The sequence below is a fragment of the Mirounga leonina genome, unplaced genomic scaffold (genome assembly GCF_011800145.1).
Source record: "Mirounga leonina isolate KUSES-001 unplaced genomic scaffold, KU_Mleo_1.0 Mir_54, whole genome shotgun sequence".
Lineage (NCBI taxonomy): Eukaryota > Metazoa > Chordata > Mammalia > Carnivora > Phocidae > Mirounga > Mirounga leonina.
The window spans coordinates 2,094,578-2,166,221 of NW_023270812.1; the positions used below are offsets into that span (position 1 = coordinate 2,094,578).

The following is a 71,644-nucleotide window of genomic DNA, read 5'->3' on the forward strand; positions in this document are numbered from 1 at the left end:
ACATACTACCATATAAAGGCCACAGTGGGTCACATGAATTATTCACAAGGTCCAGTATGACAACACTGGGTTTGAAGGGGAAGTGGTTGTTCTCCAAAGGGTAGGACTATCCCCTAAGGATCCCACAGTGTTCCTCCCTCATCGGGGGGAGTTGAAAGCGGGGGAGGGCTCCTTACAGCCAAACTGTCGGAGGAAGAGGGTGAACCCCTCCCGTCTCTGAGGACACAGCTCCTTCCAGGGCTGAATAGGGTCAGAAAGCAGGTCTTTCCAACCAGGAGGCCCAGAGGCTTGACATACAAAGTGCAAGGCCCCTTTGGCCAGGAGCCAGGTCTCCAGAGAGAGGTCGTTGCCCAAATTGCAGTTTCTGTGGTTGGAAAATTGTTCTAGCTCATCCCGAACCACAGCTTGCCTGGTAACTGGGTCAGCTCACGGTAGAAGCTCCGAGTGTAAAGTACTTTGGACTTGTTTGTTTGTCTGTTCATTCATGCTCTGACTTGTTTTTAGAAAATAATTTGTTGGGGCGCCTGGCTGTTGCAGTCGGTTAAGCGTCCGACTCTTGATCTCAACTCAGGTCATGATCTTAGGGTCGTGAGTTCAAGCCCTGTGTTGAGCTACACATGGGGCACGGAGTCTGCTTTAAAAAGAAACAAAGAAAAAGAAAAGAGAATTTGCAGGATATAAGAAAACAAAACATGAAATTTATATGTATTTAAAAGACCCAGGAGAGTGAAAAAAAAAAAAAACAGCTCAAGACGAGGATAAAAATGGAACACAAATATGCAAGCCACGGGGGTCGGCCTGAGGAGCACGTGGTCAGTGGTCGTGCAGGGGCTTCGAGATTCCTCCTGCAGGAGCGAAGAGGCCTCCATCAACTACCTGACTCACACGTGCTCTCGCGTCTCCCGGCTCCTGCCCGTGTCTTTCCAGGTCAGAAGTCCTGTTTTTAGTCTGTTCTCATGGGGAACCTTACTCTTGCTCTCTCCCTTTCTGCCCTCATTTCCTTGCCCTTCCCTGGGTTTATTTTCAGCTGTCTTTTCTTCCTGAAGCTGCAGGGGCTGCACAAAGGAGGCCAGGCTCCCGGCCTCCGGCGCCTCCCCAGCCTGGGTGAACGGGCGGCTCAGCCCCGCCCGGTGGCCTCGGCCCGAGTGGGCAGCCGGGTTTGGAAGCCAGTGCGGAAGGGGACCCGCACCTCGAAGCCACCGGCGCGGGATGCAGCCGAGCCCCGGCTTCTTCAGAGCTAAGGGACCACTCTGACCTCCCTCGTTACTCCTGGCTCGTTTATAATCAGCTTTTCCATTATCTTGCCGCGAAGCCCTCCCAGAATCACATTAATTGCCTCTAACTACAACTGGGTGATTCATTTATTCTTTCTAATTTGGAAGATCCAAATGGTTTAACCCCTATTTTTATTTTAAAAGCTTTAGGGGTTTTGTAAACTTTGGAGGCCCTCAAGCCAAAGTGGCAGACACAGGCCCATATAAGTCCAAGTGCGTGTGCACAGCGGCACCCACCGTGGCCCATGCCGTGGTACACGCAGGGCAGACCTGTTGGGTGAGTGGGGAGGTGGGTAATACAACCTGAGGGATGCTATGTAAGCAGCACTGGTTCTGTCATCACCCCCACCAATGACACTGACAGCCCCACCACCACCTCCACCTTCCTCACCACCCCCACCATCCTCATCATCACCTCCACCACCAACACCACCTTCATCACCATCACCTCCACCACTGACCCCACCACCAATACCAAGACCACCCTCATCACCACCCCCAGCATCCTCATCATCACCTCCACCACCAACACCACCTCCACCTTCATCACCACCCCCAGCATCCTCATCATCACCTCCACCACCAACACCACCTCTACCTTCATCACCACCCCCACCATCCTCATCATCACCTCCACTACCAGCAATACCAATACCACCACCACCACCATCACCTCCATCGCCAACGCCATCACCACCCCCACCATCACCACCACCACCATCACCTCCACCACCACTAACACCAACACCACCTTCACTGCCACCACCACCACCACCAATACCAACCATCGCATTTTTATTCCTTTGACCTAATCATTGCTTTCTTCGGCCATTCTCTTTGAAACCATTACCTTGGTGTCAAGTAGTGAGACTCAGACTTGCTTTTCTCAATGACTGAATGTCCCTAGGAGTAGAGCCAGGGGCTGAGGAGAGGTGAAATGAGTGTGTGAGTGCACACGCATGTCTGTCTTACCCATTAAATCATGAAAAGGAAATTTGAAAAAAGGAAAAGTCTACTGACCCCCTCCAGCAACGTCAGAGCTCTTATTGTTTACATATTCGTATCTTAACAGGGCAGATCATAAGTTTCTGTCTTAAGCAGATGATAAAAAAAACTGGATTATACTGAAGATCCCTGGTTCCTGTTAAAACAGAGACTGCCGAGCCTCACCCCAGCCTTTCCCATTCAGTAGATCTGGGCTTGGGATCGATGATTTGCATTTCTAACTGGTTCTCAGGTGCTCCAGCTGCTGGCTCTGGAACCACACTTGAGAATCAGCACAGTTAAAACACCCATGCTCACACGGCTCACCGCAAACACATGCATAAACACTTGCAGGATGGAGCAATCCTTTTTTATGTAAAAATGCCTGTCAAAATAGAGCCTGGAATGTGAAGAAATAAAAATACAATAAACTGGTGAGATAGAAATATTAAAATCACTTTAGCCAGCTGAGAAGAGTAGCGTCCTAATACTGGCCCAGAGATGTGAATTTGGGGCTTCCACTGAAAATATGAAAGTTCGAGATTAAAGGAAACAGAAGCGGCCCTGCGTGGGGGGGTGGAACCATTCTAGAACATGGAGGCCACAGTGACGGGCTGGGTTGAGGCCCCGGGAAGAGAGGGATTCCTGCCCGAGGAAGAGGCCTGGAGGGCTGAGCTCCAAGGGGCAGACCAGCTTGGCCACGCTACGATATGTTGATGCGGCCACCACCCGGGTTCAGACACAACCAGCGCCCCAGGTTTGGGGGGGCGGACAGGTGGGCAACTGAGTCAGAGGCCACCCTGGGGCCTCTGGTGGCCTGGGCTCGGAGCCGCCCCGGGCTGTTGCCAGGATTAAATGAGCTACACTGCATGTCTGCTTTAAAGTGCTCTTCTGGCTAAAGGGCCCGAGTGCAGATGTCTGCCCCTGCAGGGAAGAACAGGCCGCTTAAAGTCGTGTGTAACTATGTGTTCCTTTGTCCCAGACTAGAAAGAAGAAGTGTGGGAGGGCTGTGGGGTCGAAGCCCCTGCCCTGCCCCAGTCGTCCACCGCCTCCCCCTCAGCGCCTGGGACGCCCCTTCTGGTGGGCTGTTCATCCGAGGGCCTTTCCATTTCCAGACCTGCTAAAGGTACAAGTGTCCCCAGCGCTTAGGTAAACACCGGGCTGTAGCTTCCAGGCCTGCGCGCCCCTGTTGCCCACCCCGATCTGGGATGTTCAGGTTAGCCCCTCGCCCTACAGCCCAGGAGTAGTTTTTAAGCGATTAAATCAACCTTCCAAACATCCAGGGAGCAGCCAGAAAATGCAGGTGTCAAAATAGACCAGGTTTGGGGACCTCAGTATTCAGATGGAAGGAACCCTCATGTGAAGCCAATCCTAATGGTTCTAGACACACAGAATAGGGGCTTTTACCAAGAAGATATCCTAAGACCTCAAAATTTCTTGAAACAGACCCTTCCTTGCCCTCACGTCACATCCAGGACGTTAACGCAGGTCGTGTCCTCTGGGTCAGAGGGGGTCTGCTTGAGTGGGTTTCCTACACCTGCTGCACCTAGACACCCCCCCAGGGGAGTGTTTGGAAATCTCAGTGCCCGGAATGCACCCCAGACCAATGAAGTCAGATCTCCGAGGGGTGACCTGGCATGGGCATTTTCCAATGCTCCAGCTGATTCTAATGGGCAGCCAAGTTTGAGAGCCAGTGGCCTGGTCTTGTTCAGGGTGAGAGAACCCTGGTGAGCTTCTTCCTCCACCTGCTGGCTCTATGGCTTCAGGGAAGCTGCCGGAGCCTGAGTAGCTCAGTGCCCTCACCTGCGAAGTGGGTGAGTCAGGCTTCCTTCACAGGGTTGTCATGGGCATGGCAGGGAATGTGAACGTACCCAAGGCACGGTGGTACCTGGTGAAAGGGAGATGCTATTAATTGTAATTTAAGAAACTGAGGCGCAGGGGCCTCATGTGCACCCGTGTCTGGGTCCTGTTTCCCATGTGGAAAGTGAAACGGTCAGAGGAGAAAATGTCTCCGGTTCCTTTGAGTTCCAACACTCTGGGGATTCTGCAGTCAAAAGGGCTGAAATGAGTCGTGTCTTCCTCCCCCCCCCCCCGCCCCCCCAAACCTGGGAAAACGATCTGAATCCATGCTCAGCAGAATAAAGCAAAACAGCACATCACCTACTGAGTGATTCTCCTCCCCACCTCCCCGAGTGCTCTGGGCCCCTCATTTCTGTTGCCTCTCCACCTCCTGCCCTTCTTTGTCACCAGGCCTTTCATATCTAGGGCGGAAAGGACAGGGCCTAGGAGTGACCAGTCAAGGCCATGACCCCCAAGGCAGTGCTGCAGGCAGACCAAGGCTGGGGGGCTGTTGGACCCCAAGAGAGGGTGTTGACAAACATCTGGAGCAGGGATACTGGACCTTTGTGCTATTGACATTTGGGGTGGCTAATTATTTCTGGGGGCTGTCCTGTGCATCATGGGGAGTTCAGCAGCATCTCCATGCACTAGATGCCAGGAGCAGTCCCCCCTCATGACAGTTAAAAGTGTCTCCAGACATTGCCACATGTCCCCAGGGGGGCAAAATCACCTGTCCCCCCCATCCCAACACCACTGATCTGGCGGCCCATCTTTCCTGTCCCACATGCAGAAAGAATGATGTTCCTACATGTGTCAGTAAGATTCATTTTGTATTGCTCATATTTAAAGTCACACAAGAGAGAAGAAGCGCTCTCCAAAGGGCAGAGTTGTTTCAACTCAAAGGTGGGCAGGGAAGATTAGAGAAAAGGTACAGGAATGGGGTGTTCTTCAGAGTGCTCTTGAAAGGGACAGAATGAAGCCTTGAGAGCTGCGGGGGGGAGGAGACCTCACCAACAGAGTTGACTGAGGGTGTGAGCAATGCTGGCCTCGGGGGCCCATGACCCTCCTGCTCCCAGAAACTTTCCCAGAGCCCTTGGCTGGGCAGGGCCTGGGGACTCCTGGGTGTGTTTTTCACTGCAGCTCCTCATAGAGAGATGTTCCCCTTGCATTGGGTGGAAAAGCAGGTGACAGGGGCGCTTGGGTGGTTCAGTAGTTAAGCATCTGACTCTTGATGTCGGCTCAGGTCATGATCTTGGGGTCCAGGGATGGAGCCCCCTGACCAGCTCTGAGCTCAGTGTGGGGTCTGCTTGTCCTTCTCCCTCTGCTCCTCCCCCCACGTGCTCTTGCTCAAATTAAAAAAAAAAAAAAATCTTAAAAAAAATAAAAAGGTGACAGAGGTCAGAGAGAGGATGTGATTCCTATTTTGGAAAAATAGTATGTATCTCTCTCCACACACACACACACACACACACACGGGGCAAAATGTGACTGTAGATGCACCAAGATGTTAGTATGGTTAGGGGCAGAAACTGGGCTTTCAGGTGGCTTTTTTCACTCATTCGCTTGTCTGTCATTTTTCTACGCTGAACATTGTAGTTACTGGGAGGAGGTAAAAAATCACTCAAAGGCAAACAGCTGGGAAAAGGCACGTGAAAACCCAGATTGCCAGAAACAGCGCCTGGGACACCAAGAGGCGGTTAAGAGAGGTGGGCCTGCCCCCTGCAGCTAGGGGCCCTCAGGGCGGAGGCCGCGCGACGTGCCGCCCGGCGGGGAGGGGGGCGGTTCTAGAAAGGAGAGCGCTCAGGGTCCGAGAGCGCGGAGGGCAGTGCGCTCGGTCGGGTGCAGCCCGGGGCCTTGTCAGGGGCGCACAGACGCTGCGCACCTCCGGGGACCTCGGTCCGGGCCTGGGGGCCGGGAGGAGGGCCGACCGCGGACACGGACCCCGGGCGGATCCCGTGACCGCGCCTCTGGGCCGCGGGGGTCCGGAGGGTGCCCCGTGGGCGCGGGAGCCCCGCACGGCCCCGGTCGCGGGATGGGGGCGGAAGAAGGAAAGAGAGCAAGGCCTCGTCCGGCCCATTCCGCGGAGGGACTGGCGGGACTCGGGGACCAGGGCGGCGGCTGCCCGAGTCCCCAGACCGACAGCCGCCGCCCCGGCCCCGGCCCCCGACGGCGCCCCGGCCCGCCACACGCCGCGGCCGCGGGGCCCGGGCTCGGGCGCCCTCTGCTGGGCGAAGCGCGCAGGGCCGCCTCGGGTCCGGCCCGCGTGCCCTGCAGCCGGGGGGCTCCCCGAGGCACAGGGAGCACAGAGACCAGGGAAGACGCTGCCCGGGGCTGGGGGACGGCGCTGGGGGTGGACGTGTGCACTGGTCTTAGAAGGAAAGGGCCTCGCGCTGCATCAGAGGAGGGCAGGAGAGGCTGACCTCGGCGTCGCACGGGGTCCCCCGACGTGAGGACAGGTGCTCAGCATCTACAGCATGCCAAGTGCTGAGTGCGAGGGGGGCACGGGGAGGCGGAGGAGAGCGACGTGGACCCGACTCCTCCGGGAGCTGGCGCGGTGTGAGAGGGACAGGCGGGCAAACCGGCTCAGTGGGACGGCTGTGGGTAGTAGAGGTGGCCCCAGAGAGCGGGCTCTGGGTCAGCTGGTGGGAGTGGAGGGAAAGGGTTGGGTGGGGGGGCATGTAGCCGCTTCCTGGGGCAGCTGCAATGGAGATGTACTTCCTCAAGGAGAAATTGATTCTGGAGGCCAGAAGCCACACTCTCTCTGTCTCCAGGGGTCTCTGTTCCATGCCCTTCTCTTAGCTTATGGTGTTCCCAGAAATCCTTGACGTCCAATGACTTGGAGACACATCGTTCCACTTTCTGTCTCCAGCCTCACATGCCTAGCTTTCTCCTGTGCACCTCTGTGTCTCTTCCCCTGTTCTTAGGACACCAGTCATACTTGATAACATCTGTGAAGTCTCTATTTCCTGGGTGTTCAGGAATGTCCAGAGAGAAGCTCGGGGCTCCACTCCAGAGGCCGAGAAGACAGGGAGAGCCCGATGATCTCATCTAATCTGAGCGGCCCCGGGGAAGGCGGGACCCACAAAGGAAACACTTCCAACAGGTGGAGGCTGTGATTCTGGAAGGAGGCAGTTGGGGCCTGTCTCCGTCCCCACGAGAGACTGGACTTAGGGACTGTTTGGGGTTTAGATCAACAATATACTATAGGCAATAATTTTTTATTCCCAAAATTTAAAAAAAGGGCTTAATCACTTTTTCTCGTTAGAAGAGTGATCCATGCTCACAGGGGAAAAAACAAATCAAACAGTACCAAGAATATAAAGAAGGTTTTAAAAATCACCCAAACCTCAGCACCCAGTGGTAACTGCAGGCAAACAGTTTGATGACACTTCTCACATTGAGAAGAATGCCACATGGCCAGCCTTCCTGAGCTGTGGCTTTTGCCAGCACTTACTAAATTTTGTTTTGAAGATTCTTGTTAAGACTGTGCTTCTCTCAAAATTTGACCAGCAATTAGGACTTGCCTCTGCAAGTGGCAAGAGCTTTGCTCATGTAGCCCAGAAGATGAGGAAAGTGGCATCTTTCTCGGCGAGCCTCGGTGAGCTCAGGGGGAGGAGGACCCAGGGCCAGGAGGCCAGGGACAGATGCAGGAGATACCACCAGGGTGAATAATCAGGATCATGGCTGGAAGAACCAGCCTGTGACTGAGGGAGAGGGTCACACTCCAAGTTCAGGGTGTCAAGATGGGACAGGAATGGGGGCACAGAGACCCCAGGGTCTAGAGGGTTTGAGCAGGGCCAAATCGGGCGTGGACAGGAGTCGAAGGGAGAAGGTCAGAACAAAGCTCGTGAAAGACCCAGCTGTCAGTGGCGAGCTCTCCAGCACACGCACACACTTACTTTTGAACAACTTTCTATTCCGTGCTATTTTATCATATTCTATGCTGTGCCACGCCATTCCATTTCATTCCATTATTGCTTTCTATTGCAACTACGAAATACTGATAGCATTAACTGGTAAAGTAGCTAATCTCACAGGCTACGACTTCAAAAACTCAAGCCTGTACCAAAGGCCCATCCGTCCCTTTCTCACGTCCCTAGGTCAGAAGGTGCCTTTGTCCTGACCCTGGGTAGCTCAGGAGTCTCTCCTCAGTTAGAAGCAGACGCCCTCTAGAGTTAATCACATCCTTCATTTACCTCTCTGCACGCCCGCCCTATCCTATCACCCAGGATGTCCCTCCTTCCTGGGGTCCCTCTCAGGGCGGCAGAAAGAAAAGGAACGACATTGGAATCTCGCTGCTAAAGTGTAAATTCCCCAAGACCCATCTTCTCCAACCAGAAGCGACTCTGTGCTGTTTCCCCTCCCCACCCACTTCAGCGATTCCCAGCTCGCTAAGAATAATCCCCAATTTTTAAACAATACTTAAGATACAGGTGAGGTGTTGCAAACAGCAATTGCTCCAAGTAACAGTGTTTATAAACTGCTTTCCCTTGAAAAGTTTTCAGTTGGGAGTCCAGGATTACAGCAACCCAGGGTCTCCCGCAGAAACAGAAATTTTTGAAAACGTGTCGGTGCATAAAAGGTTTTATGTTGAATTTATCACAAACGCCACGTCAGGCCTTCAGGTAACTCCAGAAATAAGAAAGCGACAATGGGAAGGTTTCAGCAGTATTTATTTTTTATTTATAATTTATACCCTGTCAGCTTCTAGAAAGGATTAGAGGTAGCATCCAATACAAGACATGTGTACAACATTAGGTTGCTAAAATGGGACTAGAAAATGGAAGAGTCATGCAGAAGGAGGAGGAAGCGAGGAAGGTGATAAAATTACTATGACTCTAGGTTCAGCGTCGCGCTGAGCTTCCTGGTAGCTAAAGCAAGGATGGAAACGTGAAGTCGTGTCAGCTTCATTATCGGAGTAAAGAAAAGCAAATCACAAGCAGTCCATGAGCGCTCTGAGGGACATCAGCGCTTCTCCGGCACTGTGTTCGATTGGTGGCAATTACAGGGGCCCTGGAGGAACGTGCCAGGAGGGTCCAGCTCTCACAGCCCGAGGCTAGAGGGTCAGGGTCAAGCAACCACAGTGCACAGCTGAGGGAGGGCCTGGGCTCCGGTGGGGTGTGGGGGGCTGCAAAGGGGCAACCAGCCCAGCCCTGGGCCCATCTTTTCCCAGAGGCCTGCCCCGCAGGTGTTCACAGCCCTAGGCCGGAGGCATGGCAGGGGTGCTGGTGGTGGCCTGGGGATCGCTGGCCTCCTAGAGCTCTGCCCCGGGGGGGGGGGGGGCTGCACTGCTTGCAAGCTGCAATGGTCTTTCCCTCCTGGGGGGCCGCCAGGGCAGGTGGAGAGGGGGCTTTGCAGGTCAGAAGCGCCGTGGAATCCCAGCTCTGGCGTCCGTTAGATGTGTGACCTCGGGCGAGTTATTTCTCCTGGCTTGAGCCCCAGCCTGTGATCTTGGGAACAGTTCCATCCCTGGCCAAAGCCCCAGTTTCCTCTCCATCTCCTGGGGCGTTTATGAGGATTAAATGGGTTTAAAGATGCGCGTCTTCAGAACAGTTCCCCCCCACACGGTAAATGCCATGCATGTGCCAGGGTTCTTCTTATTTGGATCCGTGGCTGTTCCTCCTAAGTGGGTCTCACCCGAGTCCCCCTCCCTGTGGGACCCCGGAGTACGGAACCAGGCCCGGTGCTCAGCGGGCAAGTGGCGCCGCCGCCTGCGGGACCGGAACCCCCTTCCCTGGGCCCCTGGGCAGCTCAGACACCTCACCCCAGAGAGGACGCGGGGTCCCGCTCAGTTACAGCTCTGCCAGGCGCTCCCAGCTTCTCTCTTTTAAAAAAGAGGAAAGTTAGTGCCAATGAGACCTACCTATTAACGCGCAATCCTCAACCCACACCCTGCCGGCCCCCGCCCCTCAGGGCTCAGCAGTGTCTCCGGTCATTGGCGCCTCCTGCTGGTCGCCTGCGGTAGGTGCCTCCCCAAGGCAGGCCAAGGCCGGCTTCCAGTCCAATCTTAAAGGGAGAGACTCTAATCATGGTATGGCCCCACCCAGCACCCACCAGCCACTTAATAATCGTGCTTTAAGCGAGTGCATGAATGAATGAGAGGAAATGCCAATTTCCTAAGATCACAAGCTCAGAAAACTCCATGGACTTCCCATTGCTGTTAGGCAAAACCCAAACTTCTCATCTGGCAGCCCAGCCTTGGATAAACTGACTCACTTCCCGGCCAGGGGCCCACGCCTCCTACACGCCTCTCCTGCCCTCTGCACCCAGCTCCAAGGCCCGCCCTCCCCTGTCCTCTCCAGCTCATCCTCTCTGACCAGGTCTGGGGGAAGGACTCTCGTCCTCACTGTCCCCTAGGGGTAATCATCCCCATCTCGGCTATATTTACGTGACCTTGTCTCCTTTCCCAGTTATACCATAAACAGTTGGGGACTGAGACCAGCCAGCCACTTCCAAGTGCTCCCTGCTCATTTCCGACGACCCCCTGAGCGTGTCTGGGGGTCCGCGTTGCCTGTAACGACATCACACCCGGGCCAGGGAGTGCAGGTGCTCATTGCACACCGGCAGCCAGATGAGAGTGAGGCTCCTGCCAGGCTGCCCCGGAGAGAGCGATTCTAAGGTGACGAGGGAGGGGAAGGTGCAGAGTCAGGGCTTGGAGAGTGACAGCCACGCACATGTTTTGGGGGCAGGTGAGAGCAGAATCAGGAGGGTGGGACTAACTGTAGCTTTCGCAGGAGCTTGAGAAGGGGGCCTGTGGTAGGAAGTGAAGGATTTAGCAAAGGTGCTTTCCTGCGACGCCTCCTCTCCCTAGAGCCGTGCTCAGACAGAGAGACAGAATGGGGCCCTGGTTCTCACTGTGGGCCTGGTCCAGCACGTCAGCCTCCCCTGACACTTGACAGAAATGCAGATTCTCAGGCCCCACCCAGACCACTGAATTGGAGGCTCTGGGGTGGGGCCAGGACCTGGGTTTTCTCAAGGGCTCCAAGTAAGGTTTGAGAACCATGGGTCTAGGCAGAGTAACGAAGGTGCACAAAGCCCTCTTTCCGCAATCCGAGCCCTTCCCTGCTCCCCTGTGGCTGCCCAGTGGCCCCTGCGTGCTCAGGGGCATGCCAGGCTGGAGGGCGGGCTCTCTCCTGATGGTGCCTGGCTCACCAGCAGGTGTGGCCTCTGAAGCCCAGGCCAGAGAGGGCTCCCACCCTCCACCCGAGGCTAAGATCCGGAGGCCCAAGCATTGGGAGGACGGGGTGAATAGGAGTATGCTGCAGGAGGAGCCCCAGGCTGCTATCCAGGATCAGATCAAGTGTGCCTGTAACACAGGCAGGCTGCTTTGTTAAGCACTCCCCAGAACATGGTGATGTGGGAGTTCTCCTTCCACCCATTTTAGAGATGGAGACACTGGGCCTGCATGGGTCATTTGCCCAAAGTCATCCGAAGCGTAAGCGGAGGGGCTGGGCTTGTGGTTAAGGTTGGGAGGTTGGAGGAGGGTTGGAGGGGGTTTGGAGGGTGGAGTCAGGTGGGGGAGGACGTAGGTGAGGGGACCCAGATCTTCCCTCACCACACCAGCTCCAGGAGCTCCTCTTCAGGGAGGACAACCTGGTTACATGGGTACTCTGCGATTGTGAAGAATTTTTTAAATGTTTATAATGGCGTTTGTCATAAAGGAGTTTTAGCTGTGGAGAAAACGTTTATTGGCCTATCACAGTACTGAATCGACTCTTAGTAACTCACTGTGAACAAGGACGAGGTTTGGGAAGTGACTCCCCAGGGCCGGGAAGGACGCTGCTAGCTGAGGAAGGCTCTGGGCAGAGCTCCTGGGCCACACGGGGGATCCCACACTATGAGCCTCCAAAGAGGCTTGCAAAATCAGTCATCAACCGGCCCTTGTTCTGAAAGGGAAAAAAAAAAAAGACAAAGCTAAGGCTACTTTAACCTGCCAACATGCTGCTCACTTGAGTCTCCTTTTGGAGAGCTAGGGCTGATCCTGGGGTAGGATCCACCTGAATAACCCCGGGAGAAGATAGATGTGAGCAGGTGTCCGCAGGGGGTGGTGCAGGACACCTGACGAACATGAGAAGTGATCAAAAACCCAAGGACTGTGACTGCCCCCAACACCCCCGCCCCCCCCCCTTGACCTTCTGCCAGGTAAGGCGCTGAGAAGACTTCCCCCAGGTTGGAGTAAATGTTCCTCCGCTTATGCATAGGATCACGCTCCTGTCTTGTGTTGCCAGGTGTTCGTGAAGGGGGTGGAGGAACGCCTGGAAGACTAAGGAGGCGGAGAGAGTCCAGCTGAGTCAGAAGACAGGCGGAGAGGGAGGCCTCATCTTCTGGCAACTACGGAATAGACAGAGAAGGAAAAGGAGATGAGCGGAGGCTGTCCGGGCCTTGGGAATGGGTCCCCGGCCTAGGGCTGGGGATGCCTCCTGCTCGGACAAGGCGCCCGCCTTCTGGCCCGCCCTGTGGCTGACACCCCCCACCCCGCCCCCGGGGTATGAGCACTGACCAGAGTGTGGCGGGGGGACCTCGCCCCTGGGCCAGCGAACAGCTGCTCTGGGAGGGTGATGTCCAAGTTTGGAGCCTCGGGGAATCAAGTCATCGCACCGGGTCAGGACGGCTCCGGGTCCGTTAAGACTCGGCCTGTCGTGTGCTGGAGAGAGCTGTTTGTAATTTCCATTCTTAAAGCCCAGGCACGGAGCGGGGCATCACACGTGGCTACCGGGTGGGAGGATATTAACCTGCCAGCGGAACTTTGCTAAGAACCCCCACGGCCTCCCGGCAGATGCCACCCAAACAAAGCAGCTCACCTGAGCGGTTGTCGTGCGAGGTCAATCAGGTGTGATGGCACTCAGTGCCGAGTGATTTGGCCACTGGCCGAGCAGTGAGAGGGGATGCGGGCACAAATTGGGTAGATTAGGTAGACTTATTAGACTTCTTGCTAGGGCGTGTTAGGGTCACGCGGAAGCGGCTGGTGGGGTGGCTTCGGTCTCACTTTTCCAGGCCAGGTGAGCTGAGCCCGCGGTGTGTGTGCCCTTCCTGCTCCCAGGTACTCGGGGCCAAACTCCAGCTCGGGGCCTCCGGCCACAAAATAAAATTCCTCGGCCGGAGATGTGGGAGGAACCTTATGTTCAGATGCTGTTGCTAGACAGTGAAGTTTCTAAAGTGAGGTGAGAAGCGCCAGGGATTTTTTTTTTTTAATCTTTTGTTTTCAGAGAATGCTCCAACCATCATTACTTCTGGGAACCTGACCAGCTTCTGCACGGCGGCCTTCTCTGAGGCCAGACACAGGGTCATCCTGAGTAATACTTTCTCGGATGGCTCATCTCTGTTTCTTCCTGCTTAGTATGTCAGAGATGGTAAATGCATTAGGATCTTGCTTTTGATTTTTAATTTTTGGACCATCTGGTCATAAGACTGGGAGTTAGGAACCCCTGCAAGGGCCCAGAACCCACTGCAGATACTAATCTTTCATCATTCTCATGTGATTTTTATTTTTCTTGAGATTTGGTGGCTGAGGTCAATGTAGTCAGCATGAGTGAGAAGGGGAGGGTCATCTGTCAGCTTCACCAGGAGCTGGATGTGTGGTCTTGGACGCAGGGACCTTCTTCCCAGTGAGGACGTCCCTCCCTCCCCCTGCCTCCTCTCTCCTTGCCTTTCCTCCCCCTTCCCCATTCCTCTTTTCTTCTTTCCTCCTTGCTATCCCATCCCCTTCCCTCCCCATCTCCTTCCTCCTTTACCTCCCTCCTGTCCCATAATTACTAAGGGCCTATTATGGGCTTAGTCCTGAACCTGGAGAGACTATGCAAGGATGAACGCCCACTTCCCTGTTGGGGAGCAGGTGCTTTTCTCAGGTCTCACCGGACCTGTGTTTTTAACCTAGCCCTTCATTCCCTACTCCTTTGGTAATATTTGGAGTATTGAGAAATTAAAGCAAAGGTACGCCTGTGAAGACTATGGATTCCACCCCCAAACTCATTGTCAGTAGATGTATCAGAGATGGCAAATGTGGACAATTCCCATGGGAACATCTTTGTATGTGAGAGATATTTGGAAAGACACAGGGAAAACAGCTACGCAAGTCGATTTGTTGAGTGAGAGCCCTAGGTTAAAGGGCCATCTGCCTCCAATTCTGGAAAAGCCTGAACAAGATCCAGGGGCCATCTCTCTTGACTGCTAGGGAGTTGCATAAAAAGAGTCTTCCCTTAGATAAGGATGTGGTAGGCTTGATGATGCAATGTTCCCACAGATACTTTACTACGATCATCTGTAATAAAAATCTCTAAGAGAGTCAGGGCTGGCCCAGAAGCAAGTTTCAAAGCAAAGGGTTTCCTCAATCATTCGTATCTTTTGACAAGAGGTCTTCTGTTAGCTTTGCATGAGATTTACGACACTCTAATTTTCTTAGCTTTGTAATCTCTATCCCAACTGAAGGATCTCTAAGTCACTGTGGCCACTTGTGTTCTCTTCAGACAGCGGGCCCAAGCTGGCTGGAACCCCAAGGCTGTGGTCGGGAGCCTTGAGTTCCAGGCAGTCACCTGGATGTGTGTGGTGGAGGGTCATCTGTCAGGCTGCAGACCTGGACTCCCACGCTAAGCCCGAGGCATCAGGCAGTGACCGCATGAAGATGGATTTTGGAACGTTTTCAGGTGAGCAGGTAATAGGTGCTGTATAAATGTGCCAAGGTACTGAGGTTTGCCTTCTTAAGACAGTCCTTTAAGAACGGCCTTTAAGGGGCGCCTGGGTGGCTCAGTCGGTTAAGCAGCTGCCTTTGGCTCAGGTCATGGTCCCAGGGTCCTGGGATCGAGCCCCGCATCGGGCTCCCTGCTTGGCAGAGAGCCTGCTTCTTCCTCTCCCTCTGCCTGCCGCTCTGCCTACTTGTGCTCACTATCTCTCTGTCAAATAAATAAATAAAAATCTTAAAAAAAAAAAAAAAAAAAAGAACGGCCTTTAAGAATGGCGCCTGGGTGGCTCAGTTGGTTAAGCATCTGCCTGTGGCTCAGGTCATGATCTCAGGGTCCTGGGATTGAGCCCTACATCGGGCTCTCTGCCCCCCCGCCACCCGCCTCCCCGGCTCATGCTTGATTGCGCACTTTCTTTCAAAATAAAATTAAAAAAAAAAAATGGCTTTTACCCTTCTGTCATTGAGAACGTTCACATGATCTCTTGCCTGTGTTCACTATTGTTTTGTTTTGTTTTTAATTTTTTTTTTTTTTTTTAAGATTTTATTTATTTGAGAGAGAGAGAATGAGAGACAGAGAGCATGAGAGGGAGGAGGGTCAGAGGGAGAAGCAGACTCTCCACTGAGCAGGGAGCCCGATGCGGGGCTCGATCCCGGGACTCCAGGATCATGACCTGAGCCGAAGGCAGTCGCTTAACCGACTGAGCCACCCAGGCGCCCCTGTGTTCTTTTTTTTTTAACTAAGTGATGCCTCACCAAATGATAATGAGGCAAGCTTCTATGAGAAATACAGATTAGGGGCGCCTGGGTGGCTCAGTTGGTTAAGCAACTGCCTTCGGCTCAGGTCATGATCTCAGGGTCCTGGGATCGAGCCCCGCATCGGGCTCCCTGCTCGGCGGGAAGCCTGCTTCTCCCTCTCCCACTCCCCCTGCTTGTGTTCCCTCTCTCGCTGTGTCTCTCTCTGTCAAAATAAATAAATAAAATCTTAAAAAGAAAAAAAAAAAAAAAGAAATACAGATTAGGTCCTGAATCACTCTACTACTTGGGCAGAAAAGTTGAGCTCTATGTGCTTCTTGGTCTAATTTTCTCCCAAACTGAGTTATCTACCATCAGACAGAATTTGCTAACAGCCTCACTCATTATTAACAGATCAATGTCACTGCTTGCAAGAGATGCTTACTTTCCTCTTATGTAAGCACAGCCTTTGATAATTAATCCTGATAACACCAATATAGAAACCCCAATACTTGACATATTATTCAATGGCTCTTGGCAGAAAGGAAAAGCATCTCACCTGAATATGATAAAATACTATAAGAATCTGTATTTTACTGCCTTTCGTGAGAAATTTAACTATTTGGAGAAATAATTTTATAGTCTACCTGGCTGATTTTACTTTATACTTAACTATTTGCTTTATTTTTAAAGAAGATACATGAAAATTGGTGACAATATACAATATTCTCCATGAACCAAACCTAGGAGAGATTAAATTTTGCCCCAAGTGAAATAGCTAAATTCAGTGGATTTTAATTACTTTTGTCCCCATGGGCTTCTTTTTTTCTTAATTTCTTATATTTTCCCCTTAGGTTGCATGATTAATTTGCAAGTTGAGTCCCATACTGTCCATGAAGCGAAGCAGAATGTATGACAGAGGAGGTGATTAGGTGCCACCTTTTGACTGAGCACTAAGCAAGGTTTTTCCGACGTCGGCCTGTGTCAGTCCGACAGAACGAGGGTCACCTGTGGTCACACCTCAGTGCTGCTGGGCCCCGCAGCCACTCACTCCAACTCCAGATCATTAGAATCCCGGTTTCTTGTGGAGATGGGCAGCTCGGCATCATGTGAGGCCCTTCCTGTGCCCTATTTTTCATTCTGGGGTTGTTTAGAAATCATATTTTCTTGACTCTGAAGAGCAGCCCATGGATACGTTTTTATGGGGTAGCAATAACTTCCCGGAATACATGTGTTTTTTTTTTTTTTTTCCGTGAATGAATCCCGAGGCCTAGGAAGTCGCCCCGCCCTGCCCATCGCATTTTCTCTATATTGCTTTCTCTAATAGCTCTTTTGGTGCTGAGATTCTAAACGTAAAGCTTAACACTCAACCAGCGTAAGCAACATTCTTATGGAAAGCCGCCTTAATGTTGGCTTACGCATGAAATGGAAATGGCTTGTGTTACCCATCCTTTAAAAAATTTCTAGTGCTCAGCCTCCATGAAATGGATTGCTTATGGGGAGATAATGTCTGTTCTATTCCTTTTTAAGTCTGTGAAAAATGTCATCCTGGTTAATAGGGTGATTAAAACTCTTTATGCTCCAGGAGATAAATGTGATTATGTTTGTCATACTCTACCCAAGATAAAGACAGCAAAGAAAGCAAACTTGAAATTCCGTAATATTTCCTCTCTTCCATATCCAGGAACATTCAGTACTCAATACACAGATGGTACTTCACATAAAGAATAACATTATCTGTTAAACATTTTTCCTTTCCATTAACCAATTTAACAATATGCCTCTGGTATAAAAGCAATAGACAAATGACTAAATCTTCTGAGTTTTGACTGTAGAAAAATATCACTTCAGTCATATTGCTTGTTTTCCTTTAAACTTTCATCTGTGTTACTTCATTTCTGCTTTTAAAATGCAACTGCAGCCTACGCCTGGTGTATTCTAGGGAGTCTCTCCCCATCAACCTTCCCTCTGCAGGTGATTCAAGATCATTCTTATGGGGCCACCTTGCCATCCCTCAAGGACGACAGACATATATGAGAAGGGTTTGTAAACATGAGGCATGCCACAGAGGTATGTATCCGAACATTCATTCCTCAGGCCTCCCATGTCCCAGGCCTGTGGGAATGGAACATACCCACCATGCTCCTAGACTCAGGCCAGTAATATGGACACAACCTGTTCAGTTTGGCTCTTGCCTTTCCTTCCTTCCTCCCATTCAGTGGCTAGAAATCTTTTCTTAGCAGAGATTTAGTTAAAAATGAAAGCTGGGTGAAGAGTTTTAGCTACTCCACATGCCCTGATAAATTCCACAGTTCTTTCCTTTTAGTCCTGGATTTTTAACAGGTTACATATGAATCCCAGATGCTGCTTACACCTGTTTAATTAACAACACAGCAACTTTAACAGGGTAACGCGGTCCAGAGAAAAATGTTACATTATGCACTTGACATTTCATTTAAAAATTTTCCTTAGAACTAAAAGGTTTCATTATAACAGAAAAATTTCAAATGTACTTTATTAAACTGGATTGCTAATTAGAGCCTAAGTAATTATAAAGAAATTGCACTACTGATATCCAACCATATTTTTTGGGATATACTGACATATTAAAGTACTTTCTTTAAAAAATGTTCATCTCCAGTAAAAATAATTGCATGTAGGCATTATCCTCTGTTTTCTCTAAGATATCATGGGGGACAGGAAAGGGCTGGGCCTATGTGTAAGAATCCATGAAGTGGCAGAATTAACTACTTAATATTGAGACTCAATACCTAGGTAACTTTCTGGTTAAAAATATTTAAGATAGGTGATAACTGGCCTATTTTTACATTAACAATTGAGATAAAACTACAAACTATTAGTCAATGTTTAGGGACACAGAACCAACTTCTCAAAAAAGAACGTGTTATATCCATTATATCATTATTATTTTAGATGACTACCTTTTCAGGTTAGCATAATCTGTTACTGGCTGCTGCTTCTCTATGTCTGAGAATTTCCAGGGCCTTGAGGTGAGCTCATCAGCTAACTGACGAGCAGGTGCAAATCCAGGGCTGCATTCAGGACAACAGGACACACCTGCTGGGGCCTGACAGACAGGGTTTCCCCGTTCACCTGTCACTGTGGAGTTGGCCTAACAGGAGGGAGCCTTCCATGTCCTGACAATCACATACCAACAAGAAAGGCTGTGGAAACTCATTTAATTAGAAACATTGAAGTACCAGTGCTGGTAGGAGTTTGTCTATAAAGATTTTCCATCGTCTGTTATTTTACATTTTTTTTTCAGGTACAAACTTGGTTTTAGCTGTTACTAACAGAAGTATTTCCCTTGGGATCTTCTCCGCCAAGAACTTATCCATATAATTACTTTGAAAGGATCCTCCTAATTTTGGGAAAACCTTAATACACACACACGCCACATCAATGTTAAAGTAAAGCACACAGACTGTGGGCCTCCTGTGTGGACACTGAACGCCATCCATCCCGTGGGTTCAGTCACCAAGGCACATGTTGCTGATGACAAATCAGGGGAGTCCCTTTGCTTCTGTGGCACCTCCAAAGCTACCCTTGCCATGACAGTTTTAGACTTTCCCCACCATGCTCATCTCATTTGGATTTCAATGTTTCCTCCCACTCAAGAGAAGATTCGGAGTTCTTGGGAATTGCTGGAAATATTGATTGCAGTTTCCTTCGAAAGTCTTTCATCTGAAAGAAGAAGAAAAATCAGTCATCAAAATTAAAAGAAGGGGAAAAGAGCCAAAGAAATTAGAGAGAGACCCTGTTGCTGCCCGAGTGATGCTTCATTGCTTGTGGGTACAATAAAAGGTAAAGACTGCTCTAGCTACCTTAAAAGGAAATGAGACACCTCTCTTCTTCTTCCAAGTATTAATCTATGGGCTTTCAATTAACATAAAACGCCATTCTGAATCTGGAAGGCAACATAATTTAACTTGTCAACCCTCCATGATATTTATTTCCTACCAGAAGAATGCTGTGTATTGTTGGCTTTCATATATAAAGATAGGAGAATGGGAGTTCTGGGGTTTCTTTATTTGGGGGGGGGGTTCTGTTTATCTTAAATATACCAAGAATTTTGGAGCCAAAAGGAAGAAGTGGAGAGAAGAAACTCAGTAGGAGGTTAATAAAGAATGAGCCAGTGGATGGCAGATAAACTAGAATGTTCTCATATGCCAGACAGCGTTGAAGAATCTGTGTAGAGGTTTTACCGGCAGAGGTGGATCTGGAACCCAAGAGCTGGGGCAGGGGGCTGAAGATCTTCAATACACAGTGTCAGCCCAGAGCACCTGGCTCCACGTACGGAGCACACGGCCCGAAGGGAGGGCAACACTCATTTATGGGAGTTGGATAATCTTTACATTAGATAGTCCCAGCCACACAGTTTGATTCATTATTTTAATCTATCTGGTCCTGCTGTGAAGGTATCACTTCAGCACTACAGCGCCGTGTTACGATATTCTCATCAGCCATATCCTAACTGCATTTCTCAAGGATATGGATCCCCTCAATCAGACCTGTGAAGCACCGGGGACTCACTGACAACACCAAGTCATTTCCTGGAGTGGTTATTTTGAGAGTCGGCTAATGTTTTTTTATTTCACTTCATTTTGAAGCCGATTCCTTACCTTGTTTCTAAATTCAGCAAGTGGGTCGTGTTCAGGACTTGTCAGTTCCTAGGCATTCGCTGCAGCTATTAGCAGCACGGACTCTGGGATCAGACAGACCTCACTGTTCAAATCCTAACTCCACCACTTGGGAAAACTGCTTCCTCTCTCTAAGCAGTAGGTTCCATATGTGTAGAATGGCGATCATTACCTGCTTACAGGGTGGTGAGGATGAAAGCACAGCACCTACCACGTGGGGGCGCTCAATATATATTAGCTATTGTCATTATAGCATCATCAGTGTTGTGTTCCAAAAACAAAGTTCACATGGATAATATGGTGGGTTTGTTAAAGCATTACTTGTAGTTCAATATCATTTGGTCTAAGTATTTTGACACTGGGAGATCCATAAGGTTACCCATTCTATGTAGTCTGTAGGAGGTCCATGCCAACCATCCCCATGTTTGGGTCCCAGACACCAGTACTCAAGACACACACGTCCATGGCACATATGTCTCTCCCCATCCCTGTCTCCCATGCAGCTCTCTAGCTTGTACTGTGGCGAATCCTTCATGAGAGGTTGTCGACTAGAGGCAGTACTGGGGAGGGGTTGGAACTGTAGTTCCAAACAGCAGTTCTCAAATCGTGTCATGCCATTTTGGTTGTCAAAATCACAGGGAACTGCTATTTGCATGGGAGGGGGGCAGATTCTAAATATCTAACATATTGCTTTGGGGACACCTGGGTGGCTCAGTCCATTAAGCGTCTGCCTTCGGCTCTGGTCATGATCCCGGGGTCCTGGGATCGAGCCCCACATCGGGCTCCCTGCTCAGCAGAGAGCCTGCTTCTCCCTCTCCCTCGTGCTCTCTCTCAAATAAATAAATAAAATCTTAAAAAAAAAAAAAAAAAAAAAAAGAATTGCGTTGTCTAAAATACCAACATGGCCCTGTTGAGGAATCTTTTGCATAGACTTTCTCAGTTCAAAGACCTCTCTGGCCAGGGTCTGCAATGTGCTGCCTAGTTCTTTCCCTTCACCTTTACTGGTTGAACATCTGTCACAACTAAACCTAACGACAGTTTTCAAATGGGGAGTCAGAGAGTGAGGACATGAAGAGAATCATTTACCATTTCACCTTCTCAGGGATGTGGAACATGGGCAGTTGCTGAGAAGGGAGAAGCTGGGGAACGGAGATGAGGTCTGGGGACTAGAGTCACTGCTCTACTTCAGCATGGGGACCTGTGTTCTCATTTCCTCCTCTTGGACTGATTTTTTTTTCTTGTCTTTAATTTCCCAAGTATTGTATCATTTACTTGCTCCCAGAGTCATAAATGAGTTACTGAACCACCGGAAGGAATCATATCTGAAAAAGAGCCAATTAGGAATAGACAGGCTTCAAAGAGAAGTAAAGGAAGGGAGGCAAGTAGATAAAGAACACCATTTAGGCCTCTTCTTTAATTTTACAGCTGTGGAAATGGAAACCCAGAGTCCACATTTAGGTTATAAACAGGGCTTCATGTTGCCTTAAACAAGGGTTTCCACAGTAGATTTTTAAGTTTGTCCTATTTTTGTTATATGGATAGGAAATGAAAGCTTTTTTTTTTTTTTTTTTTTACCTCTGTCAATTTCTGATATGCAGTTCAGAGGTGTTGGTCTTATCAGTGATACTCTATCACAGGCCAATAGAACCTTCTCCTGCTTAAAAATGTGCTTGAAAAGATTTAGGGGTTGAGTTAATTTAAGCAAATTTAATTATAACACCAATGTACTGGATTCCACAATAACAATGACAGCTATTGCCATAAGCCATGCCCTACCTTATATCCCAAAAGTTTGGTGAGGTTGGGGCATGCTGGGAACTAGTCTCTATCCAGTAACTCAGTTTTACTCTGCAGCATTTTGCAAACTGTGGGATCTCTTCTCTCCTCTTCCCCTCTTTCCTCTGACCAGGGAGAATCTGACCTTGGCTATGGGTCGCAGGGCTACCCTTCTAAACAGGGCAACTGTGTGTACTGCACAACTCCAGGCGCTGCCCTCCACAAAGACTAAGACAGGAACGGCACCCCCTGGGCAATGAGCCTACTGCTCAAGAACCTCATCCTTAAGTCCCAGTGTTTGTGTCCGACAGTGATGGGTTGTCATATGATCAGAAAGTATACTTTCTGAAGGCAGTTCTCAAATACAATGTCGTGACAGTTGGGAAACCTATTATAAGTACTTTGTCACTAATATGGACATTCTGAAGACTGGGTAGGAGCAACTTTTTAGATATCAGAACAGATTCAAGATTATGCCTCTAATAATGTTACTCTCATTCACATTACACCAGCTTTTTGAAGGGCCATATGGCTAGTATGCCAGGAGTGAAACATGGGATACTGCTGCACATTTATCATGCATGTCCTGGCAGGGAAAAAAACATGAAGACTTTTGGTCTGATATATGGTGTGCTGAAAAACTCCTTAAAAGCTCAGGATATGTACCCAATTAATTTGAGAAAACCCTTAGAGCATCTATTCTTGAAAAAATAAGCAGTTATTTGGAATTAAAAGCTCAAGTTGTAAAATGTCTTTGCCATTGACTAGCTCATTTAACTTCAATTACCTCTTGCAGGACTTCAGTGCCGGAGGTAGAATGATGAAAGCTTTTAGAACCAACTGATAAGAAAGCCTTTGGATATGTCAATAATCATGGTGCCAAGAGTAATTTTGAAAAACCTGGAAATTCAGCTTTTCCATAAAATAGAGTAAGACTATAACTGTTACTTGAACAGGAATAAAAATGTCTGCCATTTGAGATTACCTAGGTGCCAGGCACTGTACCAAGCATCAGGCTATTATTTAGTGTTTACAATTCTATGTGGCAGAAATGAGAACCACCACCTTACATATGAGAAACCAGAGGTCAGAGAGGTTAACCCAGCCATGGTGACGTGCTTTCTAAGTACAACTGACTGAATGATGTCCCAGGCTCTTTCTCCATAGCCACGCTGGTTCTGTGACCTGGAAAGACTTGGTACCTCTATAACCTCTAATCACACACCCTCTTACACTAAAAATGACTTCAAAAGCATATATACTCTTACAATGGCTACTATTTTATTTAGAATGGTATGGCAGATTATTATCAATGTTCACTGATAACCAGAGATCATGTACTTCTCGATATAGGGAGGTTATACTTCTCCACCCTCTTGAAGTTAGGTAACCACATGACTAGTTCTGGCAAAAGAAATGTGCATCACTTGCAGGGTGAAGCATTTAACTGCAGCTGTTTCCAGGCCACTCTTACCTTTCCATGGAAATAATGGAATCCTGTGTTACTACAGAGGTGCCTCAAGATCAAAACAATCTGAGGTACGAAGCCACCTTGTGTAGGACAGCTCCCCTAGAGACTCAAGTAAACCCACAGTGGATTTTACAAGAGAAATAAACCGTTGTTATTTTAAGCCACACATCTGGAGACTGTTTTTTCAATGTAGTATAACCCAGCCTATCCTGACTGACATAGTGAAGAGAATTACAAAACAGACCTAGGGCATTCTCTGATCCCCCTCAAAATTACACTAAACTTGGCCGAAACATGGCTGAATAAAAACTCAAGGGCTGGACAAAGGGGAAGAGAAACTCTGTGCAGTTAAGCTTAAATAGCTCTTAGAATCAGCTGGAACCACCAAACCACCATTCTCCCCACTTCCAGAGAGCTCAGTACAACAATTAGTCCCATTATATGATACTACTTCCTGGGTAATCAGAACATTTCTAGATGTTTCCAATAAAATAGTATGGGAGTTCTGATCACTATAGTAAAGGGTCATTTTTTTGGGGTGAATTGCTGTCCTAGGTCTATCAACCAAGCAGGACTGGCTTATTTTTTTAAATTTATTTGTCAGAGAGAGAGAGAGAACAAGCAGGGGGAGTGGCAGGCAGAGGGAGAAGCAGACTCTCCGCCGAGCAGGGAGCCCGATGTGGGACTTGATCCCAGGACCCTGGGATCATGACCTGAGGCAAAGGCAGACCCTTAACCAACTGAGCCCCCCAGGCGCCCCAGGACTGACTTTAGAGAGGAGATGCTGATACCTTTCAATTTTGTTTAGCCCTGCAGATATCCACATGGATCCTGAGATATGTTTGAACACACCATATTATTTAATATTCAATTGCATTAGGAAAGCTAACATGAATTTAAAAATCTTTCTCAGGGCGCCTGGGTGGTGCAGCTGGTGAAGCATCCGACTCTTGGCTTCAGCTCAGGTCGTGATCTCAAGGTCGTGAGATGGAGCCCTGCGTCAGGCTCTGTACTCAGCAGAGTCCGCCTGAGATTCTCTCTCCCTATACCTCTGCCCCTCCTGCTTGGGCTCGCTCTCTAAAATAAACAGATCTTTAAAAAAAATCTTATTTTCTAAGTTATTAGTATATCATTTAGGTAAAGGTCTGATAAGAAGCTTCACTTTCTCCTAAACCCACACTGTATCACATGCATAGTCTAGAATCTATAGTAAAGTCAACTGATTTAGCAATAAAAAGTGAATGTGTAACTTTCTGAGAAATAAAATCTCTGAAGTACTCATTAAAATAACCAATTTTTATGACAATGATTAACAACAAGGCAAAATTCAAAAACAAAAGCTTTCTGTTAATGTGAAGTAAACTGAGCAACAGGGATGACCCTGGAGCATCTTAGGGCCAGGGCCCACTCTGCTGATAAAACCAGGCCTAACAAGAACAGTCTGTAACACGCTTCCTGATTTAACGTGCTAACAGGTCAGGATCTCAGAGCCAGTTCTAAAATAATTTTAGTCAGGCTTTGTTTTTATCAGCTCCAAAATTTAAGTATGTTTCCTTTCCCTGCTGAACAAATGACAGTAACACTTGCCATCTGTCAGGCCTCTTTCTAAAAGCTTTACATTTTACTGCATTAAACACTTTATAAGTGCTACCAACCAGATCACTCCTATTTTCATATTTTAACCTAATGATCCTGCTTCACTGGCATCCATACACGAGCATGTGTGTGCCCCCCCCCCCCCAACAAACAGGACCTACTCACAGCCTCCGTTTTATAATGCCTTTTTTTTTAAGGCCCAGCTGATAGTCACAGGGGAATGAAGACAGCTGACGGCTCCATTACAGAAAGTACTTCTGTATGTACATTTATTTTTACATTGTAGAGGAAATTACAACATCTTAAAAACAGTATATAAATGAACACAGTAAGTATAAGCCATCCAGAAAGAACGAACATGTACTTAATGAAAATTATCATTTCTGTAACACAAACACCTACATCCTAATCCTTTTTGGACCAAAGAGCAACCGCAACCACACAACATAGCAAGTACTGGTACATTAGTGGTACAAAAACACCTCCTTTGATGCAATCACTTAATAATTGTGGGGGGAAAAAATCATCCTGACATCTGGATACTAAATAAAAAAGCTGGGGGGCTAAATAAACAGGTAACTCACTCTACTTCCTTTCCTGTTTCCAACTTCTAGAAATTCAAGCTTTTAAAAAAAATTAGACATACAAAACCCTGTTAACTACTATCCCTTCAGTAACTTCAGAAAGGGAGTTCCAAGCGCTTTAAAGCTTGAGCTCCTTCTGGATCTCCCAGAGTGTTTCTGCACTCTTCTTCAGACAAGCCTGTTCTTCGGGGGTCAGCTTTATCTTTATAAGGTCTGCAATACCACTCTCTCCCAAGATACATGGAACACTGAGGAATACTTCTTCGTTTATTCCATAGAGACCCTTAATTATGGTGGAAACTGGATGCACTCTTCTAAGATTCTTCAAAATACTTTCTGTTAGATCAGCTACAGAGAGGCCAATGGCCCAAGAAGTATAACCTTTCGTTTTAATAATCTCATAGGCACTAGCAATCACATCTTTGTGGACATTTTTCCACTGCTCAGGATCTTGATCTGTGCCTACATCTGAGTTCAGATTCTTCAGAGGGACACCGGCGACGTTCACTCCACTCCACACAGGAACACTCGAGTCTCCATGCTCTCCAAGGATCCACCCATGACAGCTCTCCGAGTGGATACCAAGCTTCTGCCCAATCAAGAAACGGAAACGGGCAGTGTCCAGATTACAACCGCTTCCAATAACACGGTTTCGGGGAAATTCACTCAACTTCCAGGTCACGTAAGTTAATATATCCACTGGATTGGAAACAACAATCATTTTGCAGCGAGGGCTATACTGGGTGATGCTGGAAATCATTAATTTAAAGAGGTCCACGTTTCGCTGGACTAAATTAAGGCGTGTCTCCCCTTTTTCCTGGCGTGCCCCTGCTGTGATGACCACGAGGCTGGAGTTCGCAGTGACCAGGTAATCTTTGCTGGACACAATAGTCGGCATTTTCACGAAAGGGCTGCCATGCTGAAGATCCATGGTCTCACCCTTCAGTTTGTCTTCATCGACATCCACAAGGGCGAGTTCATCGGTCAAGCCCCTTAACAGGATGCTGACAGCACAGGCCATGCCAACCGACCCGGTTCCTATAATGGAGACCTTGTTGTGATGAACGGCCTCCTCGGAAGTAAAATTCTCGATAAGCTCACACTTGACGGTTGCCATCTTGGACACGGGGGTGACGGCCCAGGCGCCCGTGAGCGGGAGGCCCGCCGGCCGGCGGGGACACGGCGGATTCACTCTCCCAGCGCCCACTCTCCGGCCGGCCCGCAGGACTCCCACTGCCCATCTCATGGCCACTTACTCCAGACACGGAGGAAGAGAACCGAAGCAAGCGACAGACAAGCTCTGAGGCGTGAAGGAAGGCGGCGGGTAACCGTTAGACGCCCCTCCGCCTGCTACTGCGGCTGCGCAAGCCCGTGGCTGTTGGGAGGCCCCTCAGGCCACTACTGCGGCTGCGCGAGGCCGTGGTGTCGGAGGGCCCCGCAGCCCCTACTGCGGCTGCGCTTGGCGGCCAGCCCGCGGGGCATCTCAAGGGCCCCCAGGAAAGTACTCGCCTCGGAGTGGGGTGGGAAAAGGGCTTCGCTAGCAAATGAATTCTGGAGTGAACGTCTTATAAACACGAATTCTCTGCAATCTTTACCGTGTATGATGGCTCAACACAGATCCCTGGGATTACTGATTTTCTATTTTTGCTACAGATGCCAAGTAAAAATAATCCCAATAAGTACAGATAAAAATAGGGTTAAGTTTTCTGAACGGTATCCCTGCCGGGAAGAATAAGGTGTGTGTGCTCTGTCTCCAAACGGTCGCCTTCACCATTTCTCTGCATCTGTAGGAGAAGGGGGGCTCCTGTTTTATGTTGTATCCAATTTGAGAACTTTCTATTTGGAAAGGTCCCACTGCCTTTGTAGCAGTCACGACCGTGACCCACAGCCGTGGGGAAGTCACAGCAGCTGACAACAGGTGAAGTGGCCGACTGTGCGCTAGCTAGTCCAACAGCGAAAACTCACGGCGAGACGCTGTTACTTCTTTCTCATGCCAAAGGGAAGCCTGTGATTCAGAGTCCTGATTAAAAACGACTTCTCAAGTCGACAGGTGGGGCGATAGCCTTCTATTAAAATGAAGACAGATCTTAAATGTCCTTAAAATGGCAAATTTTGGCCAACGCACAAATCAGATAACTGATTAAAACAGTAAAACAAATATTAGCCAGTGCACAACAGGGCATCAGTATACCTTGCCTTCCTCTGCATTTCTCTGGTCAGTCTTAATGAACTTCCTTGGAAGTTACTAAGAAGATAGCAGCTTTACATCTGATGAAATATATATCCTCTAATAAACCCAGTAAACTACAAAAGTCCAAATAAAAATAATGGCACTTTCTCCCCACTTGTAAATAGAATTCTGACCATATAATCATTCCTCAAAGTTCTCCTCTCCTTCTAAGCAAGCAATATGCTCTTCCTTAATAGGGCTCTTAGCATTCACAGCCCCCTCCCAGTCAGAAAACAAACAAACAAGCAAAAGCATTTCAGTTTCAGAACACCAAATCTTGACAAAATGAATATTTCATATTTTGGCCTTGGAAAGCTATTCTTATTCTTTCCGCCACTGAAATGCCGTCCAGAAAGACAGGAATAATAAGCAAAGGAGTTGGTGAGGGCTGGAAAAGTGTGGCTATTACTGGAGTTCTTGCAATCCTGTTTCAGTGTGACTCGGCACTCTAGCAGGGACCAGACTCCCCATTTAGAGAGTATGGGGTCACAAGCTCCATGACACACACCATGGTGAGAGCACCACATACCTGAGTCCTCTCCACAATGGTGGTCAGACTTATGGTAACCATTTGTCAAACTGAAAACTGGAATTTTTAAAATGATCATCTTCATTTAATGATGGCTAACATCTTAGAGGGATCCTTTTAAAAGACCAACTTTTGATGGTTTCTTTTATCCCATTCATAACTGAAATGTTTTAACCTGATGCCTGTTCCCACCTTCTTCCTATAATGATTCCTTGACCAGTCAAGTCATTTTCTAAGATAAGTGTTCTTGAGGATGAAATTCAAGCACATAAAGACTCTTAGCTAGATGACTTCTTTCTAAAGTAATTTTCTTTCTAGAGTTTGAACCTCTTCAGAAATAAAATCTCTGACAGCTGCCTCTTCAGTTTTTCCCCTTAGCCACAACTAAATCAATTTTGAGAAAATAACACTCTCCAAAATAAAAATACCTCAAACAAAGCAGCTTTTTATTTACAGTAAGTCTTGAGATAAGAAGGGAAGAACTAAGAAAGACAAAGAGATGTACATGACCTCCACAGCAGATTTAGGTCTACTCAAAGATGTGCAAAGCTAAATAAATACAGCCAGACAGCTCCCTAATGACCTGTCTTCGGTGGCTCTTTATTCCTTTTTTTTTTTAATTTTTTTTTTAATTTTTTTTTTTTTTAAGATTTTATTTATTTGAGAGAGAGAGAATGAGAGACAGAGAGCACGAGAGGGAAGAGGGCAGAGGGAGAAGCAGACCCCCTGCTGAGCAGGGAGCCCGATGTGGGACTCGATCCCGGGACTCCAGGATCATGACCTGAGCCGAAGGCAGTCACTTAACCAACTGAGCCACCCAGGCGCCCTCTCTTTATTCCTTTTGAATGGAAAACCTAACTCAAATTATCTATTCAAAATACAGCATAATATTATAGCTGATGGCAGGATTATGCTTGATTATATCACTTAGGAGGGAGGAAGCAGGAAATGAAGATGACCAGCAAGTCTCTGGACCAGCAATGGCTGCAAGTAAGTCATTCTATTCTTGCTGCGTGGACTCTCACCCCAGCTCCCCTGCCCTTTTCCTATCTAGGAGTCTGGTTCAAGTATTCCATCCTCTCAGTCTTCAATCCCCCAAGCAGAAGTGACTTTTAAAAATCCTACGCCACCAGAGTCTTTTGTACCCCTCTCCATTGTAGGACTTATCACACGTTATTAAATGTAATTACTTGGGAATTTGTCATTCCAAAGAGATCACCTTGTATTTAGAGCCTATCACTACCCTCTAGGACAGAGCTTGGTGAGTGAATTCAGTAAATATTCACGGTAGAAAAGAACGAGTATAGAACCCAGTGAAGTAAGGCTAGAGGGCAGAAAGGTGAGAGTAATGGGAAGGCACAGCTGGACAATCCACCTGGTGCCAAAGTTCTAAATTAAGGGGTAGGTAAAATGTGTAGTGCCTGTTTGGGGTTTCTTAGCAAGGCTGATGTATAAATTTCAGATAAAGATATGGATAAGCTAAAAGATTTAACTGTTTTCAAAGCCAAAGCCAATACCTACCAAGTCAGAACATACAAAAAGAAAGAAATTCTACAGTGCTAGAAACACAGTAAAACAAATATGCAATGCCAGAGAGAATATTTTCATTCTTAAAAAAAAAATGTTTTGTTCTTTGGAAAGTTTTTAAAAAATAACCACTGCACAAAACTCCTGATACGAAAAAAAAAAAAAAAAAAGCGAGAGAGAAGCTGCAATGAAAGCAGTATTAATTAATATTGTAAGCTATAAACTCACCAGCAAGCAGAGCATTATATAAACATAATTATTTTAAAAGTCTTCTTTGAGTGATTTAAAAATCATAAAATGCAAATTGTAGTTTTAAGACGAATTAGTGGGCTGTGCTTCTATTGCTCTTATACTAAAATCTATATAACTTTGTAATCCTTGTGTGGGGGTCTTTACAAATACGAGCACCTTAAAGCATTTTCCTTTGTCCGTGATACTAGGAATGCTGGGGAGGGACAAAAGTAGGGCCACAAAGCTTTGTTTCCTGATAAAAGCAGACTGTCAAGTCAAAACACTGCAGTCAACTTCCATTGATGGTATTCAAATATCGTAACAGGAATTGGCAAGTTCATCTAACAAAGTACCCAAATCTCACTTCTTCTGTTCTTTAAAGGCATCATCTACACATAATTTTTGATGCACTTAAAAGAGCCACATGTGGGCGCCTGGGTGGCTCAGTCGGTTGAGCGACTGCTTTCGGCTCAGGTCATGATCCTGGAGTCCCGGGATTGAGTCCCGTATCGGGCTCCCTGCTCGGCAGGGAGTCTGCTTCTCCCTCTGACCCTCTTCCCTCTCATGCTCTCTGTCTCTCATTCTCTCTCTCTCTCTCAAATAAATAAATAAAATCTTAAAAAAAAAAAAAAGAGCCACATGTATTAATCATTCAAAAGGAAATATTTTAATGAAGCACAAAACATGAAAAACAAAGAAATTAAAACTCACTGGTAGGTGTTTAAATAGCCCAAATCGTAGCTTAAAACTGACAAAACCAAATTTTATGGATTTGGGCTTTAACTGCATGGGTGCAGTTTTATTAATTCACTCCAATTATTCTCTGCAGTTGGATTAATAGAAATAATACCACAGTCCTTGATAATAGTTCTATTCATCTAAACAAAATGACATGAAGACTATGTTTGTACACCGAAGTTACCTTCAATTTAGGTAAAAACTTAAATTTACCTGAAGATAGAAACTTACATTACCTTTACAGTCTCACAACTGCCAGAACAGATTAACTCCCTGTTGTAACGGCTAGAGATTAGTTTGCCTCAAGACCCCATCTAGGCAAGGAACAGAGCCAGCAGCAGAACAGTAGGAAGAGGAAGGAGTGTTCAGTGGGGACATTAGCAAGGACAAGGCTCAGAGGCTAGAAGAACATGGCCTTTCAGCAAGGCTAGAACTCTGAGTGCAACAGAGAACCAGCCAGACTCTCGAGCGCAGCAGTGCGGACATTTGCACCAGATCCCTCTTTGTGGGGCCTGTCTTGTGCAGTGCAGGCCGCTGAGCTGCATCCCTGGCCTCTATCCACTAGATGCCAGCAGCACTCCCACCGTTATGACAACCAAAACTGTCTGTGGATGTTGCCAAATATCTTTCTTCTGTGGGGAGGGGAAGTCAAAATGCCCCCATTAAGAACCAGTGGGTTAAAGAATAAGTAGGAGCCAGATCACAGAGGGACCAAACCATTTCAAGGAACTTGGACTTTATTCTCAAGGGAAGAGTGAGCCATTGAAATGGCAGAAACTGTGATCAGATTTCATCCAACAGGTGTTTACTGGACACATCCTCTGTGCTAGGCACTCTTACAGGTGCTAAGGATACGACAATGAACAAGACAAATGAGATCTCCATTCTCTTAAAATTTACATTCTTTTTGTGAGGACACATAAAACAAGAAAATGGTCAATATAACTTCATTTTGCAATTGTGCTGTGTAAAGAAGAAAACAGGATACTGTCAGAGAGGAACTGGGTGGTGGGAGTAAAGAGGCTACTTTATTTTAGACCAGAAGGTCTGGGGAAGCTTCTCTGAGGAGATGAAATAGAATTGGGTTGAAACTCTAAATTCCAACACAGAGCCACCACGCGAAGACCTGGGAAAGGAGTCCCCTAGAAAAGCTGGAGGAAGGTCCCTCAGCGGGGAGGCTGGTGTGCCGTGGGGCGGTGTGGGAGGGGTGGCTGTTGGGTGAGATGAGGTCAGTGGGCAGGTGGAGCTATATCTCGTGAGACTTCTTTTTTTAAAGATTTTTAAAAATTTTATTTATTTGACAGAGAGACAGAGAGAGAGGGAGAAAGAACAAGCAAGGGGAGCAGCAGGCAGAGGGAGAGGGAGAAGCAGGCTCCCCGCTGAGCAGGGAGCCGATGCGGGGCTCCATCCCAGGATCTTGGGATCACGACCTGAGCCGAAGGCAGACGGTTAACGACTGAGCCACCCAGGCATCCCCATCCCATGAGACTTCTTCACTGGGAGCCACTGAAGAGTTTTTCAGAGGAGTGACATGATCTGACACTTTACAAATATCCCCAGCTGCTGTGTGGAGGAGAAGTTCAGGGGAAGGCGAGGAGAGGCCAGAAAACTTTCACTATGCTAGGCAAAAGGTGAATGGAGGTGGAGGGAGATGAAAGGAGCCAGGCTGTGTTTAGCAGCATAGCCAACAAGTAGGACTTGCCCACAGATGACATGAAAGGAAGGAAGGGAAATGGGAGAAGCCCGGATGAGTCTCTGCTGGGTTTCTGGCTTGAACAGCTGGGGGCATGGGAGTGACTCGGACTGAAATGGGAAAGACGAGGGGAGCAGCAAGCCGGGAGGGGAGGTGGTGAGGAAACCGAGAGTTCTGGATAAGACACAGGTTGCTGGCGTACCACTGGGACACACAACTGATGATGTACAACGTGCAGTTGTGGGGCAAATCCGACATCAGATTGTTTAAAATGCCGAGGACTATAGTTGAGGGGACTGAGGGACCGAGCACAGAAGGAAACCTGAAGGGTGCAAATACAAAGCCACTGGATAGCCCCATGTTTAGAGGTCTGCCAGGGAGCAGCCAGCAAAGATGTGCAAAAATAGCCAGTGAGGTCGAAGGTGTCTCAGAAGCCAAGAGACAGTGTTTCGTGGAGGAGAGAATGCTCAACCGTGCCAAATATCATTGAGAGGTCAAGTAATGGGGTGATGAAGAGAAGACCCGGGTGTGGCAACACGGAGGACATGGGGACCCTGACCAGCAGTTTCCCCCACAGCTGGGGAAGAGGCTGAAGTGGGGGGGGGGGGGCAGTGCAGGCAGTGACCACGGCAGATCGCTCAGGAAATCTTTTCTAGGGAAGGGAAGGAGACAAACGGGCTGACAGGTGGAGCAAGATGAGGAACATCAAGACAGAATCTGTAGAGGCGGGAGAACCTGGAGCATGTCCATACACACTGCAGTGGAGGGAAAACTGACACTCAGCAAAGGCTGAGGATAATTCTGGGAGCAAGGTCCTCTGACAGATGGCCGTGGTGGGCCTTTGGGAGCAGCATGGACACCTCGCCCAGGGTGACATAAGAAAGGCCGAGTGAGGAAGAGATGCAGGGAGAAGTCTGGGGAAGATGAAGGCCAGAGCCTTTTGCAAAGTGTTGAGAAAGGACTATGGAGAGGCTGGGCTGGAGGCAGGGAAAACAGAGGTCCGTCGTGACAATCTTGGGACAGGGAGACACCTCCAACTACAATGGCAGTGGGAGTGTGGGAGAAACAAGACTTGGTGAGTGATTAGATACAGGGGTGAGAAAGAGTGTGGTCATGAACAGAATCCAGCTTTTCTCTCTGGGCAGCTCTATGGATGACGCTGCCGTTCACCGTGAGTGATCCAGGAGTAGGATAAAGGGTGGGGACGGGGTGAGGGGCAGTAAATAACATTCAGGTGGGAACACAAGTGATGCCTGCAGGACATCCAAGCATCAGTGTCCAGGCAAGTGGGTCTATGGGCAAGGAGCTCAGAGGTCGACTAGAGATGCAGACCTAGCAGCCTTCTGTGTGTGGATGAAGCCACCAGAGCAGATGGACCCTGTGAAGGAGAAAATTTAAGGGCAAAGCAAGGAACCTAGCATAAAATGTATAAAATAAGGCAGCAGCATTTCAGAAGTAAATGGAATAGGGGAAGGAAAAAATAAGAGCCAAACTAGGATTGAGAAAAATTACAAAAAGAATAAAGAACTATAAAAGGCCAGAATCCATTAACACAAGAAGCAAACAATAACTGATATATCTAAGTCATCAAAACCTAGTAAAATTATGTTCGGCATAGTCTACATTGTGGAAAGATACATAGCACATTAAAAAAAAAGATTTCTTCTTAAAATTGTTAGAAATTATTCAGTTAGGAAAATTCAATTTGAGTGACCACTTCATTTTCGGGTACACTGGTAAATGAATAATAATATATATAAATATATCAACATACACATATAAAAATGTTTTATAGATTCTTAGATATTTCTAAGTGACCAACCAATAACAGGTACCTTTCACAACAAAGCGTAGGGGGGAAGCGTAGGTTACCAGGTCTTCACTCCACAGTGCTTTATTTAGAGAGATCTGCTCATGGGAGTCCAATTTTCTATGCTCAGTATTAGAAATAAGGACAAAGAAAAAGAAAACCCAAATGAAATCAAGGATACTTCTCGAGTGGAGTAAGGCTGGTAACATTCCTGAGGTGATTAAGCCTGATTTGTGTCAGGCTTTGAAACAAGGCTTTCATGGCAGAGCTTATCTTTTCTAGTAATTGTTGCACATTCCCATTTTATAAAATGCTTGCAGCCCTATTTTACTTATAAAAGGAAACTCGTGGGTTTTTAGAAGAGGTATTTTGGCAATATGCCAAAAAAAAGCCAATTTTTTTTTTTCCCCACCCTCTTGGCTTAGGCCAACCTTAGACACCCCCCCCACAGAAAACAAAATACGACTTTGGTCATTACCTCCCGTTTTAAACTGAGCAAGTCCCTGTGATTCGGTCTCTCTGTCACCAAATTGCCCTTCCACATTACATCGAGTGCCTCTTACCACCGGATGCCAAGCCCATTAGAGCTGCAGTGAATGGGAAATAAGGGTTATAGAGATGTTCTTGTCACCTCAGACCTAAATTTAAGTGATGCACAGTGCCACTTCCAATTAATTTAAAAATGATTCCAGGAATATATTCCTCAATGCTTACACTGTTTGAAGGCCCTCAGCTTGACAGAACTATCTGTGCAAGATCATGATGACTCTGTGTTCTGGGCGTTCTAGTAAGTACTATCAGCAAGTGGAAGTGAAGCTGGGTCTGCTGACGTTGTGGTAATCAGAGTAAGGAACTGAAGTTTGCTTCGGGGACAGAAGCTGGTAGAGACGTTTGGAAGCTCTCAAATTAGATTAGGCAAGGACGCAGAAGGGACATATTTCAGTCACTTTTCAGACTTCCCCTGCAGATCCCTCAGAAGTGGCTACCATTAAACGATTTGCCAGGAGACAGATTTGTTTTTAACCTTTGACTGAAACCAAAGAAAAGTACAAAGCTGACAGTCTATTTCCTTCTTAGATATCTCAGATGTTAAAAACTTCTAAGCCTTTTCATAGTTTTATTTACATATGTGGTTCTAGCATTCACCTACAAATGTTGCTTCATTTGAGACGAATAACTTAAAAACTGTGTAGGAATAAACATATTTAATACAAGATCTACCAGAAATTAGCAAAAAGTCGAAAGAGATTTTACTGTAATTAGCAAAAGCCCTCAAAGCTAGTCATAAGGTCATTAAGAAATGAGCGTAAACCCGGCGCACCTGGGTGGCTCAGTCGTTAAGCGTCTGCCTTCAGCTCAGGTCATGATCCCAGGGTCCTGGGATCGAGCCCCGCATCGGACTCCCTGCTCGGCGGGGAGCCTGCTTCGCCCTCTCCCACCCCCCCTGCTTGTGTTCCCTTTCTCGCTGTCTCTGTCAAAAAATAAATAAAATCTTTAAAAAAAAATCTTAGTATAGGAAAGACAGATGCCAATTTTTGGAGAAATATTTAAGATGTGTTTTATTTACATGTTTTACTTTTTGTTCTTAAGGAAAAGGAAGCCTGGGCTCTTGAGCAAGAAGCAACCTCTATCAGCAGATCAGGAGGCGACTGAGGCTGGAGAGATGTATAAGACTTCAATCACAGATTATCTGCATAAAAGCCCTGAGAGATGCAGTAAAGGAAGAAAGAGATTATTTTCCATCTCTCAGATTGGCAAACATTTCAAAGTAGAAGAAGCCACTAATGGCGAGGGTGCTAGGAAACCTGTATGCACTGACAGTATCTTCTAAGTGTATACATTTTGTGCTTAGCAATGGATATCAAAAAGTTTTTAAATACCCCTGGATTCAACAATAACATTTGTCTTTAGGACAAATTTCCTGACCAAGAAAAGTACAAAAAGATGCATGCCTACAGAGGTTCACTATGGTGTTTAATAGTGAAAAATTACAATCTAAATGCTATTGGCAGGAGACTGATTAAGTAAATTATAATGGAGCACCATGTAGCCATTAAAAGTGATGGAGATTTATATAGTCTACTGTGCAAAGACGTTCTTGTGGCTATTCAGTGAAAAAAGGTTCCAGAATAGAACAGTAAAACATTTACCTACAATTATATGAATAGGCTTATAGAAAGTCTGAAGGGATGTTTTTATTGTAATAAGTGATTATAACTCAGTGAGATTTCTGGTGATTTTTGTTTCCCTTTTTGTACTTTTCTACACTCTTTTTGTTGTTGTTATTGTTGTTTTTACAATGAGTACCTAATTTTAACAAAAGAAACACAAAGCCATCTTTGTTTTAAAAAAGGTCCTAAACATGTTTTTCTTTAAAAATAAGCAATATATGTAAATAAAAACAAATACCTCTAATTACATGGTAAAAAACAAACTAAACTAAAAATCCCCTTTATTTGCAAGTTAATTTTTAAATTTAAGTCTCTGGACAATTTAAAGTATTTCACAATAACTAAAAATGTTTTCATTCATGGTTTTATCACTATTGAGATTTTAGCTCCTCTGAGGGCAACAACTGTAAATTATCTGTGAATTCTAACTATACCAGGTTATCATGAATATATTAAATACAAGGTACAGTAAATGTTAGCAATGGTGATTCTGACTCGTACCCTGAGACAGCCTCACCTCCAACAAATGTTGAACGAGATGAGTCCACAGGCATAAGCCCTAAAGCTCCCAGTCATATCAATCAGGAATTATTTATACATCCAACATTTTTCCTTCTAAGGGGAGAAAAAAAGGCAAAATAGTCTAACCATAAATATGCTCAATCTTTTTAGAAATCCTTTCAGTATAAGAAAAGATACAAAAGTTAAGTCTTTGTGTTTGAGTAACATGTAAATAATTTTAAGTGGCATGGTGGGTTTTTTTTAAGATTTTTAAAATTTATTTGAGAGAGAGAAAGAGAGCGCGCAAGCACGCACAATGAGGGGGGAAGGAGGGGCAGAGGGAGAGGGAGAAGCAGACTCCCCGCTGAGCAGAGAGCCCAACACAGGGTTCAATCCCAGGAAATTGGGATCATGACCTGAGCTAAAGGCAGATGCTTAACCAACTGAGCCACCCAGGTGCCCTGGTTTTTTCTTTTGATAATTGGGGAATTACTAGTTGTTATCTCTAGAGATCCTTATTTACTCACTGACAAGCGTTTATTTCAATTACTCTAAACTTAAAATATTTGCCCCTAATAAAAAGAATCTAATCATACTGCCACGGTGTGAACCTGGCCTGAACAGGGCAGTCTCCCAGGATCATCTGGGATCCTTTGGGATCATTAGCTGCATTAGGGGACCACAGACCCATAGTAAATGCTCATTCTTTTCACAATTAAGTTACTGTTATAAAATTAATGCTGCCTCAATCATAATCAGATGATAAAATACCATAATTCAAAGAAATTGGTGAATCCATACTGAGCAATCAGGCCTTGCTTGCTGGCCCACCATGCTGGCAGGCCGGAACTGGTGAGGTGATCCCAGGCTGAATCTGGACTGGTTCGTACACGAAGGGAGGGAGGCTCCCACCTTAAATCCTGGGCACACCTACTGGCTTCAGTCTGCTGACAAGATAGCTCCACTAGCTCTCCTTTTTTTGGAATCTCTAATTAAATGATAACACTATTGTGTAAAATATAAATTTACATCTGATGTATTATACATGTTATATGTGAAATAAATTCCATAATAACTACGAATAAAGTGTAAATCCAAAATATTTCTAAGAAACTGAAGAGCTTAGCTTCAAGCACTGCATCATGCCCTTGTTTAGGCCAGCAGATGTAGCTGTGAATTAAAATAGGGAATGTGAACTGCTCTCCTTCAGCCAGTAGATGGCACCCTTCTTTTTTTTGAACTGGGTGTATAATGACACTTTAATATGATTCAAGGTTGCTACCAACAATTATTTGACACTGGGCTTGATTTTGATTTACCTGAATTTACCTAGAATAATCATATCAATTATTTATTGAGTGCAGAGACCTGGACCATTTCTGTCCAGCATTTTCTAAGATTGTTTTCTTTAGTCATGGAAAGATAACATTTCCCAGGACTCAGGACAATCTCACAATTATCCTCAGAACTCTCTAAAGGAGAACTGAAATGTAATACTGCTCTCCACAAGACTCAGAGTGGGTCATATAATAAGAATTTGCTTAGAGAGTCTTAAAACCGAAGGCATCCATAACGGTCTACTGGGGAGCCCTGTCTAGGCACAGTGCCTGGCTCAGGGTAGGCCCACAAATGTCTTTTGAATGAACTAATTAATAAACACTACTGCTTTCAAAAGGTGTGCCCTTGAAAAACTATCAGTAGTTCATTTTTCTGTGAGACTTCTCAGATATGGATATCAAACTGATATTCCTAATGACCTACAGGTAGGGGGACAGTACACTTGTATTCTCATGTTTTAGTTAAAGACATGAAGATATAAAAAGATTCCAAGTGTCCTTGTATTCAGTAGTGCCAATCAGAAAATAATTTTTCTTGCCCAACTATTTTATTTAGGCCATAAAACAAAGAAGTTCACATTCTAGAAACTAGAATAGCACCGGATAGTCCATAAAGCCCAACTTCTTGAGCATATAACTTAATCTAAATATCTTTACTTTGTTGGTCTATGAAAATTTGGATCAATTCATTATGACTCTTCTCATTCAAAGGCTATTTATATTTTAAAATATCTTAAAACTTTATTACTCAGTTTATGACCTACATTACTAAGTTCTGGAAACATCACCTAACAATTCCATGGAGTCAGTATAAAGTGCTAACAGACCATCATTTTTATAGAAACTAAAAGCTTAATAACCTTATTATTATTTCATGCCCTCAAGTAAATGTCACATGTAGTCAAAGAAGTTTTGTGAACTTCTAGGCAGCTGTGCTTCATTTTTAGCATAAATTAATAAAAAATAAAATCCAGCACTATTTTTTTTAAAGGTAGTATTACTGTTAAAGCAATACATATTTAAGAACGTACAGAAAAGTAAAAAAAAAAAAAATTCACTCCCACACCCCCCATAATTCATCCACACATTTATACCGGGCATATTTCCCCTGTTTTTTCCACCTGTTTTCAAATAACTGCTCTCATATTATATATACAAATGAATCCTGCTTTACCATTATGCCCTAAGCATTTGTCTACTGAGATGAAGGCTAAAAGGAGACCTTCTCTTTTATGAGGAAAGAATGGCCCTGACTGATATTAATTACAATGTTGGGAGATGAGGCCCACATTGAAGATACCCAGGAAAACCTGTCAAGTTATCAAGAATGTGTGGATCACATCACCATCAAAACCGAATTTACTACCTCCTACCTCCTCATTCTGGCTCCTTCCAACTACTCATTTATTTCCAATCTTAGCTAGGGGAGGTAACATTGGAAAAAAAAATCTAGGTTCCAAAGACTATCAGACTTGGATCCAAATCTTGACTCTGTCAATGACAAGCTGTGTGATCTCGGACAAGTGACTTAACCTCTCTGAGACCCAATTTCCTCATTTATAAAATGGGGGATATTACTAACTGCTTCATAGTTATTGTGAAGATTAAATAATCTGCTATGCCTAAAATGTCTGGTACAATGCCTGCAATGGAAGGAGATTTTATACTGGTCAAAAGCAAAACTGAGGTTAACAACAAAAATCATCCAAAATCTTCAGTCATGGGTTTTCTAACTTTTCCAAGTAAACACAACTTTATTGTTATAAACAATTACTAGCAGCAAAGTTACTTTAAAAATAAAGGTTAGTCGGACTAGAAGAAAAGCAACATCTATCTATCAGTATACTTTGAGTGAAAAGTACAATAATGCCTATGTTCAGTTATGATTAAAACAAATATAAAAAATTCAGTAATGCCTATAATAATTATATTACTTATCACTCCCCCCTCCCTTGCAATTTCCCCGTCTACAGAATCACTCCCATCAGCATACTCAACATGCTATTAATTCTCCCAAATTAAAAACAAAAACACAAACAAAAAAACACCTCTCTTGATCTCAGTCCCCTTTCCAGCTATGACCCCATCTCTTTCTTTCCCTGTAAAGCACAACTCAAGACATGCCTGTATATACAATCTCCTCCATTCTTTTGGATCCACTCCACCCAGGCTTTACCCACCAAGGACTGCCATCAAGGCTAACTTGGCAAACTCCTGAGTCTCATCTTACATGATTTAAACCCACCATACACCTTCTTCACGTGGTGTCCAAGTCACCATTCTCCCGGTTCTCCTGGATTTTCTCCTTTAGTAGGGAAATCTCCCTTGCTAATTTGCTCCATATTTCCCAACCTCTAAACCTTGGGAGTGCCCAGAGCTCCTTGGTGAGCTCAATGCCTTGGTGAGCTCACCTAGTCTCCTGGCTTTGAACACTACCCATATACTGAAGAGTCTCAAATTTACATCTTGACCTTGTACCTCTCCTCTGAATTCCAAACTTCTGTATCTAACTGTTTGCTTGACTCTCCACTTAGCGATCCAACAGATATTTCAAACTCACAGGCCCCAGACTGAGCTCCTAGCATTATCCCTGAATACCTGCTCCTCTCACACTGGTTCCCATCCATCTTCCAACTGCTCACAGGCCAAAAGCCTTGGAGATCCTTGACTTCATTTATTCTCTCACCTCTCACATCCGACGTATAACAAGTCCTTGTTGACTCTACCTTCAAAATATATCCAGAACCTCTTTACCTCAATTCCCTTGCTGCCACCATTCCAAACCACGTCAATTCTCACCTGTCACACATGTGCAGCCTTGTCCACAGAACTTCCTACCGGTAGTTTAAAAAAAGCCAATCATTCCTAATATACAGCTTTTTAACTTGGGGTATAAATTACACACACACACACACACACTTCTTGAAAATCAGGCATATTTAGACCACAGAAAGTGGAATAAACATTCCAGATACCAATTACAGGACTGTAGTTACTTACACTGTGAACTCCTAAAGCTTTCCAGACTGCGAAGCTGATCACACCAACCCCGCACCATGCATAAAGTGAGCCCCAACCCAGGGCTCGCAAGGCAAGGGAAGACCCGCTCTCTGGTAAGGCAGCTGTGGCCATACTTCCCTGCAATGAAGACAGAGAGGAAAAATCATCAGTTCGGAAAAAGTAATTATTTCAGGAGTGTTTGAAACTCATGACTCTGAATGTCACCGTAATTTTGGGAAGCCAGACGAACTGAAGTCCAAAAAGAAGCTTTGCTACTTAGTAACTGCAGAGAAGTCACCCCTTCTCTGACTGACAGATATTTGAGTACTCAGGGCCTTGCCAGGAGCTGTGCTAGGTATTGGAGAGAAAAAGGCAAATAGAGTAACTTCTTTCTGACTAAAGATCCCAGTCAATGGGGGGAGGGGAGGAGGACACAGACACATAAAAGTTAATTATGATCTAAATGGAATGTGCGACAATAGAACTATACACATAGGGCACCATAGTCCCAGAGGAGGATACCTAATCTGTTGTTGCAATTAGAGGAAGCTTTAAGGAGGGGTTCCTCAAAGAGGTGAGCTAATCTAAGTCACTACAAAGACTTTTAAATACATATGCAAAATGCAGGGCACATAGTAGAAACCCAGCTTATGGCAGCTATTCATGAGAAACTAGAAAATAAACAATGACTCTCCTCTTGGGTTTCAAGGTATCATATTAAGGTAAAAATCTATACCATAATAACTGAACAACTTTCAGACTATCAGCATGAAAACTTGACTAGAGAAGAATAGGAATGCAATGCATGCTTCAAAAGGGAATATCCACCCCATCACTGAAAGCACCGATTACTGATTATATTTTCCAAAACTTTTCTTTGCTGTTTTTTGCCTATTAATTCTCCCAGAAAAGCCCTAAAACATTCTGTCAAGATTTCTCTGAGTCCCATTCATTGGCATTTTCATTACAATGTCATCAAACTGATTAGCTAATGTGATAAGATAGCAAATTTATGTTTGGTCTTTCTTCTGGAAACAAATTTCCATTTACTCAAGCCTTTCCCTTTTTAGAATAATTTTCTTTATATTGCTCAACCCATTGAATAAAGGTTTGTAGCATGTGTGCTATGATTATGAATGTTATTGGTGGCACACAGAAACACTTGGTTTACCTGTATTTTCATGTCTCGCACCATGCCCTGACCCAGAAGATATTATTTGCTGACTTAACACTTGTTTGTAATATACCTGAGACCCAACCAGATTTTCAAGAGATGTTTCTTTAGTTATTTTCTATGATCAAAACAAACTCTCTTAACCCTTTTCTCACGTTGCTGTAATTTCAGAGTGGTTCTCTAGATATCACAGATCTCATATAAATTCACTAACTTCTAACTGGCCTGAATTTTCATCCAGAAGCAGTTAACGTTAACCAAATATTATTAAACCAGGGTCAACTTAAGTGCCTAAATTTTATTTTAGAAACTTAAGTTAAAAAATTCCTTATTTCCTTGGGAAGGACAGAAATTATATATGTGTTACATACGTACATGTGCTTTTAAAAGCCACCTTAGCTTACACCTTCCTCTGTTTATTCAATGAAGGACAAAAAAAAATGAATGTTCGTTCAGCACTTACTACTGCCGTTCCATTCCCAGTTTTCTAGCCTGATACTCAGCTAAGACAATGCAGTTAAGACTTTAAAGACATGATGACCATCCTCCTGAAATAATAGCAATGTAGGCAGTCCCCAACTAAAAGCTGATCATTTTTAAAGTCCTGAGTTGCAATCTGAATCTGTATTATAGTTAATGTCTAGATTCCAAGCCAGTGGACAGAAATCTATTTAAATAAAAAATTGCTAAAAATAGTGTAATTTCTTCTCCAAAAATAATCAAAGATGGAAAGAGTGCCACGGTGGGCAAATTGTTTAATCCATCAGTGCCTCAGTTTAATGGGGGCAACATAATAACAGCATCTCATGGGGTTGTGATGGGGGTTCAATGAACCCCAACCCTTAAAACAGCAGGTAGCACATGGTAAGCATTCAAATGCTAGATATTATTATCACTATTAATGTCAGAGAAAACTGCCAGGCAGTACACTGCCTAAGTGGTATTCTTAAACTGGTGCTTGCTAAGTGTAAATGCATTAAATGCTCCAGAACCTCTGAGCCTCTCAAACAGAGTCTGGATCAATGGTAATGCTCTAATTCAGATGTTTCCCCAGAGGGGAGGCAGAACTTTACACAACATATTTAACCATCCAGAACACTGGTTCTCAAACTTCCTGGTCTCAGGATCCATTTATACTTGGATCCCAAAGATTTCTGATTATGTGGCCTATACTTAATAATAATTAATATTTTAGAAATTAAAGCTAAGAAATTCTTAAATTTTAAGTATTAATTCATTTACAAATAAACCCAGTATAGATTAATATACACCTACTTTTGGGACGCCTGGGTGGCTCAGTCAGTTAAGCGTCTGCCTTCGGCTCTGGTCATGATCCCAGGGTCCTGGGATCGAGTCCCACATCAGGCTCCTTGCTCAGCAGGGAGCCTGCTTCTTCCTCTGCCTGCTGCTTCCCCTGCTATGCTTTCTCTCTCTCTCTGACAAATAAATTTAAAAAATATATATATAAACCTATTTTTATGAAACAGCTACCTTACAAAACAAAAGAATTTAGTGCAAGGAGGCAATGTTTTACATTTTGATTAATCTTTTAAATGTTTGGCTTAACAAGGGACAGATGAATTTTCATAAATGCTTCTGTATTCAATCTGTTGCAATATGTTTTTTGATTGAAGAATCTGCATAAAGTCCAGCCTTACAGAGATCTGTGGTTGGAAAAGGGACAAGTATTTTAATAGCCTTCCTTCTTTGATGCTTCACCAAAACTTCCCAAATAGCGGCATGCACTCTGGGATCTGAAGTCACACCGATGAGTTTTTTGTACTTTGTTACATTAAAATCCATTAGTCTATTTTGTATTTCTAATGGACCTTTTATCCATGCATTATGATCATTCAGAAAATACTGATTTACCAAGTTATGCAGATCTTTCCAATGTTGACACCATTTATTAAACATTTAAAATTTCACATCATGAACGCTACCACCAGTCCCATCAGAAAAGCCTTTACGTATTGAGTACCTATTAAGCTGACAATGGCAGATACAAGTATTGGGATACCTGAGACCCAACCAGATTTTAAATCCTAAGATTTAATTTTCACTTGCAAGCTCCAATTTTATCATTGGCAACAAATACTGACAAGTGCTTGCTTGAAGAGACGACACAGGCTCATTTTGTTCATTTTGAAGAAAATGTCTGTCAAATACCCACTTCTGAATAACTATAGTCTGTCAGTTCCTCTTTCAAATAAAATACGTTAGTACATGGGGAAAAAAAGCAGCTAGTTCAGCATGCAATTTAATCACACCATTGCTTTTCCTGGAGAAAAACGTCTTTCTTTGATATAAATCGGAAAGGCTTTATGCGTACTTCCCATTTCTTCACGTGGATTAGTAAAGAGGTATAATCAAGGGTTAAGATTTAATAAAATCAGTAATTCTACTGCTGTAACAAGGAGATTCTTATGCAATGAGGGCTTTTTTTTTTTTTTTTTTTTTAACTACAGATGCACGGTAGTGAAGACCACCAGGCCTGCCGGTACATTTGGGTGCCACCACCTTGATTCCACTAAGGCTCCAGCACTCTCACCCCACGTGCTTCTATACCGTTAGTGCAAATGCCTCGCTATTACTAGGAAAATAGTTTTGACTTTACAGACCCCCAAAGAGTCTCAAGGATCCCTAGGGTTCTATGGCCCACAGCCTGACAACCACCGTGTTTGATAGGAAATGTGTGACCATCAAATCTTAGAACCACAAAACAGAATGCCAAGTTGTAAATGTGGGTATGAGTTGTTTTTTTTTTCCTGAGAATCCCTAGCTTTCATCAGATTCTCAGAAAGGTCTGTGACCCAAAGGTTAACCTGGTAATTCAGGCTTAGAAATGAATGCAAATTCTACTGTTAAAGCATCACTATCAGTTAGGCTTTACTGATTCCTTCTACAAGATAGAGTTCTGCACTGAAAATATTCTATAATACAGGGTGAAAATGACCACAGGGTTCATCACAGTGATTTGGGTAGCTCCATTTAAGCCTTGAGTATTCAGATGGAGAACAAAAGCACCTTAAATGTGGTCTTTTTCCTTTACAGTATCTACAGTGCTTAAGTATGATATCAGATTATTAAAAATGTAAGTGGAAAGGGAACTCGACTAGTTTACGATGTTTCACATAACACTCTTCTTCCAAGCAAACATCAAATTATAATTATATAGTTAACTGCATCAATATTTAATATCTGTCTCCTCCTGCACAGATGCTAGCTTCCTGAAGGGCAAGCATTGGTTCATTTTTGTTATCTCTTGCACCGAGCTAGCACAGTGCCTGACACATAAAAGATCCCAAGTTAACATCTGAAGCAATGAAATGATGGCTAAATAAACGATACGGGATGGAGAGGGCAGAGACAGGACAACACATGCTAACAAGTACCTGCAAGTCTACAAGTCAATGAGAAGAAACAATCCTCAACAGCTGGGGTATGACCACATGAGTGATTACTCAATCTTGCTCATGGAGTTAAGAATTTTCTGCCTTAAGAAGCTTATGGTCATTCAACCCAAACTGATTGAGCACTTATGTGTCAGGCACTTTTCTGGGGAGTGGGGATGAAGCAGCACAAAGCACGTGTGATCTCTGGGCTCAAGGAGCTGATCCATGTTTTTCATCAATGATAAGATGCACTTTACTTCAACAATTGAACATTTTTGAAATAGAAAGGCCTCTGGTGGGGCGCCTGGCTGGCTCAGTCAATAGAACATGAGACTCTTGATCTGGGTGGAGAGCTTAAAAAAATAAATAAATAGAAATGCCTCTGGCAATCAGCATTGTGTCAAGAATTTAACTGGCATCATTTTTTTTCCCTTAGTGGTACATAAAATACCGGGGCCTCTTACAACTGATAGGTTATTACCCAGATTTAGACTTAGTCATGTTGTGAATAGGAAATGTACTGGATGAGCTTTCAAAGTCTTGTTCTGCTAAAATTTAAGAAAAAGAAAGCACATAACTAAATACTTCTTTCTTTTTTCTTTCGTTTTTAAAGATTTTATTTATTTATTTGAGAGAGAGAGTGCACAGAGAGGGAGAAGCAGGCTCTCCACTGGAAAGAGCCCCATATGGGGCTTGATCTCAGGACCCCGAGATCATGACCCGGGTTGAAGGCAGACACTTAACCAACTGAGCCACCCAGGAGTCCCTAAATACTTCTTTCTAAATGAAAATAAAGACCACTGATTAATTTGTACATTTCCTGAATCTATGAGATGTATATAGGTTTACTTCTTAAAACAATATGAAAGGCCACCAACATTTTATTGACTTCTCCTATGCACAACAGCTGCCAATTATCTGTAAACAATAACAGTGCTATAAATGGATTTCCGTGTCACAAACCTTATTGAACCATTCAGGGCTCTTCTTTTTAGCCAATGATAATGTTGTAACAAATCCGGCTAGCATTCCTGCTGCAGCCACAGTACCAAGGAAAACTCCACCTGCCAAGAGTTTTGGGGGTAGGGCGTGGAGGGGGAGGAGAGAGATTAAAGAGAGAGAGGGAAAAAAACACAACACCTTAAGAAGACGTACCCAAAGTAAGTCCAGACACTATTTAAATTACATCTTAAGTCACTTTTGAAATTTGAGAACGAAAGCTAGACAGCTCTGGCCATAAAGGTAAACGATAGCAGTGCGAAACCTGCGTGACCTCCTGACCTCTGGTTCCTGAGATCGTTCTGCGGGACCGTTCCCAAGTGCTGAGAGTTGGCCCAGGGCCCCTTCCCCTCCTCCCGGGGACGGTTTGAAGTTTCTCCCGGGGAGGAAAACAAGCTAGTGGAAGGTAGGGGAAGGCACGAGAGAAACTATAGAGGGGATGGGGGAAATACAGCACACAGCTCAGGGGAGACTCCACCCCGCACGACCCCTGACTGGCCGATCCCCACCAGCTCAACTCAGGGGCAACCCAAGGGAAGGTCTCCCAGGGCGGGGAATGGCGGCTCCGGCGCAGGCCCCGGAAGAGCTCGCCCCGACACCAGCACCTCACCACACCACACCTTTCACCAGGAAAAGCCGATCGTCTGGGGATCCCGGAGTGTCGAGACCAGAGGACGGCGGCCCAGGCCCGGCACCGGCTGTCTCCATGTTTATAAGCCTCCACCACTGGGTCCGACGCCAACCGGTTCCGGGGGGGAAGCGAGAGCGAGGCGGAGGAGAAAGGTTCCGCTACCACGTCTCCCTGTGCGTTCTGAATACTGGTCCCGGGAAGGGCCGCGGACCCCAAACCCTCTCTCCTCCCCCACCGACCCGCAAGGAAAACGTGGTGGCTGCACGGGGGTGTCCCCACCCCAGCCCCGGGGGTGGTGTCCTCCCAGGCCGCCTCCAGGTTGGGCCGTTTGCCTGCCCCAAGGTGACGGTCGCCGCCCTTGAATATTGCGTCTGCCTGGAACAGCGCTCGGCTCTGACGGTAGGAGGCAGTGAGCGGTTGCTGATGGCGCCGCGAGCCCAGGGCCAGCAGGGTTCGAGACCCTGCAGCTCCGTTTCCTGATCAGCCTTCCGTCACGTCCAGGGATTTAACCAGCGCTAAGATTTCACGATTCTTTTTTTTTTTTTTTTAAGATTTTATTTATTTGAGAGAGAGAATGAGATAGAGAGCATGAGATGGGGGAGGGCCAGAGGGAGAAGCAGACTCCCCACCGAGCAGGGAGCCCGATGTGGGACTCGATCCCGGGACTCCAGGATCATGACCTGAGCCGAAGGCAGTCGCTTAACCAACTGAGCCACCCAGGCGCCCCAGATTTCACGATTCTAAAAAGCAGGTCTCCGTCTTCTCGCTGTACTTTTCTGGGAAATTTCGTAGCAGTGCTCGCTTGAGGTGTAAGGGACAGGTTTTATCCGTGGAAGAGAGTCCACGTGGAAGCTCGGCTGTGAGACACCTCCTTCCCCGCCCTTTGATTGATGGACCTGCCAAGAGAGGTGCAGAACTGAAGTGAGACAACCCAGCGGGGGCAGCCGGCGACCACCCTGAGGGGCTAACACGGCCGGCGAGCCTGCGCCGGAGCCCTCCTTGCGGGGAGACGCTGGTGCGGGCCGCCCCTCGACGGCGCTGGGGCTTCCCAGTCTGGGAGGCTGATTTGCCAAAGCGGTGGATTCTATAAATGGTCACCGAGAGGAAGAGGCTGGAAGTCATAGAAAATCTTTTCAGCCTCTCAAACACCGACACATGACATCATCTTTTAAAACGAGACAACCTGTCATTTGTTCATTCTGAACACACGCACAAAAGCCATGAACTTCTTGAGGATGGGGATGGGGATTTTTGCCATGAACTTCTTGAGGATGGGGATGGGGATTTTTGTTCAATTTTAGATTCTCTGGCTCTCAACTCCTTACCCGGTCACACGTAATAAATTTTGGGTGAATGAGTAAATGGATACATTAGTTAATTGCAATTAGTAGCTCAAACCTGGGTTCAGGTCCTAAGTCACTTCCCGGCTATGTGAACTTGGCTGAGTTATTTAGGCCCTTTGCCTCAGTTTCCTCATATATAAAAGAAACTGACAGTGCCTGCCTTATAAGTTGCTGTGAGAATTAAAGGAAGCAATATAAATAAAGAAGGTAGCATAGTGCCTGGCACAAACAGAAACTCAATACATGTTAGCTCTAGCTAGCATACCTTTCAATTCCAGTAGCTGTTTTGCAGTGTTGCCTATGGAAAATTTTAAATTATAGATGCCCAGGGCCTACTGCTGAAGATGATTGCTTGAAGGTCCAGGCAGGGCAGTTTAAAAGCTCTGGGGGGGGGGGGGGGAACGGCTCTCTCGCTCAAAAAAAAATTAATTAAAAAAAATTAGGGGTGCCTGGGTGGCTCAGTCAGTTAAGGTCCTGAGATTGAGCTCTGCCCAGTGCACAGCTTGCTTAAGATTCTCCCTCTCCCGCTGTCCCTCCCCACCGCAAAAAATATATAAAAGATATTTTTTAAAAAAACCTCCACGGGGGGCGCCTGGGTGGCTCAGTCATTGAGCATCTGCCTTCGGCTCAGGTCATGATCCCAGGGTCCTGGGATCGAGCCCCCGCATCGGGCTTCCTGCTCCACGTGAAGCCTGCTTCTCCCTCTCCCACTCCCCCTGCTTGCATTCCCTCTCTCACTGTGCCTCTCTCTGTCAAATAAATAAAATCTAAAAAACAAAACAAAACAACAAAAAAAACCTCCACGGGAGATTCGGATGATCAGTCAGGTTGAGAATTACGGCTCTGTTCAAATTTCTGGGTGGATGAACCACACAGAATTTATCTAAACTGTGGATGCCTTGGAAACACAAGGCTAGAGTCTGAAAGGGCCCTTTCAACAGGCAAATGCTGTGCTAACTTGTTTACAGTCTTTAGGACTCATCCCTTCTCCTTCCCTTCATACAAAAGGGTGATCACAGCAGCTAACATTTACTGAGGGCTTTCTATGTATCTAGCATTGTGCTAAGTGCTTCAAATATGTTATCTCATTTAATTTTCTTCATAAACTCAGATTAATTAGCTTGCTCAACCCACACAGCTGTTAAAAAGCAGAGCCAGGATATAAAAGCAGCTCTATTTTTAAAAGCAACGAAAGCAAAAAGAAATAAGTGGGGCTACCACAGGCCAAAAGCTGCTACACGGCAAAGACACCGTTAACAAAATGAAAAGACAACCTACTGCATAGGAGCAAATATTTGCAAATCATATACCTGATAAGCGGCTAATATCCAATATATAAGAAACTCATACGACTCAATAACAAAAAGAAAGAAAAAACACATACATGGGCAGAGGATCTGAATAGACATTTTTCCAAAGAAGACATATAGCTGGCCAACAGACACATGAAAAGATCACTCCATCATTAATCATCAGGGAAATACAAATCAAAGCCACAGTGAAAATCACCTCACATTTGTTAGAATGGCTCTTATTAAAAAGACAAGAGATAACAAGTGTCACTAAGGATGTGGAGAAAAGAGAACCCTCCCGCACTGTTGGTAGGAATGTAAATTGATATAGCCACGATGGAAAACAGCACAGATGCTCCTCAAAAAATTAAAAATAGACCTACCATATGATCTAGCAATTCCACTCTGGATATTTATCTGAAGAAAGTGAAAACACTATTTTGAAAAGCTATACCCATGTTCATTGTAGCATTATTCAATAGCCAAGATACGGAAATAACCTTAATGTCCATCAATGGGGGCGCCTGGGTGGCTCAGTTGGTTAAGCGACTGCCTTCAGCTCAGGTCATGATCCTGGAGTCCCGGGATCGAGTCCCGCATCGGGCTCCCTGCTCAGCAGGGAGTCTGCTTCTCCCTCTGACCCTCCCCCCTCTCATGTGCTCTCTCTCTCCTCTCATCCTCTCTCTCAAATAAATAAATAAAATCTTAAAAAAAAAATTTAATGTCCATCAATGGATGAATGGATAAAGAAATTGTGGTATACATATTTAATGGAATATTCAGCCATAAAACAAATGAAATCTTGCCATTTGCAACAGCATGGATGGACTTCAAGGGCATTATGTTAAGTGAAATAAGTCAGACAAAGAAAGACAAATACTGTATGATCTCTCCCGTATGTGGAATTTAAAAGAACAAACAAACAAAATAAAAATTAAAAAAAGAACAAACAAACAAGAAATAAGCTCATAGATACAGAGAACAGATTGGTGGTTGCCAGAGGCAAAGGGGTAGAGAGTAGGAGAAATGGGTGAAAGAGGTAAAAAAGTAAGTAGAAAATAAATAAATAAATAAATAAATAAATAAATAAATAAATAAATAAAAGTAGTTCTGTCCAAGTCCTTATCCCCACCCAGTGGTCCCTAAGCTTGAGCTTGATAACTGGAATTCCCCCGAAGGGCCTCACTCCCAGAATTTTTGATTCAGTGGGTCTGGGTGGGGCCTGAGAACTTTCATGTCTAACAGGTTCGCAGGTGATGCTGATGCTGCTGGTTAGAGAGGTCCTCTCTCTGCTTTACTCTTACAGTTTACACCTCTTAAAGCCACACCATCCACTTTAACACCTGGAATTCTCTTCTCCCAACACTGCTCAGAGAGAAAATGTACAGACTCCCTAACTCCCCGTCTTTGCTGGTCTCTCCCCCCATCCCCCGGAAAACCACAGAAATTTTTTATTTTAAGAATTATATTACTATTTACTAAAAGGAACAGAAGAGAGAGAACACGTGTTTAAATTTAGGGATGTTACAGCGTCCTGTACTCTAGAGCGTTTTTTCCATTTTGAGGCAATAACAACAACCTGTGCTGGACCCGTGTCTGCTTCCGTTCCAAGGGCTGCACCTCACGAACATCTACCTTCATTCTAATTCCCCAAAGTAAAGGACAACATTCCTCCTTCCCACACATAAGCTCAACTTCCCAGGATACAGAGGGTGAAGAGGCAATGAAAGCAAACCAATGGGTCATCTTTGCCATGGTGAGTGATTTGCGCTTTGAGGATCCTTGTCAGCTACGGGCCTTGAGAGGAGAAACTGAGAGCCCCTTGGACGAGGTGACCTTATTGTGTGGGGAGCTTCCCACCCATTCCTCATGGGCCCTAGGCTCCTGTCATTTGCTCTGTTCCATATTCGGGAAGATGGTGATTCCAAGGCCTGGAAAGCCTGCATGGGGAGTCCCTGGCCTTGAGATTAGAACCACATTCCAGGCATCCCCAATTAGGACGCTTAAAGAAAATGCATTTTAAAGACAACGTTAACCGAGATCTCCTATTTCTGCGGTTCACACCATTAGGTACTTCAGGTGCCATCGAATTAACTGGCCTGCTCTCAGGATCCTCAAATCCTACCTAGACTGGTTTCTATAAGAATGTGTGATGCAAGCTCCAAACAGGTGACTTGCAGGTGTTTGGAACATGGTGTCTCAGCAAGATAGGGATTGTTAGTTTTTAAACAGCAAGATGGGGCATATTCTAAGCAAGGGCCCCCCTGGTCAGAAATTTGCAGAAGTTTGGTGCCCCATGCGATGTGAGCAGGACTGTGGTTTCAAGGGAAGCATGATTCCCTTTTAGGAAAATGTAATAGAAATGTCTTGCAAGCAAAGAGGCTGCTGGGAAAGCAAGCTCATCTGAGACAGACTCTGTTGCTATTTTGGTGTTTGTTTTAGTCTGCTGCAAGTCCATACCATCTATGCATCTGACCACATTCTTATTTCAAACCTTTGGGCCCCTGTAGATTCTATTCCAAGTTTTGACAGCTAGAAAACCTGTTAGCATTACAGTTTCCCAGAATGTGGGTACCCTCGCTCTCTCTAGTTCCAAACACTGACAGGCTTTTTTCCCATCTATTTTTAAAACATATTTCTTTAGAGCTTCAATTTCTCCCTGTTTAAAATATGAGGCTGAATTCTTTTTTAAAATCGGATAAGCGTCACATATTGGTCATTCTTCTCACTGCTACTTGATATAAGATAGTTGTCAAAAATAGAGTGCAGAGACCTTTAAAAGTTATTGCCTAATTAAGGGCGCCTGGGTGGCTCAGTTGGTTAAGCGACTGCCTTCGGCTCAGGTCATGATCCTGGAGTCCCGGGATCGAGTCCCGCATCGGGCTCCCTGCTCGGCGGGGAGCTTGCTTCTCCCTCTGACCCTCCCCCCTCTCATGTGCTCTCTCATTCTCTCTCTCTCAAATAAATAAATAAAATCTTAAAAAAAAAGTTATTGCCTAATTAAGTGTGTACAAGGAAAAAGATCTGCTGGGCTTTATGCGGAATTATTAACAGAGGTTACCTTGAGGGAAGGGGGGAGGTGAGACTTTCTAATTGTATTTCATCTTTCTGTCCTAGTGAGCAAAATGCTGACCAAAGCAACGGTTTTACATATTTCTATAACGTTTGAAAAAATTTAGCAAGAAACTTGTATTACTTTTATGAAAAGGAAAAAAGGAAGAAAAACAATGAAAATACTTTAAAAATGTATCACATCATTTAAAGAGATCGATGTTTTTTTCTGTTTAAGTAGAAATATTATGTAGGTTTCCAGAGTAACTCACCAAACTCTTCAGCAGGATATCCAGTGACAACACTCTTGGATAGCAAGGAAGTAAGAGTGAGAAACATATGTCCCTCGGAGAGACTTTAGGCTGGCTGAGAGCCCTTGCCAAATTTGTATCCCCCAGTCTGATGTTACCAGAGCCTCTCGAATTCTTCCCAGTATCTGCTCTGGACTCCCAGAGTTATAGCTACGTTGAAGTGCACTATGATCAATACAGTGCAATAGAAGTGCTAAGTATGGTAATAATTCCTCTTCAGTGAGCTGAAACTTGACTTTCAAAGGTTGCATCTCATTACTCACTTCCAGCATCTCATTACTTATCTCTTAGAATAGTATTCTATAACAGCCCCAGGTTGAATAATAGAAGTCTGTCTTCATCACAGTAAATGGAAGTTGCCATTATAGGTACCCTCCTTTCAATTTTTCTTTATGGTAGAGAGTATCTTTCCTATCTCCTTCTATGTTAGCAGTTGGATTGTTACTGTTAATGATAGACCAGAAACCTTTTTGAAAGCTGTTCTATTTCACGAGCCACAGATATTTTCTTATAAAAGAGCGATGCATATAATTTCCTTTAATGACATTCCTCTATGTTGTGAGGATCAGATATGCTCACATGTGTTCAAGCATTTTGTAAATTGTCAAGTGTTCTGGCAATAAAAGCGTTCTTATTTTTAGTCCCATGCATGTCCCAGTCAGAGAAAAACCCTTTAACACTGCCAAAAGTAAAATATATTTCCATATATGCATTTCATTTTGCCAGTATTTCGTACACAGGCACATATGTTTCATTAATGCTTATTGTGCTTATTGTATTTATTTTTATGAATTATTCTCTCCTGATGTATTAAAGACTATAAACGACAAAGTGACTAAAAGCAGGTTCTATCACATGTGTGATGAAGGAGTGACTACACAAATTACTGAAGCCTTTTTGACCAAATACCATGGTTAGATTGATTTTCGTTCTCATTCATTCAGCGAGGTTTAACTGAATACCTATCATAGTCTCAGGCGCTGGATTTACTCTGGTGAAAGAAAGAGGCATAGTCCTTGGCTCGTTGGAGCTTAGAGTTCCATGACCCTCTATTTTCTAAGTCGGTGACAATTTCATCAAAGCATCTTTCCGTTTTCACCTGCAGGGTTGATATTCTTCCTAACTGCATTTCTTCTATTTTCTGCCTTAACAAGTAAAATATGGACTAAAGCAACATTTTTATTTCCTGCTTGTGACCCCTGCAGTACTTCAAGTCACTCCTCTGATTATCAACTGTGGTTGCACAACGTGGATCTAGAACACCTAGGAGATGGGTCTGCGATTGCACTGAGCCTAGACAGCCCAGGTCTTGGAACTTAGAGGGAGAGGGCTATTTCCCAGAAGTAGGCTCAGCAACTGAAGCCCCACAAATGATTCAGAAGCAAGTAGGCTTGTCCTGGGGGACAAAGCACATGCCTATGGGGTCCTGGCAAGAGAGGTCTGCAGTCCTGGTGGTCTGGTTGTGAGATGAAGCAGGCTGTCTAAGCAGTTAACATGGTGTTCCAGAATCCAGGGCAAAGGAGGGAGTTCAGAACTTCAGGCGGGAAAGCTAGCACCACCAAGAGATTTGCCCATGGATAACAGCATCCTGACCCTCTGCAGAACCAAAGACCTAGTAACTAACTGCTAAATGCAAAGGCACAACTCAGTCAAAATGAAGAGACCATGATCTAGCGCCCAGCTGTGATAGAGTTAGTGGGCTTCTGGTGCTGCGTCAGCGAGGAGAGTTGAGAGGTCCACAGTCCAGAAATAGAGTCCATAAAGTCAGGTCAGAATGAAGGCTGGGTCTATAAGTGGGTCTATAGGTGGGTCTAGAGGCAGATCTAGAGATGGAGGGCTGGAGGACAGGGAGGGAAGCAGACAGGGCCCCTGCCTTTAGTTGTGTGACTTGTTTATGTGCACATAGGTCTCCAACCCAGAGGACAGGGGCTAGAAACCAGCCTGTGTTCTGCTCACCAAGCCTGGTACCCTGGTGCAGGGCACCCACTGCCTCTGGAAAGGGTCACCTTTTCTGTTCACAAAATGGTACCACCTGGGCCAGTATGGGATTTGAAAACATGATGCTCAGAGGCTAGGAGCCAATTTAAAAAATACCCCAACTAATGGTTTTTATATACATTATATAATATACATTATATAATAACATATAATAATTACATTATACATATAATAATGTATAATAATACCCTAATAGCTTGTATTAAGACAGAAAAAAATATGAGAAAGATTCCAAAGTATCCAGGGCTGGAGTGTCAGAAAGAACTGTGTGGTGCTAAAATGCATATAGATTCGAAGTACCTTTGGAATTCAGAGAATAAGTCAGAAAAATGTTGCTTAAAAATCTTAAAAAAAAAATAAGAATCCTAATTCTTTAAAAAAAAAAAAAAGAGTGCCAGCGTGCTTAAACTCCTTGAATTTACATTTAAAAAATACACCTGTGGCCTTTCAACAATTGGTTTTTGTAATTTTGGCTCACCAACTATTGTTCTCTCTGTGTTACAATGAAGCGTCTACAGTTACTTTTCACTGGGCAGTATACTTTCATTTTAGTAATGTATTTTACTGAGATTTGACCCCTTTGATTTATTCTTGCATGTAAAAGCAATAATCTCTTAGAATGTGATTATACAGTGTGATAAAATATTTCACCATATAGTAAATTACATGCCATTTAAAAGATGATGTCTTATTTAGGTCAACTGTACCAGGACCCAATGCCCTTTTTAAAACAGTCAAAGCATTTGATGGATTCATTGTGGAGTGCACTATAAATAAATACAACCTCAAATTCCAGACGATGAAAATGTGCTAGGGGATACATCAAAGCTATGACCAAGGTAGAAAGAGAGAAAGATAGAAAGAGCCTGGACTAGTTTTCTGGAAGCCAACCCTGCCGGGGCATCATTGTCTCCATATCTCTTAATATGGGCTTCATTTGCCTCCTCCATAAAAGGGAGGATTGCATAGATCAGCACTAAGAAAGTAGCTTTCATAGCATGTCAATTCCAGAAGCTGTTAGGTGTTACCCGGGGAAAAAAAAGGTTTTGTGCTCAAATAAGTTTGGCAAAGAAAATATAACGGTTTCTTTGCTTTGGGTCTTCTCAGAGTCGTCAAGAGGACACAGTTAGCAGTGATTCTCTAATTGATTTGGCCAAAGAACCCTCTGTTTAGGAGTATCTTGGGTACCTTAGACTATAGTTTGAGAAAGACTGACCTAGTTGGTCACTAGGATTGTTTCTACTCCCCCAAATTCTGATTCTAGCTCAGTTTGGAGAAACGAGGTTATTCTGTTTAGAGGGTAGAAAGCAATGCCTCGCCTTCCTCTTGCAGCTCAAGGGCAGATCTAAAATTTAATGTCTCCACTCCAGTGCCGTTCATCTGAACCTACTGGGTGGTCAGAAGAGTGAAGATCAGATTTCACTCAGGGGTCGAAGTTTCCATTCTACTCAAGCCAAAAATAATTTCTCACTTTCCCATGTCAAATTTAAAGCTATTCTTCGCATTCTAAGAGAGAAGAAAGAGAGCTATTTGTCGGGGGGCGGGGGGGGGGGAGCCAAAATGGTCATGAATAATCTACTTCATTCCAGTCAATTAGGAAGAAAAATGCAGTCCCCAAAGCACATTCTGAATTGGTATAGTTGAGAAACCAAAATAGACTGACTTACAGTAGAATTAGATTTACTATTTCAAGCCCTGCTATATATTTATCCTTATTTGGTTGCTTTTCTCAGTGTTGCATGACTTTATGGAAATGGGAGTGACCTTTTGAGGTCACGGAGCAGATCATCTTGTGTCCAGGAAGGATTTCACTCAAATGCTCCTAATGACCGATCCAGCAGGAGGTCCATCTTGACTTCTGATCATAGAGCAACCAGTTGGCTTCAGCACATCCTATCTACACGTAATTTCTCTTAAAGGAGCTCAGTCTGCTGTGGTCCTGGGAGCCATTGGTCCTGGAGGAATTCAGTCTGCCGATCTCATCCTCAGCTTCTCAGAAAACTGGCTCTAGGTGGTTCCACCTGCAGAGGCTTCTGAGTTTCATGTCACATGGTCCAGTGGTCCTGGCCAAAGCAAAGTGGACCAGGATCACCATCAGACCCAAAGACAGTCATCTGTGGGCCAGCAACTCTGCCCAGGAGGAGCCCCACTTACTACTTGCTTCACCCAATCTGCAACACATATTTTAGCTACTCTCTGTCTCTCAATTCTGCTCCTCCCTCCCTGCATGTCCTGAAGCTGTCCTCTAAGGTGTCCTACTCAGCCCGCCTTCCTCTGGCTGCCACACTGTCCCTGGAGGGGTCTTTCATGGTGTGGTCACTACCCCTTACACCTCTTTGCCAGAAGTAGAAAAACGCACCCTCTCTCACATAAAATTGTCCCACATGAGTAAACCATTGAATGCTTGCACACTTGGCGCCACATGCTTTCCCACTCACACACCCTCTGGAAGCCAAGGCCCACATGGTTGCCAGGAGCTGAGCAACTGGCTACACTTCCTTTTTTTTTTTTTAAAGACTTATTTAGGTATTTTAGAGCGAGAAAGAAAGAGCATGAGTTCAGGGAGGGAGAGAAGCAGACTCCCTGTTGAACGTGGAGCTGGACGTGGGGCTCAGTCTCACAACCCTGAGATCATGACCTGAGCGAAAATCAAGAGGTAGGCACTTAACTGACTGCACCATCCAGGCTCCCCTATATTTCCCATTTTTACTTGCGTTGAGTTCTGATGCTCCCACCCCCACCGCCAGCCCATCATGCAGGTCACTCCAGGGGCCATATCCTAGGCTAGGTCCTGGCTTCTCCCCATCTGCCCTGCTCCACTGCACCACAGCACCCGTAACCGACCACATCCCTGGTGGGTCAACCAGAACTCTGGGCACTACTGTACCCGCATTTCAGAAGACTTTTGACAAAATCCCTCATTTCATAACTTTATTAATAAGGTTGGTTGTTTTTGAAGCTGGCTGAGCCCCTGGTGCCCAAAGAGTCTTGATTTATGTATCACCTGGAAGGAACCCCCCGAGGCCATGCTGCAGGTCTCTCTCCTCAGGCTGGCCATTTCAACATATTTGTAAGCTACTTGAACCTAGACCCTGGAAGCCATGCCTATTACATTTTACAGATGGCACAAAACAGGAAGCTTTAATTATTGAATGAGTGAGATGAATGAGAGAAATGTCTTAAGATGGCTTAGGCAGACTCAACAAAAGTCTAAAACAAATAAAATGGGCTTTAACAAAGACAAATCAAATTTGCAGAAAATAACCAAGTGCAGGATGGGGGAGATTTGGCTTAGAGCACTTCCTGTGAAAAAGACATGGATCATTTACTTGGCCTGCGTGAGGACTCACATCCTCAGAATGCAGGGCAGGTGTAGGGAACAGTGACTGGGAGATAGGAAATCTTAACCATGTGGTCTAAGAAAAAAGAGTTGAAGGTAAGTGTTAGAGAAAGAGGTAGAGTCTCTCCGGAACCATGGGGAAAAGATAGACTAGGTAGATTTTGTTTCAAATAAAAACCTTTTAAAAATTTGAAATGTCCCCCAAATGGAATGAGGAACTTGAATTATATTGTTTTCTATCACTAAGACTTTCTGAGCAGAAGTTGGATTAATATCTAGTGGACATGATGTAGAAGAAATTCATGGCCTAGTGACAAGGTAGAAATTCCAAGAAGGTTTATGTTGCAGCTCTGTTAGCTCAGTTCTGCTGTCTCTGAAACTTGGGTTTGTCAGCAGAGTGAGAGCTGATTTATCTCTCCAGGAAGAATCACATTAATCAGGCTCATGAGTCCAAATGCCAATTTAATACTGTGAAGAGATGCCCCAATAAAAATGGGCAATGAATATGAATAGGAAGATATAAAACTCAAATGCCTAATAAATTCATGAAAAAAATTTTAGCTTCACTAGTAATCAGAAAAATACAAATTAAAATAATGACCTAAGGATTTATCACCTATAAAAATTGGCAAATACTGGAACAATTATAATATTTTCTGGAAAGCAATCTGGCAAAATGTATCAAAAGTCCTGGAATGCCCATGCCCTTTGGGAGTCTGTGCAGAGAAATGGTTAATGAGGTGCAAAGATTTGCTGCAAGTCTGTCTCCTGTAGTGCTTTTGGTAATTGAAAAATGATGGAAATGCCAGAAATGTGCAATAATAGAGCTCTGGTTAAATAAAAGATAGGATTTCCCACCTTAAAAATATGTATGCATTAATCTGCTGTAGAGGTATATTTGTCAACACACAAAGATGTTCATTATTTTTCGGTGAAGTCGAAAAACACCTCAGTAAGGATGAAATATTTCTATTTTTGTTACTATGTATGTTTGTGTATTTATGTGTGTGAATGGCACAGGAGAAAATAAATCAAGGCATTAACATCATCCCTGGGCTTGGTCCACATTTTCTGATTATTTTTGTAATAAACATGTATTGTGGGGCTGGGTGGCCCAGTCAGTTAAGCATCTGCCTTCAGCTCAGGTCATGATCCCAGCGTCCTGGGATCAAGTCCCACATCAGGCTCTGCTCAGTGGGGAGCCTGCTTCTCCCTCTCCCTGCCTCTTTCTCTCTCTCTGACAAATAAATAAAATCTTTAAAAAAATATATTGAAATAAGAAATAAGAAAATATCGTTACTATAAAAACATTCCTTGGTGAGCGCAGAGTTGAAACATAGGGAATGAAGAATTGATGATTTAATGGTATCTGACTGAGAGAAGCTGAGGTGTTTGTCTCACTAGAAGGATATCAGAACATTCTGAGTTATTCAAGCTTGTTCTTCTGTAAGCTAATTCATGGAGCACAGTTGATGTCTGTTTCTGTGATTCTCCTTTTCCTGGCCTCTTCAGACTGATGTATTTTTGCTTTAGGTAGTCTCTAATCCATTCAGTTCAGCTAAAGCCACACCTTACAGTTCTAAGGGTTCTTCAACTTATAAGGTGACTTTGCATTTCTCTGTTTTGATCCAGGACATGTGATTTAAAGTTGAGCTCTCTGAGACTCATCTTAGTTTCCTGATTTCCAAGATCGGGGGTGGGGGGGTGGGGTGGGATGGGGGTAGGCCTCATGGTAGCTCCTAAATGTTGGCTGAGAGGTAGGCGTTGGATTCCTCTTGAAAGACAATTAGTACTTTGCCTTAAAGGGAGGGAGCTTGGAGAAGATAGAAAGAGCAATGACGGCAGGATCTTCTGACAACTTGACTCTGAACTCCTGTGCTGACTTCTAACTTCTCATTTTTCATATTTCTTAATACTTATCAGCCATGTATTATAGCAGCAAGGATTGTATTCCCTTTACTGTATTCCTTACTTCCAAGTAATACTAAAAATGGCTATTTCCCTCAAGGCAAATATCATGACCTTGCAAAAGCTACATGTGCCAGTTGGAAATTCTTTAGATGTTCTTTTTTAATGACAGCAAATATTTTATTAAACTAAGAGCATGGCTGAGGGGGAAGTAGGCTGCATGGGAAAATATTGAAGTTTATTATAATTACATCTAGCAACCAGGGTCCCAGCAAGAGGTCAGAAACCTCTCAGGTAGTTCAACAGAAGATTCTTTAATGAAGGGGCTCTTTGCAGAGGAATGGGCAGGGTTACAGAACCACCAAGAGAGGTCAAGGCACCTAGAGTAGGAAGGAAGTGGTGATGTAGGTGAAGTAGTAGGAAGCGGTGATGAACCCCAGGCCTGAGGGGAAGTGGGGATTTGGAACCAGGCAGAAGGTGCTCTCCCTGACCGGATGTGCTGTTGTGGAAGGGTGTTGCCACTCCCAGAACCAGGCACCAAGTCATGAAGGAAACAGGGAGAAACTGCGCTGCTTCCTGCCCTCCAATGTCCTCTGGTGTCATCTGTTGGCCACACCCTAACAGAAATCTGCTGAAAGGGACACCACGAGAGCTCTCTGGAGCACAAAGAAGACAGGAAGGGTGAGAGATGTATCTGAGGGCACACGTGGAGAATGACTGGCTCATTCCCTGAAGGAACGTTTTGTTCTTTGAAAGGAGATAACACATCAAGGGCAATTTTGGCAAGCTTTAGTTATGGTTCCTCAAGGTTCCTCTGTGCATGGTTTCAGGAATGTATCATTTTCAAGAGATTAAAACAACAACAACAAAAGACAAACATCCCCCCCAACTCAAGCTCAGTGGAGTCTCAGAGAAATACATTATTATGGATTGAATGTGTCCCCTCAAAATTTGTATGAGGAAACTGTAACCCCCAGGGTGAGGGTATTTGGAAGTGAAGCCTTTGGGAGGTAATTAGGTGTAGAGGAAGTCATGCAGGTGGGGCCCTCAAGATGGAATCAGTGTCCTTATAAGAGGATGAAGAGACCAGAGCCCCCCCCCCCCCCTCTGTCTATCATGTGGACACAGTGAGAGGGTAGCTGTCTGCAAGCCAGGAAGAGAATCCTCACTGGAACCTGACCATGCTGACACCCTAATCTTGGACGTCCAGCCTCGGGAACTATGAGAAATAAATTCCTGTTGTTTAATCCACTCCATCTATGGTATTCAATGATGGCAGCCTGAGCTAACTAAGACACATACCTAAAATTAAAGACAGTACTAGCTATCATTTATCAAGCACAGGCTCTGTGCCAGGCTTTGTACTGAGTGCTTTACCTGAATGAGTTTGTTTAATCCCCACACCTGTGGGGTAGGTACTCTTATCTCTGTTTGGCATGGGAAGAAACTGTTGTCCAAGGAATTTCTCATCTCTTGCTCCAGGTCACTCAGCCAGTTAGGGCGGAAGCCTTCTATTCCTGGAGAGTAGACTGTTGGAGCAGTGGGTGCTGCCACAGAGTGGGCCCCAGTGTGCAAATGCCCAGGGTGCAGAGGGTAGATGTTGGGGTCCTCAGCTACAGGGGGGCTGTGTGGATCTTGGAGATGATTGGGGTTCCAGTTGTGTGCTTACATATTTGCTGGTTTTCTCCCATTGGGATGACAGCAGGAACCTGGTAGGTCTTATTCATCACTATATCTGTACTTCCTGGTACACAGTAAGTGCTCGATGATATTTGAGAAGTGAATATGTGACCTGCACCTGATAGAATCAATGTTTATAACTTACATTCAGTTTATTTATTTCTCCAGTCACTTCGTGGTGACTTTCATCAACAGGAAGCCTACCTGTTTTTGTTTGTATTTATTTATTTATTTAATTTTTTAATTTTTTTAGTAGGTTCCACACCCAGTGGAGCTCCACACCCAACATGGAGCTCAACCTCCCAACCCTGAGATCAAGACCTGAGCTGAGATCAAGAGTCGGACAGCTTAATGGACTGAACCACCCAGGACCGCTGAAGCCTACCTGTTTTTGGATCAGTGGTTTACAGGGGTATTTGAAAGAGAGAAAGTTTGCCACTTCTGGTCTGGATTATCAAGGCCCACTGGGGAAGGCACTGTGAAGGGACACTGGCATCATCAGCATGATCACAGACCCAGGCGGGGCAGACACATGCGTAGAACCATAGAACCAATCAGATGTCGACTAAATGTCTATAAGCTTTATGGCCTGGCCCCTGGGGAAGATGAAAAGAATACAAATTCAAACAGGCAGTGAGGGACTAGACAAAGCTAACTGAAATCTTAATGGGGATGGGGGTTTCCATTATGCCCCATCAGGTAGTAATGTTGAAAGAAGTTTTGGAAGATTATGCTATCTCCTGAACCCAGGTAGCAAGAGCTTTAAGATTAACACCCTAGGCAAGATGAGGACTTGGAGTCCCTTGTTGTCTGACTACAAGAAAACTCACAAGTCCACCACTGATGCAGGTGGGACTGCCCGGGACAAATGCAGTCTTCTCTAGGACTCAGTTGCCTGGCCAGTAGTGATTCTAATACCTTGAGAAGACAAAACAAGTTGCTTTGGGGTGATGAAATTGTGCCCTTAATGGACGGACTGTATTTCCAGCCCTAGGAACGTTTAGAATTAGGTGTTGAAGTAAATCAAACCATAATATTCATACTTTTGTATAGTTCAGGAATACGTTTGAAATCATTGAGAAAATCTGGATGTACTTGGATTTCATTGTAATAAGAGAATTGGATGTATTGGAACAAAGACAGACTAGCCTTGTGATCCCAATTTAAAATGTGTAATTAAGTAATTGATTTTAGACTTGTGCTTTATATAAAGTACAAAAATCTGATTAAATTTATAAACAGTATCTGAATGTTTAAGTGAACTGGAGAGTCACAGTAGTTATAGGTTTAATTTATTAGATTTATTACAGTTGTATAAGTACTTGGAAAGGCTTTGCTGCTTAGGGTAGGCATTTGAAGTAGTTCAAAAGAAAATTGAATAAGTTACATTTGTACCTGCAGTTTAACATATTTGAGGGGATTTAATTAACCAAGATGTAAATGGCGTGATTGTTTAAGGGAGTTTAGTCTGTTCAACTTGATATAATTGGCCATTAATGAAAGAAAAAGTGGAATTATTCTGGTTTTACTAGATGTGTAAGTAGACTAAGAGTTGTAATTTGAACTTGGAAGCCCAAGGAAAACTCATCTTGAAAATCCAGCATGCCTTTCTCCTTTTCAGTCTCCTAAGGCCTTTGCACAGGAGCCTCTGGGGTCTCTGTGGCTTTATGAGATCAGTGGAGGGGCTGCCCACGCAGCCTGGGGGATGAGCAGTGAGATGTGCTCCTGCCTCTCTAGAAGGGACCAGGGACTTACCCTGCTTCAAGGATCAAAAGGAGATCTGGTTCTGCTTCTGGGGCAGGTGCACTGCCAGAAAGCCAGGCAGGCTCTTCCAAAAAAAAAGAGGGCCTCAGAGAATGGGGCCAGCATGGGATGAAATCAGACCATGCTTGACAGAGCCTGAGAGACCACCCCCTAAGCCCCAAAGTTTTTCTAACTTAAATTTGCCTTCAGCTACTAAAACTCATGAGTGAGTTCTTGCACAAGATTTTTATTAAGATTGAGTGGAAGATCTATTTCAGAGAGAGGAAATGATGTTAGGAAAGACTCAGAAATATGATTGGGCCTCTTCTGGGAAAGCCTCTCTATTCTCCCAAGTTGAGATAGAAGCATATTTTCCATATTCCCCAAGTGCAGCTGCCAAACCTTCACACATTCCTTCCCCGCTCTGTCTTGGGATCATTGGTTGTTAGGTTTCTCTTCCTTTCTAGACCAAGAGCTCCTCAAGGGCAGGAACTATGTCTTTTTTTTTTTTTTTTTTTTTTTGGTAGTGCCAGCACCTACTCCAATCCCAGATACTCAGCAGACACTGAGTAGATGCCTGTTGTATGACTAAAGGAATAGTCCAGGTATAAGAGATATGGGCTTGAATGCGCAATGGACAAGGTGGATGGACCCTCAGTACTTACTTCAATTTCCTTCTGGTGACCTTTCTATACTGCAGAGGCCAGAAAGCCAAAGCTATATTCCCAGACTCCCATGCAAACAGTGTTCTGCATGTGGATTTCATTCTACCAAATTCATGCACTCCAGTGAAGTGGGAAGAGAGATGAGGGCCATCTTCACCAGAGATCCACCTGAATGTTCTTGCTCCGGGGGTCATTCCTGGAGGTCTGCCTGAAGAAGGCTTCTCCAGCCTCCCAATAATTCCTTAAGCCTTGGATTCCCTGTATTAAATCTCTTTCTGCTCAAGGTAACTGCAGTGGTTTCTGTTTCCTGCCTCCAAACTCTGATTGACATAATAGAAAAGAGAGTGGGACCAAGTTGAAGGAAAATTCAAAGGAAGGCTCAATAGGACTTGACAACACGATGTGGAGAACAAGGAAGATAAGGCAATGAGAGGTGCCACGAAATGTAATTGGAAATGAGAAGCACCACAAGCCCAGATATGTGGGGTAGGTGAGTTGTTCAGTTTTAGTCTGCATCCACCACGCTAGTGGATCATGTAAGTACAGATGTCTATGTGAGGATCGGAGAATGAAATCAGCAAATACCAAGGCAAATTCTAGTCACTAAAAGTGTGTGTGTGGGGGGGAGGTAGATAAGCTCCCTGAAAAAGACATTGTAGAGAATAGAACCAAGAACCACTTCTTACTCATTTTTACACTTTTAAAATAGAAGTATAATATACAGTAAAGGGCACACATCTTGGATACTCAGTTCAATGAATTTTTACAAAGTGGACACAAATGAGTAGATCAAAATATGAAACATTGATGGCACCCAGAAACCTCCTTCACACTTCCTTCCAGCCAAAACCTTTCCAAAGGTAACCATTATTCTGATCTCTGTCACTGTGGATTTTTCCTAGTTTTTGAACTTTCTATAAATGAAATCATACAGTATACATTTTTTTGTCCTGTGTCTGTTTTTTTAAACTTAACATGGTATTTGTGAGATTCATCCATGCTGAACATTTACCAATAGTTTGTTTGTTTTCACTGCTGTATAGTACTCCATTCCACAATTTATTTATGTATTCTATTCTTTTTTTTTTTTTAAGATTTTATTTATTTATTTGACAGAGAGAGACACAGCGAGAGAAGGAACACAAGCAGGGGGAGTGGGAGAGGGAGAAGCAGGCCTCCCGTGGAGCAGGGAGCCTGATGCGGGGCTCGATCCCAGGACCCTAGGATCATGACCTGAGCCGAAGGCAGACACTTAACGACTGAGCCACCAGGCGCCCCTGTATTCTATTCTTGATGGATATCTGTGTTATTTTTAGTTTGGGGCTGTTATGAATACTGCTACAATGAACATTCTTCCTGTATATGTCTTTTGATGCATTTCTGTTGGGTACATACCTAGGAGTGGAATTGTTCGGGAATAGTGTATGTGTTTAGCAGATTCTGCCAAATCATTCTTCCGAAGTGGTTTTTTTCAGTTAGTTTTTGCTGCATAACAAACCACCTGAAAATGCAGTGGCTTGAAACAATAACTCATTGTTCCCAGAGTCATCTGGGATGGTTCTTTTGTGCCCCGTGTGTGTCAGCCGGATTCAGTCCTGCATTAGCAGTCAGCTGGTGGCTGGTGGCTCCACTCACTTGTCTGGTAGTTGGCTGGTCGTCAGTATGAGCAATGGGGCTAACTTAGCAATGGGGCAGCCATAATCCAGCAAGCTGGTCTGGGTTCATTCACATGGTGATGGTGGCAATTTGCCAGGAGCAGCAAAAGGGAACAAACTCCAACATACCAGGTCTTTTCAAGCCTTTTCTGGTGTCACATTTGCTAATGTCCTATTGGCCAAGGCATGTCACATGGCCAAGCCCAGATTCAAGGAACAAATGGAGAAATAGAACTTTTGGAGGGAGAAACTGCAACATTAGTTGCAAATTGTATGTGTCAATTGCAAACACATATACAGATGGGTATAGCCTGTGGCCATTTTTAAATATGCCACAGCATTGCCCTGATTTATAACCCCACCGGCAGGCATGAGAGATCAGTTTTTCATATCCTCACCCATACCTGGGATTGTTCATCTTTTTCATTTTAACCATTCTGCTGGGTGAGTGGTGGCATTTTATTGTGTTTTTAAATTTTTATTTTCCTGATGACTACTGATACCAAATACCTTTCTCGTGCCGATTGTCCATTTGGATGCACTTTTTTTGGAAGAGCCTATTCAAGCCTTTTGTCCATTTTATATTAGACATTAAATTTGTCTTCTCAGTTTTTTATAGGACACACACACATATACATATAGATTCATTACTTATATATGCTCACATCTTATCACTTGCTTTTTCGTTATTTTCATTATTTAATGGTGTCTTTTGATAAAAGAAGTTATTAATTTTAATAAAGTCCGGTTTTCCACCTTTTTTTACTTTTAGTGCCTTTCATGTCCTGTTTGAGAACTCTTTGCCTACCCCAGGTGATGAAGATATTGCCCTAGGTTATCTTAGATTAGCTGTATCATTTTACCTTTCCCATTTAGGGCTAATGATCCACCTGGAATTGATTTTGGGGTGTAGGTAGGGGATTAAGGTTAATTTTGTCCCATCTTGATACGCTACCATTTATTGAAAAGGCCACCTGTTTTCCTTAACTCTGTTATATTGCAGTGACCTATTTTGCTTCCTTATTTAATTTACCTTTCCAATCAATCTTGAGATCTGGTAGTGTAAGTCTTCCAACTTTTTTTTTCTTCACCATGCTTTTTTTTGCCTTTTTTTTTTTGGCCCTTGCATTTCCATATAAATTTTAAAATCAATTTGTCAATTTCCAATTTGTCAGCCACCTTCAGGCATTTTTTAAAATGGAGATTGCTCTGAGCATCGAGTCTATTCATTGGTTTGAGTAGAATTAATCCTTAAAATATTGGGTCTTCTAATCCATGAACTTGGTATATTCTTTCATTTATTAAGGTCTATTTAAAATTCTCTCAGGAATGTTTTGTAGTGTTCAGCAAAGAGAGTTCACACATCTTCTGTTGGATTTATTATCTATTTGACAATTTTTTGCTGTTATTGTAAGTGGTATTGTTTTTTAAATTTCATTTTCTTTTTTTTTTTTTGGCTAGCACACAGAAATACAGTGTTTGCCTCCAAAGTGTCTTACTGTTGCCCTTTTGAACTTTTTTTTTTCTTAGATTTTATTTATTTATTTGAGAGAGAGAGAGAGAGTGGTTGAGAGAGAGCACGAGCAGAGGGAAGACAAGGGGCAGAGGGAGAAGCAGACGCCCTGATGAGCAGGGACCTGATGCAGGGCTCCATCCTGGGACTCTGGATCATGATCTGAGCCGAAGGCGGACACTTAACCGGCTGAGCCACCCAGGCGCCCCTATTGTTGCCCTTTTGAAGGTAATAGGTCTTTTTTCTCTTTACTATATGACTTTTCCCACTTAGCTCTTGTTTTCAGTCTTACTATGACATGTCTTGGTGTGGTTTACTTCTGTATTTATCTTGCTTCAAGGTCATAGAACTTCTTGAATCTGTGACTTCATGTCTTCTGTCAGTTTTGGGAAATAGTTTCTGCCTTGTTCTTTCTCCTCTCCCGGGGCTGTAATTACACATGTATTCAAGTTTTCCACTATCTACCATATAACTCTTTCACTCTTTTCAGGCTTCGCTTCTCTGTGCTTCAATCTAAGTTTTTTTTAATGGATCTATCTTCCAGTTTGCTAACTCTCTCTTCCGCTTATAATCCATCATTAAATCCAGTTTTAGAGTTCTCAATTCAGTCACTGCACTTTTCAGTCTAGAATTGCCATTTAATGCTTTTTAAAAATAGATAGCAGTTCTTGGTGAAATCCTCCATATATTTATCTATTTCCATGACCGTTTCAATCACAGTTATTTTAAAGTCAGAGTCTGAGAACCTTAATATCTGGATCACATGTGTTTCTCTTTCTATTGTCTTGGCTTTTTTCCCTTACATCTTAGTCATTGGTCATATTCTCTGGTATGCCTGGTAATTTGGATTGAATGATGGGAATCGTGTGTAACAAATCATAGAGACTCTAGATGATGACTACCTTCCTACAGAGAGGATTTAATTTGATTTCAGCAAGCAGATCACCATGACCCAATCAGGAATTGAGCTGATTGGAGCTGAGTTTCAGTATTTGTAAGGGCTCTTCTATCCCTGAATTATTGCACCTTTTCCTAGGTTATGGTCCTTCAGGGGTCTCAGCTGAAAGTTTGGGGTGTGTGCCAGGACTCCTGAACTCCAAGTTTTGTCTTCCTAGCATCATAGACCACTAAAGTCCCTGATGACCTAGTCCGAGAAATTGTCTGTTACGTGGTTGCTTGGTTTCTTCCTCTGGGACTTTGTCTAATTAGTTTAGGGGGAGGTCAATGCCTTGAGGGGAAATTGCACAGGGAATGTGGAATTCACTTCTCTGGGATGCTGGATCCCCACATCCTTTCAGTTTGAGATCCCTGAATTCTACTTTTCATCTCCCTAGCCCAGTGAGACTCCTATAGCATTTGATCACTTAATGTACGTCCGTATGCACGTTCATATGCACGTCCGTATGCACATCCGTATGCATGGATGCATGCATGTGTGTGTGTGTGTGTGTGTGTGTGTGTCTGGCCTCTATACTTCAGCAAATTCCCTGCGGACTAGCAGTGCTAACTATCTGGCTCACTTTTGTGTATTTAATTTCTCTTCAGGATCTTGACCACTTAAGTCGTGGCTGTTTTGGTTACTTTCCTTTGTTTTAATAGCTGTTTAATTTAGAGGCAGTGTTTTTATGGCTATTTTTCTGGGAGAGTTAGTCTAATACAAGCTACTTATTCATAGGGGCAGATAGAAGTTTCCCATTCTTTAATGGTTAAAGAAGAATAATACGTTGTCAGAAATACGTATTATGCGAAGGGAACGTTCTTTCTCTCCTGTGCAAGCATGTTTGACATTTGACCTCAAACAGATTTGGAGAGTTCTTGTCACAGCTGCTGTAACTTTCCATTAGTCCCCGAGGACCTGAAGTTCCTCAAACTGATCTCTGGGGAACAGAATGGTTCTCCTTGGCTGCTTAGCCACTGGGAGTGTGGCTGTGGCAGCATTAAATGATTCTCCAAGAGTATGCAGGGATTAATCTTGAAGAATCCACTGGGATAAAATATGGGTTTCTGTCATCCAAAGCTGAGCAAGAAAAACCAGCTTAAATAAATAATTCTCTGTTAAAACATGGCTGTTGCCATGCCTAGGGAAATGGTTTCCATAGGAAACAATAATAAAAATAGCATTATTTTTAAACTGGGGGAAAAAATGACACTTTAGGTATCCAGATTTTAAAATAATATAACAGAGGAAATGTTTGGACATTCAGCTATTTCGGTTTTTCAGAGTTCTTGCTACATTCTTTAGATTATATTACCTGGAACTACAAAGTGGATCGTACCTCCAGTGTCCACTGAATGCATTCTGGGAGGATTGAAAGTAAGGGCTGTCAGTGGGAGGTGATCTATCCTACTCTTAGGAACAATTCAAGCCACAATAATTTTAGTATCTTATTTTATTGTCATTCTAGATATAAGTTCCCCCAATTATATAATCTAAACTGTTCTTAAAACTAAACTCCTCAAGAGATGCGGACGGGGGACCCCTGAGTGGCGCAGTACGTTAAATGTCTGACTCTTGGTTCTGGATCAGGTCGTGACCGCAGGGTCATGAGATTGAGCCCCGTGTTGGGCTCTGTGCTCTGTGTGGACTCTGCTTGAGATTCTCTCTCTCTCCCTCTTCCTCTTCCCTCATGCTTGTGTGCTCTCTCTCTCCAATAAATAAATAAATCTTAAGAAAAAGATGGAGAAGATCTAGTTCTTCATATTGTGCATGTGCTTGAAAGAGGTAATGAAACATCTTCAGTCTTTTCTTTGGGTCAAATATATGAAACTCTGGCACTGTGATCAAATCTATCTATCTATCTGTATTTCTTTCTTTCTTTTTTTTCCCTGGTCTAATGAGAGCTTTTTTCTTTAGTTGTTGAGGTATCTTTCAGCAGACTGAGTTACCAATGGTCATAAACTTTTCTTCTCATAAGAGATAATTTGCTTTTGATAAGACCAAATGACTCTTTCTAATTTTTCCTCAATATCTTTGGCTTCTTTTCTTTTTTTTTTAAAATTGGAGACAACCTATCTGATAGGTGTTCTAGTTTTCTTTTTTTTTTTTTTTTAAAGATTTTTATTTATTTATTTGAGAGAGAGAGACTGAGAGAGAGAGCACATGAGAGGAGGGAGGGTCGGGAGGGTCAGAGGGAGAAGCAGACTCCCCGCCAAGCAGGGAGCCCGATGCGGGACTCGATCCAGGGACTCCAGGATCATGACCTGAGCCGAAGGCAGTCGCTCAACCAACAGAGCCACCCAGGCGCCCTCTTTGGCTTATTTTCTATAGGTATCCAGAAATTACTCTGTGCTTAAGAAACCCTTCTTAAAAAACATGTCCTCTCTCTTCTGATTATGAAATGGGAGACATCTGATTGTGCGCAATGTGAACAGTGTTATTAATATTTTAAAAACTGATTTATTTTAACAATTACTTTCTGCTTTCTGATGGAGCAGCTCAGCCAGTTAGAGACCGATTCTGAGGTTAGATGTGAGTGCTACAGAGTTTTGGGAGAATGTCCAAAGGGACTTTCCCATCAAGGTTCATGCCCTGGCTCACGATGTGAACTCGACTGCTCAATTCCTCTATCCTCCAACTTTCGGGACAC

The 71,644-nt window shown here is 44.5% G+C and overlaps 2 protein-coding genes across 4 annotated transcripts; both read right to left on the reverse strand.

Annotated features, from left to right (window-relative positions):
- Nucleotides 1-18,692: 18,692 nt before the first annotated feature.
- On the reverse strand, nt 18,693-47,843 carry LOC118001869 (transmembrane protein 242). 3 transcript variants are annotated; one of them, XM_034992050.1, is made up of 4 exons: nt 47,548-47,826; nt 46,892-46,992; nt 41,360-41,497; nt 18,693-19,209 (listed from the first exon to the last, which is right to left on the reverse strand). In XM_034992050.1, exons 1-4 carry the CDS (start codon nt 47,633-47,635, stop codon nt 19,111-19,113), a joined length of 426 nt encoding a protein of 141 aa, XP_034847941.1. In that variant the 5' UTR covers nt 47,636-47,826; the 3' UTR covers nt 18,693-19,110. The 3 variants fall into 3 exon arrangements, with proteins under 3 accessions (XP_034847941.1, XP_034847942.1, XP_034847943.1); XM_034992051.1 differs by lacking the exon at nt 18,693-19,209 and adding an exon at nt 27,573-27,658 and having other exon boundaries at nt 47,548-47,843; XM_034992052.1 differs by lacking the exon at nt 18,693-19,209 and adding an exon at nt 35,851-36,053 and having other exon boundaries at nt 47,548-47,841.
- LOC118001868 (L-lactate dehydrogenase A-like 6A) lies at nt 25,251-41,446 on the reverse strand. The gene is made up of 4 exons (XM_034992049.1): nt 41,360-41,446; nt 34,829-34,937; nt 34,376-34,470; nt 25,251-27,658 (listed from the first exon to the last, which is right to left on the reverse strand). Exon 4 carries the CDS (start codon nt 26,836-26,838, stop codon nt 25,711-25,713), a length of 1,128 nt encoding a protein of 375 aa, XP_034847940.1. The 5' UTR covers nt 26,839-27,658; nt 34,376-34,470; nt 34,829-34,937; nt 41,360-41,446; the 3' UTR covers nt 25,251-25,710.
- Nucleotides 47,844-71,644: the final 23,801 nt, after the last annotated feature.

Bases quoted from the DNA above. Each gene is read 5' to 3' on its own strand.
- LOC118001868 (XM_034992049.1), bottom strand. From the start codon at position 26,838: ATGAGATGGGCAGTGGGAGTCCTGCGGGCCGGCCGGAGAGTGGGCGCT.
- LOC118001869 (XM_034992050.1), bottom strand. From the start codon at position 47,635: ATGGAGACAGCCGGTGCCGGGCCTGGGCCGCCGTCCTCTGGTCTCGAC. The intron at 46,993-47,547 runs GTGTGGTGTGGT...AACTCTTGGCAG, and splicing joins TCGGCTTTTCCTGGTGAAAG to GTGGAGTTTTCCTTGGTACT. The intron at 19,210-41,359 runs GTAAGTAACTAC...TTCTTCTTTCAG, and splicing joins AAGCTTTAGGAGTTCACAGT to ATGAAAGACTTTCGAAGGAA.